General features: G+C 39.1%; 1 protein-coding gene and 1 pseudogene across 1 annotated transcript; both read right to left on the bottom strand.

The window, feature by feature from the left end:
- Nucleotides 1-11,375: 11,375 nt before the first annotated feature.
- On the bottom strand, nt 11,376-13,438 carry LOC101278719 (tubulin polyglutamylase complex subunit 2-like; annotated as a pseudogene).
- Nucleotides 13,439-26,074: 12,636 nt separating this feature from the next.
- KCNMB2 (potassium calcium-activated channel subfamily M regulatory beta subunit 2) lies at nt 26,075-56,114 on the bottom strand. The gene is made up of 4 exons (XM_004270525.4): nt 55,996-56,114; nt 41,007-41,177; nt 38,417-38,612; nt 26,075-26,562 (listed from the first exon to the last, which is right to left on the bottom strand). Exons 1-4 carry the CDS (start codon nt 56,049-56,051, stop codon nt 26,278-26,280), a joined length of 708 nt encoding a protein of 235 aa, XP_004270573.1. The 5' UTR covers nt 56,052-56,114; the 3' UTR covers nt 26,075-26,277.
- Between the last annotated feature and the right edge of the window lie 15,975 nt (nt 56,115-72,089).

The following is a 72,089-nucleotide window of genomic DNA, read 5'->3' as shown; positions in this document are numbered from 1 at the left end:
ACATTTAGCAGCTTAAAACAACAGGAATAGCTTATAGCTTTGGAGGTCAGAAGTCTGAAATGCGTTTCACCAGGCTAAAAACCAAGGTATCAGCAGGACTACATTTCTTCTGGAGACTCTAGGGTAGAATCTACTTCCTTGCCTTTTCCAGCTTCTAGAGGCTGCCTGTCTTCCTTGGCTGGGGGCCTGTCCCTCTATTTTTAAAGCCAGTAACATAGCATCTTCAAATCTCAGCCTCTCTCTGACCTTTTTCCATTGTTGTATATTCTCTGACACTGACCCTTCTACCTCCCTCTTTTAAGGAACACTGTGATTACACTGGGCCCACCAGGAAAATCTAGGATCATCTTTCCATTTCATAATCTTTAACTTAATCACATTTGCAAAATCCCCATTGCCATGTATCATAGCATATTCACAGGCTTCAGGTTTGAGAAATGGATGTCTTGGGGGCCATTGCTTTGCCTACCACAGTAGGTATTATTACCCCATTTCATGGATGAGGAAACTGAGACTCAGAATTTAAGTGATTTTTTTTTTGAAGTCATGTAGCTAGTGATGAGCATGAATTAAGAGTTCAAGTCTGTCTGAATCCAAAGATCCCATTCTTTCTGTGACACCATGGTTACTTCTCTAGTCCTAAAAGAAGTCTTTGATTTTTATATTTTTTATACAAGTACTATATGAATATGTCCATGCATATTAGTGTCCCTGGCCACTATAACAAATTACCAAAAACTTGATGGCTTAAACAACAGAACCTCACAGTTCTGAAGGCCAGAAGTTCAAAATCAGTATCACTGGGACAAAATCAAAGTGTTGGCAAAGCCGTACACCCACTGGACTCTTCAGGGAGGGGAGAATCTGTTTTTTGTCTCTTCCAGCTTCTAGTGGCAGCTGGCAGTCCATGATTTGTCACACCACTCCAATCTCTTCCTCTGTCTCACATCTGCTTCTCTGTGTCAAACCCCCTCTGCCTCTCTCTTATAAGGACACCTGTGATGACATTTAGGGCCCACCTGGATTATTCAGGATGATCTTCTCATCTCAAGATCCTTAACTTAGTCACATCTGGAAAAAACCTTTTCCAAACAAGGTAATATTTACAGGTTCCAGACGTTAGAATATGTATTAATCAGGGTTCTCCAGAAAACAGAATGAAGAGGAGGTCTCTCTCTCTCTCTCTCTCTCTCTCTCTCTCTCTCTCAAGGAACTGGCTCGTTTGAGAGTCTGCAAGTCTGAAATCTGTAGGTCAGGTGGGCTGGCTCAAAACTCAGGCAGAAATTGATGTTACAGTCTTGGGGCAGAATCTCTTCTCTGGGAAACCACAGCGGGTTACTCTTAAGGCCTTAACTGATTGGATGAGGCTCACCCACTGCATCAAGGGTAATCTCCGTTAAAGCCAACAATCAAGATGTTAACCACATATACAAAATACCTTCACAGAAACAACTAGATTAGTGTTTGATTAAATAACTGAGTACTATAGTCTAGCTAAGTTAACACATAAGACTAAGTATCATAGGACACATATTTTTGAGGGTACCATTTAGCCCACTACACCATGTTATAAAAATTAAGATTTAGGTAACATAGAAGAATAAAGAATAAGAAGTCAAAGCCTGCTTTCACTTTTTGTCCTGTATCCAGCTCTCCTCCCCAGAAGAAACCACTGTTAACTGTTCGGTGTTTATAATTTCAGATTTCCCCCATGCATGTATAGATTTACATAATGTACATATATGGAATATATCCATTTCATATGTATCATAAATTTGGCTTGCTTTTCATATACTATGTCTTACAGATCTTTCCACATTTGTACATATGGGTCTATTTCAATTTTTTTAACCACTGAATAGATGTTCAAGGTATGCATGTACATATTTCACCACTTTCCTTTTTAATGGACCTTTATTTTCCATTTTTTTTTTTACTGTGAACAGCATTAATGCAGTGCACACTCCTCAATCATATATCTAAATATAATTATATCTCTAAGAGATATCCTTAGAGGTGGAATTGCTAAGTCAAATGGAATTCACATTTTAAAATTTGATAATACTCCTAAATTGTTCTCCATAAGGGCGATACTAATTTGCACTCACACAGAGTTCTCATTTTTACACAGTAATAACACTGGGAATCATACAGTTTTGATATTTTACAGGCTGATGAAGCTGATTTTATAGGCTGAACATACAGCAATATATTATTGTTGATTTAGTTTACTTTTTCTTGATTATTAATGTGATTAAACATTTTTCCAAACACTTATTGGCCATTCTTATTTCTATTTCTGTGAATTGCCCATGCCTATCCTTTGTTCATTATCTGTTGACCTCTTTTTTTTTTTCTTGATTTTTAGGAGCACTTTATTTACTAGATATATAATTTGCCTATTATATGAATTATAAATATTTTATCTATATCTTTCACTCGCTTGTGAACGTCTATGGATGTTTTTGAATCTTTCAATATGTTGATGTAGTTTAATCTGTCAGTATGTTCCTCTATGGCTTGTTGGTTTTATGTTTTGCTTAGGAAAGTCTTACCTATTTTCTGTCAGGCTATGAGTAGAAAACATACTGATTTTGTGTTTTTTTTCAGAGTTTATGTTTGATTGCCATAGTGCTAGCAAACCCAGATAACTGTACAGTGCCTGATAGCTGGCTACAGTTGTCATGATTTTCCATGGACTGTGTACTCTCTAAGAGGTTTGATACAACTGAGCTCCCAGTAATCTTTGTCTTTAAATAACTTTTACCTGCTTATTAATCCAGTTGTTATTTTAATTCATTTTCTTCTGGAAGCACAAGTAGCTAATTTATTCAATTCCTTATTTCCCACCTTGTAATCCACAAATATAGCATTTTTCTTACAGTAGAATCAGTGACAAAGTGACACATCAGTGGATAAACTCACAGTCTGACCTCTAGTGTCATGCTAGTGATGGGGCTGTTTTTTAGTTTCCCTCTGTATCATTTGTGTGTTGGCTTTCTATTCCCTGCCATTTTATTGATGGAGGGTTAGTTCCCCATATTTTCACCTTTAATAGTAAGGATCCGAATTGGAGATTATGTCTGATACGGAAATGGTGTATTTTTTTTATAACAACATCTGCCATTTAACACTGCAGAAATTCATCGTGATCAATGCATCACCATAAAGTTATATGGCTTCAAATGACATTCCAAAATCCCAGGAAACACTAAAGATGAGTGATTACCCTGTAACATAGTGTAATGGGGCTCCCTGTTGGGCTGCAATTGAGTGCTCACCTGTTTCTTTGATGTTTTGCTATTTCAAAGTGAATCTCCACAATATTTTTATACACACCATTGAAGCAACTAGCAAATTCTCCCTATAGAGGTTTATTTTCATAAAGTACCTCATACTTCTTGTAGCACCAAAGTTTGGCGAATATGGACTCTTGAACAATTTCAGAGTCTTTTAAGATTATGTTGTCCGTTGACCCTTTCAAGGTATGGATAGTTTTTAAGGAGTCACAGTTTGAAAGTTGTGTGTTTAGAAAGTGTTTTGGGCCAGTATACCTAGATGGACATAGATAAGACCTGAATATAAGGAAAAGGGAGGAGGAAATTAGTGAGAATTAGAACCATGCTCTCTCAAGGAATTATATAGCTTTATATAACTTCAAAATAAAAAAACTTTTTTGAATAGCTAATACATTCAAGTAGTTCAAAATTCAAAGTTACTAAAAGTGTACAGTGAAAAATGTCTCTCTCCTATCTTCCAGCCACCAAGTTCCCTCTTAGAAGGCAAATAGCAATACCAGTTTCTTGTGAATTTTGCCAAGATAGTCATGTGCAAGCAAGATATATCTATATATCTATATAATATCTATATGTATACTATATATCTACATATATCTGTAGGGCAGGCTATCAGTAAGGTCTAGCTGGAACTCTCCGGCATGAGCTGAAGCTTCAGGCATAGGCATAATTTCTTCTTCAGGGAAACCTTGGTTCTGCACTTAAAACCATTCAGCTGATAGAATCAGGCCCACCCAGATTATTTAGGGTAATCTCCCCTACTTAAGAGTCCACTGATAATAGATGCTAATCATATCTACAAAATACTTTCACAGTAACACCTAGATTAGTGTTTGAATAACTGGAGCCACATCCTAGCCAAGTTGACACATAGAACTGACCATGACAGTCTACATCTTGTCATCCTGGCAACCATACACATCTCCTTAAGCCATATTTAATCTCCAAATAAAGACAGTAACAAAGTCATACTTCCATCTAACATGACACAACTACCCTGCATGTCATGAAAACATACTAACCCTTTGCCAGAAGAGGATGCAAAGTCCTTGGGTGATATTTACTCTTATCCTTGATATTTTGTCACTTAACTATTGTGACATAAAGTTAACTATTGTAATACATCTTAGATGATAAAGGGATAAGAGAGGGTAGAAGGCAAATATATTTCCTTAAAATACATACAAACATATTCATAACAACATAAAGAAGTACTCATAACTATTATAGTTCTCATTTTTATTTATTTTTTTATTTTTTAAGTAAATTTATTTAATTTATTTTTTGGCTGCATTGAGTCTTCATTGCTGTGTGTGGGCTTTCTCTAGTTGCAGTGAGCGGGGGCTACTCTTTTTTCTGGTGCACGGGCTTCTCATTGCGGTGGCTTCTCTTTGTTGCGGAGCATGGGCTCTAGGCACGTGGGATTCAGTATTTGTGGCACGCAGGCTCAGTAGTTGTGGCTCGCGGGCTTAGTTGCCCCGCGGCATGTGGGATCTTTCTGGACCAGGGATCGAACCCGTGTCCCCTGCATTAGCAGATGGATTCTTAACCACTGTGCCACCAGGAAAGTCCTGAGTTTTCATTTTTATAACTGGTCATGTGGTTGTAGCTGGCATTTATAGCTACCTTATTCCACTACTCATTCCATATTCTCTTTGCCCTCAGCAAGAACCTCAGTTTGTTGTAGCTCTTTGCCTGGTGAAGCGACTTGCATTTTCATTTCTGAGGGGTCTGGGCCATTAAGCTTTCCTGCCTTAATTGGGTTGTTGTAGTTTTCCATTGATTAATGGAAATTAGTCAAAGGGAATAGTAGTACTAAGAGAGACCCTAAGAGACCTGTATTCCAGACATACTGTTCCTTATTGTGTAGTAGCAACTCAGTTTTCCTTTGATAATTAGGATCAGTCTCCCCAGCCAGTACAGTAACTCTTTCGTTGGCTGTGGATTTAGAACCATAAGGAGTGAGTTGTGGCATATCAGTCTTAACTTCCAGTTTAATTAAATAATTTTTGTGTCTACTGGAGAAAGCATTTCTACCTTTGAACCTTAGACTTTATACCAGCGGACAGAGGTCTACTGAGGATGGGAGGTCATGGGGATGAGAAGCAGAAATTTTGCTAGTGGTTGATTAGGGCTGATAGTGAGTGGTACCACACCTAATTCCATTCCTCAATTCCTGGACCCGTGAATCCCAGCTCTGGGAGAAATATAATCATATATCGGATGCCTGAATAAGAGCATATATAGGCTCCTGGAGAGCCTTGCGCTAGCTCTGCAAGGTATTGCACCCTGTAACTGAATCTCCAAAAAGTCCTTCCACTGTTCTGTTAAGCCAGATGTTTTGGATGGTGGCAACATGGTAAGACCAGTGGATTCCATGATCATGGGCTTATTGCTACACTTCTTTTGCTGAGAAGTGAGTTCTTTGATCAGAAGCAATATTGTTAGAATACCATGATAGTGGGTAACACCTTCTATAAGTCCCAGGATGGTAGTTTTGGCAGAAGCATAGCAAGTAGGGAAGCCACATCCATAGCCAGAGTGTCTATTTCAGTAAGAACAAAGTACTACCCCTTCCACAATGGAAGTGGTTCAGTGCTTTCAACCTGCCACTAGATGGGGAATGGTGCCTTGTCACATACTCAGTGTTAGTCTCTGCTACTGGCAGATTGGGCACTCAGCGGTGGTTGTAGCCAGATCAGCTTTTGTGAGTGGGAGTTCATATTGTGGAGCCCATGTATAAACTCCATCCTTGCCACCATGGCCACTGTTAATGAGCCCATTGGTGATGACAGGAGTGGCTGGGAAAGAGGCTGACTGGTATCCACAGAAGAGGTCATCATATATGCTTGAAGCAAGCCCTACATGCTGGCTTCTCCCTTGCTTCTTTCACTAAATAAATCCTTAGCAAATGTTACATGTCAGTGCATGAAGAGTTTTAAGAAAATATACCTTTCCAAGAGATTGTTTTTCTCTTTTGCGTACTGTGTCCAGATTGGACTTAGTGGAAGTGAACAAACTCTTTTCTAGACCTGAACTGCATAGTATTTTCTTTCTTTTTTTTTTTTTTAACATCTTTACTGTAGTATAATTGATTTACAATGGTGTGTTAGTTTCTGCTGTATAACAAAGTGAATCAGCTATACATATACACATATCCCCATATCTCCTCCCTCCTGCATCTCCCTCCCACCCGCCCTATCCCACTCCTCTAGGTGGACATAAAGCTGATCTCCCTGTGCTATGCGGCTGCTTCCCACTAGGTATCTGTTTTACATTTGGTAGTGTATATATGTCCATGCCACTCTCTCACTTCATCCCAGCTTACACTTCCCCCTCCTCGTGTCCTCAAATCCATTCTCTACGTCTGCGTCTTTATTCCTGTCCTGCCTCTAGTTCTTCAGAACCATTTTTTTTTTTTTTTTTTTTTAGATTCCATATATATGTGTTAGCTTACGGTATTTGTTTCTCTCTTTCTGACTTACTTCACTCGGTATGACAGTCCATCCACCTCAGTAAAAATAACTCAATTTTGTTTCTTTTTATGGCTGAGTAATATTCCATTGTATATATGTGCCACATCTTCTTTACCCATTCACCTGTTGATGGACACTTAGGTTGCTTCCATGTCCTGGCTATTGTAAATAGAGCTGCAGTGAACATTGCGGTACATGACTCTTTTTGAATTATGGTTTTCTCAGGGTATATGCCCAGGAGTGGGATTCCTGGGTTGTATGGTAATTCTATTTTTAGTTTTTTAACGAACTTCCATACTGTTCTCCATAGTGGCTGTATCAATTTACATTCCCACCAACAGTGCAAGAGGGTTACCTTTTCTCCACACCCTCTCCAGCATTTATTGTTTGTAGGTTTTTTGATGATGACCATTCTGACTGGTGTGAGGTGATACCTCATTGTAGTTTTGATTTTCATTTCTCTAATTAGTGATGTTGAGCATTCTTCATGTGTATGTGGGCAACCTGTATATGTTCTTTGGAGAAATGTCTATTTAGGTCTTCTGCCCATTTTTGGATTGGGTTTTGTTTGTTTGTTTGTTTTTTGTGGTACGCGGGCCTCTCACTGCTGCGGCCTCTCCCGTTGCGGAGCACAGGCTCCGAACGCACAGGCCCAGCAGCCATGGCTCACGGGCCCAGCCGCTCTGCGGCATGTGGGATCCTCCCAGACTGGGGCACGAACCCGCGTCCCCCGCATCAGCAGGCGGACTCTCAACCACTGCGCCATCAGGGAAGCCCCAAGGGTTGTTTTTTTGATATTGAGCTGCATGAGCTGCTTGCATATTTTGGAGATTAATCCTTTGTCAGTTGCTTCATTTGCAAATATTTTCTCCCATTCTGAGGGGTGTCTTTTCGTCTTGTTTATGGTTTCCTTTGCTGTGCAAAAGCTTTGAAGTTTAATTAGGTCCCATTTGTTTATTTCTGTTTTTATTTCCATTTCTCTAGGAGGTGGGTCAAAAAGGATCCTGCTGTGATTTATGTCATAGATGTTCTGCCTATGTTTTCCTCTAAGAGTTTTATAGTGTCTGGCCTTACATTTAGGTCTTTAATCCATTTTGAGTTTATTTTTGTGTATGGTGCTAGGGAGTGTTCTAATTTCATTCTTTTACATGTAGCTGTTCAGTCACACCAGCACTACTTATTGAAGAGGCTGTCTTTTCTCCACTGTATATTCTTGCCTCCTTTATCAAAGACAGGGTGACCATACGTGCATGGGTTTATCTCTGGGCTTTCTATCCTGTTGCATTGATCTACATTTCTGTTTTTGTGCCTGTACCATACTGTCTTGATTAGTGTAGCTTTGTAGTATAGTCTAAAGTCAGGGAGCCTAATTCCTCCAGCTCCATTTTTCATTCTCAAGATTGCTTTGGCTACTCGGGGTCTTTTGTGTTTCCATATGAATTGTGAATTTTTTTGTTCCAGTTCTGTGAAAAATGCCATTGGTAGTTTGATAGGGATTGCACTGAATCTGTAGATTGCTTTGGGTAGTATAGTCATTTTCACAATGTTGATTCTTCCAATCCAAAAACATGGTATATCTCTCCATCTCTTTGTATTATCTTTAATTTCTTTTATCAGTGTCTTATAGTTTTCTGCATACAGGTCTTTTGTCTCCTTAGGTAGGTTTATTCCTAGGTATTTTATTCTTTTTGTTGCAGTGGTAAATGGGAGTGTTTCCTTAATTTCTCTTTCAGATTTTTCATCATTAGTGTATAGGAATGCAAGAGATTTCTGTGCATTTATTGTGTTTCCTGCTGCTTTACCAAATTCATTGATTAGCTCTAGTAGTTTTCTGGTAGCATCTTTAGGATTCTCTATGCATCATGTCATCTGCAAACAGTGACAGCTTTACTTCTTCTTTTCCAATTTGGATTCCTTTTATTTCTTTTTCTTCTCTGATTGCTGTGGCTAAAACTTCCAAAACTATGTTGAATAATAGTGGTGAGTATGGGCACCTTTGTCTTGTTCCTGATCTTAGAAGAAATGGTTTCAGTTTTTTACCATTGAGAATGATGTTGGCTGTGGGTTTGTCATATATGGCCTTTATTATGTTGAGGCAAGTTCCCTCTATGCCTACTTTCTCGAGGGTTTTTATCATAAATGGGTGTTGAATTTTGTCAACAGCTTTTTCTGCATCTATTGAGATAATCATATGGTTTTTCTCCTTCAATTTGTTAATATGGTTTATCGCATTGATTTGAGTATATTGAAGTATCCTTGCATTCCTGGGATAAATCCCACTTGATCATGATGTATGATGCTTTTAATGTGCTGTTGAATTCTGTTTGCTAGTGTTTTACTGAGGATTTTTGCATCTATGTTCATCAGTGATATTGGCCTGTAGTCTTCTTCCTTTGTGGAATCTCTGTCTGGTTTTGGTATCAGGGTGATGGTGGCCTCGTAGAATGAGTTTTGGAGTGTTACTCCCTCTGCTACATTTTGGAAGAGTTTGAGAAGGATAGGTGTTAGCTCTTCTCTAAATGTTTGATAGAATTCGCCTGTGAAGCCATCTGGTCCTGGGCTTTTGTTTCTTAGAAGATTTTTAATCACAGTTTCAATTTCAGTGCTTGTGACTGGTCTGTTTATATTTTCTATTACTTCCTGGTTCAGTCTCAGAATGTTGTGCTTTTCTAAGAATTTGTCCATTTCTTCCAAGTTGTCCATTTTATTGGCATATAATTGCTTGTAGTAATCTCTCATGATCCTTTGTATTTCTGCATTGTCAGTATTACTTCTCCTTTTTGATTTCTAATTCTATTGATTTAGTCTTCTCCCTTTTTTTCTTTTTTTTTTGTGGCACACGGGCCTCTCACTATTGTGGCCTCTCTCGTTGCAGAGAACAGGCTCCAGATGTGCAGGCTCAGCAGCCATGGCTCACGGGCCTAGCCGCTCTGCAGCATGTGGGATCTTCCTGGACAGGGGCACAAACCCGTGTCCCCTGCATCGGCAGGTGGACTTTCAACCTCTGCGCCACCAGGGAAGCCCCTCCCTTTTTTTTTTGATGCATCTGGCTAATACTTTATCAATTTTGTTTTTCTGAAAGAGCCAGCTTTTAGGTTTATTGATCTTTGCTATCATTTCCTTCATTTGTTTTTCATTTATTTCTGATCTTTATGATTTCTTTCCTTCTGCTAACTTTCGGGTGTTTTTGTTCTTCTTTCTCTAATTGCTTTAGGTGTAAGCTTAGGTTATTTGAGATTTTTCTTGTTTCTTGAGGTAGGATTGTACTGCTATAAACATCCCTCTTAGAACTGCTTTGCTGCATCCCATAAGTTTTGGGTCATCGTGTTTTCTTTGTCATTTGTTTGTAGGTATTTTTTGATTTCCTCTTTGATTTCTTCAGTGATCTCTTGGTTATTTAGTAGTGTATTGTTTAGCCTCCATGTGTTTGTATTTTTTACAGATTTTTTCCTGTAATTGATATCTAGTCTCATAGTGTTGTATTTGGAAAAGATACTTGATATGATTTCAATTTTCTTAAATTTACCAAGGCTTGATTTGTGACCCAAGATATGATTTGTCCTTGACAGTGCTCTATGAGCACTTGAGAAGAAAGTGTATTCTGTTGTTTTTGGATGGAATGTCCTATAAATATCAATTAATTCTATCTTGTTTAATGTGTCATTTAAAGCTTGTGTTTCCTTATTTATTTTCAGTTTGGATGATCTGTCCATTGTGAAAGTGGGGTGTTAAAGTCCCCTACTATGATTGTGTTGCTGTCGATTTCCCCTTTTATGGCTGTTAGTATTTGCCTTATGTATTGAGGTGCTCCTATGCTGGATGCATAAATATTTACAATTGTTATATCTTCTTGTATTGATCCCTTGATCATTATGTAGTGTCCTTCTTTGTCTCTTATAATAGTCTTTATTTTAGAGTCTATTTTGTCTGATATGAGAATTGCTACTGCATATTAGTACTTCTAATGGTAGTGTTTACCTGATTTTTGGACAAAAGGTCCCACATCGTCATTTTGCACCGGGTCCTACATATTAGGTAGCCATTCCTGCTCTTGAATGCTCTGCTCCTCCTGAGGCAGGTCTCAAACCTTTCCTTATTAGAACCCTCTTCTGTCTACAGCCCTTTGGGGATTCCAGCTGATTGTCACTGATTTGAAGTGCACCATTGTTTCGTGGCTCCTCTGCTGCTTCATTTGTGAAATCGAGAACTGGACTAGGACTTAAGAAATAATTCAGGGGCTCCATGAGCTCTAGAGGAAGGACATCTACCACAGTGGAAGATGACACAACTTCTCAATCCCCTTCTAACCCTGACTTGGGGAAGGAGCCAAATGCTGGAATCTCTTATCTGGCACTGCTGTTTCTCCCTTTGATGACTTTTGGCAGAAAAATGCTTCTGGAAGACTAAACCTCAGCTATTATCCTTGACAACTTGGTTCCTCTCTATCCTTTTCTGCTACCCTGTGAATTGTTGAGCAGTTGTGAGTAGGCAGAGCAGGTGGAAGCTCTTGTCAACAGTGACTGATTTCATCAAAACTGTGCATGAAGAGTCCTGGCAAAGCAATGCTTGGTAGGTTTTGTTTTGTTTTGGTTTTAATGGTACAGCAGAATCACCTCTTCTTTAAAAAAAAAAGTGAGAAAGATAATTTTGGCAAACGTACAAATATCACATCACAAAACTGGAAACAAGAAACTTTATAGGAAACTGATGAAGATGAGAAACTTTATAGGAAACTGAAAATGAGCAAAGCAAGATCTGTTTGTGGTGAAGGATATAAAGAACATAAAAATGGATATTCAAGGTTTTTCATGGAACATTATAACCCATCAAATTAAGGTATCATTATTCTTTAACAAAAATTAACTGATCTGAGGAAGGGTAATGCAAAAGTATTCTAATGCAGTGCTGCCCAATAGAACTTTCTGTGATGATAGAAATGTTTCATCATCTCTGTGCTAATACAGACTCCACTAGCCACATGAATACTCCCATTTTTAATATGGCTTAAATTTAGCTCTTTAAAAAGTGGCTACCTGCAGAAACTAACACACCATTGTAAAGCAATTATACTCTAATAAAGATGTAAAAAAAAAGTGCTACCAGTTGAGCAGCATAGTTCTAATGCCTCATAGGTCAAAACCAGTGGTTTCTATGGGGGACTTCTCTAATTACTGCTGAGGGGTAGGGGGTTGGAGTAGAAAGAAAAGAAAGCTCTTAATAGATCTACTTAGTCACACAACACCTTACATTCTCCACAGCTTCCAGAATTAGTAGGTGGCACAACCTGCTGTAAGGGGTATGAGAGAAGGATTCTTAGGGAGAGCTGAGTATGCCCTTCCAACTCCTGGCTCAAGCCAATGGAAGTAAAAGGCCTAGGATTTTGTCACTCGGATGGAGAGAGGACTATGGTTCCATACACAGAATCTGAGGCTTGGGCCACGCCTGGGGCATCTGTGCTTGGAAATCATCGCTGTGGGGCTGGCGGGGAGCTGGGCGCTCATTTTCGGACATGGTTTCCAGAGCCAGAGGAGGATTTAGAGGTGGAAGGAGGACCCGTGGGCCCTTTCTGGCCACCTGCAGGCTGAACAGGCCCTTTCTATTTGGGGATTAATGTCTTGTTCTTGCTCTTGAACACTTTGCTGGGATCTAGCTTGTTCACAAAGGAGTCGGTCTCTTCCGTGAGTAGGTTTGTGTTGTAGGTGATGGGTTTACACATGTTGAACCATTGCTTGGCCTGTGGGCTAATGCCATAGCTGTGAAGGCGTACTCCCACTGGAGCAGGCCCAGGTGGGTGATAAGCAGGAGATAATAGGCAGTAAAGTTATCTGTGAGAAAATGCCAGTATAACGCTCTGTCCAGGAACCAGATCTCAGTGTCTTGTGCTAATGCTGGTTTACCTCTTTTGTAGGCAAGGCAAACCTTCCCATTCAGGTTGCAAGGATCAGCTCAAATATCGCACTGCGAGAATCAAAGTGAGGCTTCTCTGGCTGGTTCTCACTAGCTTCTTGTGTATCATCCTCCAGGTCTGCAAGAGTTGGTGCGTTAGGAAGAGAGCACATGGAAGACTGGTTGAGTTGAGTCAGTTTTGAGATGCTGTTAATTGCCATGCTGCCCAGTGGAACGGTGTGTTCATCCAGCTTCACATTCCATGTCATGTGGAAGCCGTTGGTCATCAGGTAAAAGTTCTTCAGATCCTCAGGCAGCACAGTTATCTTTTTGTTCCCATGAAGAAATCATGTGACATTCAGCAGGCGCCTTTTCTATGATGGTCACCTCTGTCACACCTTGGGATGATGCTAGGATGTGGGTGACCCCCAAGGTCAGCTTCTCCAGGTGTGGCTTGCGGCTGCCCAGTAGCGGGGTCGGTGTCTCCTCCATGGCTCGCGTCCCCGTTCCGCGCGCGGCCGGGAGAGCGGAGGGGACGGGGCGGGAGAGCGGGGCGGCCGGGAGGGCCGGACTCCACCCTGGAGGCGCGGCCGTCAAGTTCACGGCAGGCCGGGAGTTGTAGTGCTCGGCGCCTGAGAGCGCGGCGGGGCGGAGATGGGGGGCCCGGGCTGCTCTGGGAGTAGCAGTTCCGCGGGGCGCTTGTTCCCGCGGCCCCGGCGGGTGCTCCACGCCACGCCGCCGGGACACAGCGACTCCACCGCCCGGACCCTCCCGCCCCTCCGGGGCTGGCCGCGGAAGCGGGGGCGGGCCTCAGCGCCGTGCGGCCAATCGGGCCGGGCGTAGAGACCGGGGCGGGACGGCCTCGGCGCGACGCCCCTAGTGGCGGTTGTTTCCGTGTAGTATTTTCTAATGTGTCGAGTTGACCTCATAGAACTGGAAATATTTAGTATCCAAGTAGGAAACATGTGCTATCAAGGCACCAGGGAAGTTCCCCAAACTTCAGAGTATAGGTCAGTTTTGGTTGTGATTGTTTAGCACTTGTAAATTGGTTAAAGAGCATTGACCTGAACTGGTGACTATCCTTGGGTGTCCTTGTCTCTTCCCTACCGCTATTAACTCAGTGATATCTATTCCTTTTATTCATTAATCTGTGTGTTCCCTCTGTAATCTTTTTTGGGGCAGGGACTTTGTCTTAATCATTGTTGTATTTTAAGTGCTTCACATAATGCTTGATACGTACTAGTGCTCATTTCATAGTCTCTTATTATTTTATTCGGAAAATACTAACTGAGCCCCTACTATTAATGCATTTTGAATACACACCTCCTTTCTCTTCTTTTTTTATTTCTTTTTCTAGCTCTAACTCCCATTTTCTTTCCTTTTTTGGCATAAAAAGAAAGCAAGTTTTATGAAAGACAACTTAGTTCAACTCAATTTTACAAACACTGAGTGCTCACTTTGTGCTAGGCATAGAATTTTTTTTTAATAATAAATTTATTTATTTATTTATGGCTGCATTGGGTCTTCGTTGCTGCACGTGAGCTTTCTCTAGTTGCAGTGGGTGGGGGCTACTCTTTGTTGCAGTGCGCGGGCTTCTCATTGCAGTGGCTTCTCTTGTTGTGGAGCATGGGCTCTAGGCGTGCAGGCTTCAGTAGTTGTGGCTCACGGGCTCTAGAGCACAGGCTCAGTAGTTTTGGTGCATGGGCTTAGTTGCTCTGTGGCATGTGGGATCTTCCTGGACCAGGGTTTGAACCCGTGTCCCCTGCATTGACAGGTGGAGAGAAGTCCTAGGCATAGAATTTGACAAGAATTCCCTTCAAGACACTGCTTGATAGAAAAGAAAGACCCATAAAAATGTAATAAAAAATAGTCAAAAGGAATATGGCAAATGCCATGATAGGAATATGCTTTGGAGCTAGGAGAGTATCTTATAGCCACTATGGAAAACATTATGGAGTTTCCTCAAAAAATTAAAAATAGAACTACCATATAACCCAGCAATCCCACTTCTGGGTATATATCCAAAGCAAATGAAATCAGGATCTCCAAGAGATATCTCCATTCCCATGTTCACTGCAGCATTATTCACAATAGCCAAGATATGGAAACAGCCTAAGTGTCTGGCTACAGTTGAATGGATAAAGAAGATGTGAGATATATGTATAGATGTGACATATGATATTATGTCTTAATCATTGTTGTATTTCAGATACTTCAAGCATTCCTCCTTTTAAAACTTAGTCCTTTAGACTAGCAGAGCAGAAGTCTGCTGGGGATGGGAGGTCATGGGGATGAGAAGCAAAAATTTGCTTGTGGATAATTAGGGCTAATAGTGAATGGTGCTACTCCCATTTCTATTCCTCAATTCCTAGGCCCATAAATCCTGACTCTAGATCCATTTCATATATATATATATTATATATATAATACATATATTTTATATACATATATTAAAATATATATATATATATATAATGGAATATCATTCAGCCATGAGAAAGAAGGAAATCCTGCCATTTTGACAACATGGATGGACCCTGAGGGCATCATGCTCAGTGTTATAAGTCGGAGAAAGACAAATATTGTATGACATCACTTATATGTGAAATCTAGAATATCTGAACTCACAGAAACAGAGAGTAGAATGGTAATTTCCAGGGACTGGGATGTGGGGGAAATGGGGAAATGTTGGTCAAAGGGTACAGACTTCCAGTTATAAGATGAATAAGTTCTGGGAATCTAATGTCCAACATGTTGACTATAGTTAACAATACTGTATTATATACTTGACAGTTGCTAATAAGGTAGACTGTAGATATTCTCACCATACACAGACACAAAATGGTAATTATGTGAGGTGACGAAGGTGTTAACTAACCCTATTGTTGGTAATGATTTTGCAGTATATATATGCATCAAATCATCATGTTGTATACTTCCCCACTCCCCTACTGGTATTTTCTGAACCTCCAAGTAAACTGCTGGCTCTTTGTCTCAGAGTGTGCTTTTGGGTGAACCCCAAATGAGACAAGTATCATGCCCAGGGCAGAGACAGGGTATGAACCCAGGCATTTGGTTTCCAGAGTCCATGCTTTTACCAATCCCTCTGCTGACACTAGGAGGAAGGCTAGGCAGAGAGCAGGGGCAAAGGCACAGAGGCTTGAGAAAGTTTGGTGTGTTTGAAGAAATAGCTCAATATGGCTAGAACAGGACGGCTTGGGGAGTGGGATGTGGGTAGGAGAAGATGAGGCTGGAAATGGAATGTGGGATGAATTCATGAAGCACTTGAAGGTCAAGTCACGGTATTTGAGCTTCATCACAAAGGCAACGGGAAGTCATTTCACAGTTCTACTCAGGGTGGGATATGATCAGATATCTATTTGTAAAAGTTCCTTCTGGTGTAGAGAAGGTGGGGTGGGGGCAGTGGAGAGATTGGTGGTAGGAAGACTGATTCTGAGGCTATAGCTACTGGGAGAGTGACAGTGTGGATAGAAAAGAAGGGCCTGACCTCACAGATGCTTAGGGCATAGGGTCAGTGCAACATGGTGACAGTGTGGTTGGATCATGTACCAAGGAAAGCAAGAGGTTCAGTGTGAATGGCAGGGAGGGTGGAGGTACGTGTGAGCAAAAGTGTTTGTGTGGGTTTAGAAAGAGGGCCATTTCCACTGGACATATTGAGTTGTAAATGCCTGAAGACTCCCCAGGTGGAGATATCCAGAGGCAAATAAAGATAGAGCTTTGAGACCTAGGAAAGAGCCTACAGCTAAATATGCAAATTTTGGAATATCAGTTGATATTTGAAGGTCTTAAAGCCATTGGCATGGATGGAATTCCTTGGGAAAAGGGAAAAAAAGCTGTGCAAAGTATATGAAATGTTTTCAAGCACATAATCTCATTTGATCTTCATAATAACCATCTGAGGTGAGGAGGAAAGGTATTTTCACCATCACCTTGTAAGGGAGAAAATCGAGACATGGAGAGAGGTTAGGGGGCTTGTCTTTTAGCTGGAAAGAGGAAGAGCTGAGGCAAGGAGTAGGTCCACTGGCTCCATGTCCAGTGCTTCTCTCATCACACCACACTGTCCCCCCCAAAATACATTTGAATGCCTATATCAAGTGATATAGGGCCTCTCCACAAGTGTTCTTTTTAAAAGAAGGTATAATATCTTCTTCATGTTATATGTCTCTGTTATATTATAGAAATCTGACATATCTCAAATCATGATGTATAATGTTCTTTTCTGTATTTTTTACTGGTTACTGATACTTGGACAGATGTTTAACATAGCAATGGGACACAGGCATAGATGACACCAAATCCCATTTGTCAAGGCAGTGCTTGCTTTGCAGGTGAATTCTCAGAGGCTCTGCTACAGCCTGGTCGTTTTTCTCGATCCTTTCATTTTTGCATCACCTGTCACTATGGTCATCTCCCTTTACATTATTTTTGACCATGTGCTAAGCATCTAACCTAACTCTGTAAAATTAAGTTTTAGGTAGTAATAATTCACATTTATTCACTGGACATCTTCAGTGCCTACAGCGAATCGTCCTGAGGTTTTTCTCTTCCTCCTTTTATGCTCTGGTGAGAGCACTCCCAAAACAGTACTGTAAGTCATGCCAGGAAAGGACCCTGCCACAGAACAACCTCTTAATACAGAGAGCAGAACCATTTTTGGCCAGATTTTTTAAAACCCACTTCCCTCTCTTGTTTGCCAGGGAGATGACACTGACATTTGGAAATGTTGCAAATGTGACAAATTGTGCCATATTTTATTACACGATTTGTGGCATATTTTACCTGTTTGGGAGAAAACCCTGACAACGTGACATACGTATAAATGAGTCAAGCCCTTGTAATATCCCTGGGGCAGCCGCAGCCAGAACTTGGTTGAACAGACTGAAGGAGCAGCTCGAGGACACAGAGAGCAGCAGGGGGCTTGTCATGTTCTGCTGTGGTTGGCAATTTGCTTTCCCACCTCTTTTAAGCATGTGGTAAGCGATGGGGGAAAAATGATCCCAGATGATGGCAGGACACCCTCTGTGTTGTGTTTTTTCCAGCTCTCTGCTGTTTTAACTAATTTCCGGTCAATTATGCTGATGTCTGGGTATATTAGTGGTTTTATTTTAGGCAGAAAAACATCACCTTTTCTCTGAACACCAGTTTGCTATTCTGGCTCAATTGCAATAGAAATCAGGTTATACCTTATTTGTGAGAAGAAAGAGTTTCTGGAACTTCTGTCCTCTACCTTCTCCCCACTTTCTTCCCTTTAAAATTTCTAGAACAGAGCCACTACATGATAATGACTCAGTTAGGAAGCGGATGAGCCCTGCCTGGTAAAATACTTGAATAAGCTATTTCTTCCAGAAGGGCGAATGTGTATGTTTGTGTGTAGACATCTTAAGCACTGTGGTCCTTTCCTGACACACCAGAGCTCCAGAGTATACACATTATGTTTTTTGAGGGTCTGAAGTGTTCCACTTATAGCCATCCTTTTTTTGGGGGTGGGGTAGAGAATAAAAATGTTTCCAGTGTGATGCTATTTAGCCACATATTAGGTCATTTTCTTCTTACTCGTTCCAGTTTGCTGGAAATTGGAGATAGAAAGTAAGGGATAAACATTTTCGTTTTCTGAGTTGATAGTTCATGTTTATGTTCTTAGTCTCAAGTTAAAGTAAGTGCCTGGTAATCCTTTGTGTAAAAATGTCAATATATTTGGATAAGGTGTGTGGTTAATCAGAGTCAGTTCCTCCATTCTTTTCTAGCAAGAAACAGGAATTGAATTGAGTGTCTGGCACTCCTTGAATGTAGCCTTGGTCTTAGTGCCTCTGGTTTTAGTGTATACATTCACTTTTTCCTCCTCCTCTGAGTCTCTCCCTGCACCCCTTGTTTCCTTTATGGATGTTTGCTCACTCAGCCTCTTATGCCTCCATTTTAAAGAAGTTTTCTGGAATTTCACACACTGCCTGATGAGGTTCTATATGAGGACTGAATCCCTTTTCTTACCACTTGTGGGGAGTGAACAGAATCTTCTTCAGAGGTTTCTCCTCCAAAGAAACTAGGGAGCATGTGATATAATATCTCAAATCAATCTCTTGACTCCCCATCTACATTCCTCTGTTGACAGGAATGCTTTCAAATGTCCCAGGAACTGACCTTAGTTATGAGGTTTCATTTGGAAGTGCTGAGGCTGGGGCCAGTCCTCAGAAAAATTGTAGGAGGGATGAAGCTTGTCTTAATCTTTATTACCCAACTTGCATTCCTTTGCCTCAAAACTTCCACTTCCCGGTCGTAAAAATGATAATAGTCTCTGCCTTTTACTATTATTATTATTTTTAGAAAAGTTTATTTATTTATGTATTTAGTTTTGGCTGCATTGGGTCTTCCTTGCTGTGCGCGGGCCTTCTCTAAGTTGCAGAGAGCGGGGGCTACTCTTCATTGTGGTACATGGGCTTCTCATTGCAGTGGCTTCTCTTGTTGCAGAATACAGGCTCTAGGCGCGTGGGCTTCAGTAGTTGTGGCTCGCGGGCTCTAGAGCCAGGCTCAGTAGTGGTGTACAGGCTTAGTTGCTCCATGGCATGTGGGCTCTTCCCAGAACCAGGGCTCGAACCTGTGTCTCCTGAATTGGCAGGCGGATTCTTAACCACTGCGCCACCAGGGAAGTCCCCTGCCTTTTATTATTAATCATCATAAAACAATTGCTGTCATTTCATGAGTGTTTATTATGTGCTAGACATTTTGATAAGCATTTTATATATTATCTCATTTAATCTTATGATTTGGGTGTTACTATTCCTGTGTTCCAGATGAAGAAACTGATGCACGGTAAGTTAAATACATTTTCCTGAATCTCACAGCTAGTGAGTAGTGGAATCAGGATTCAAACTCAGGTCTGAATGTTCCCAAAGCCTGTGTGCTAATCATTTATTTAGACCTTCCCCCTCTTGGGCATTATTCCATTCTGTAAATTTAAGACTCCAATTGTCTCATCAGAATTTACCTTTTATGTTCTTCTATAGCTCCGCTCTTACGTTTCTGGGGTGATAGATGGTTATAGGGTACTTTAATGTGATGAGAAATTATTGGCTGAGAAAGCCAGCATTGCTCAGGGCCATCTGCACTTTTACTGTCAGGTCACAAAAATCTACACTAAAAGGTACTGATCTCTCCTGGTGGCTTTTCAGGTATTTTTGTTCTTTGGGAAGATATTCAAGTCACAATACAGAGAAATCTGCTTAATTTGCCTACTTTTTATTAGTAATTCAATTATTTGTTTATTCATTTAAGTATCATTTATTGAGCCCTCCTATATGCCAGGAATTGTACTAGGGGCTGAGAATATACACGCATAATAAAATGAAGATGAATAAAATAAATCCATGTCTTCAAGAAACTTGTAGGACTACTAGAGAAATGAACCACGACTATCATGTGGTGTGATAAGTGTTTTTATAGAAGGGTGCAATGGGATGTTATTGAAGCACAGAAGATAGGCATCTACTCTGGACCTGAATCATCTGGTGCAGACGAAGTTTGAGCTAATCTTGAAGAATGAGTATTAGTTTGCTGGATGAATAGAAGAGAGATCAGAGAAAGGAGTCTCAGGCAGAGGAGACAGTAAATGCAAAAGCCCAGAAGTGTGAAATAATTTAGAACATTAGGGATGACCACTGATTAATTAGATGGCTGAAGCATAAGAGGTGTGGGGATGACAATGGGAAAGAGACTTGAAGGGCCATTTCACTCCATGATCCAAGTCATTTGCAGCAGCAAACTGTTACTAGGTCTTGGGATGTAAATTTTCCTAAATAAAGGCAGAACATCAGGCTGGTCTACATCTATTGCTGAATGAAAGCCTCTTCCTTTTAGCAGGCCTTGATGCCTACCAATGTCAGGGTTGCGTTGGGTTTGATTTCCTACTTTACACAAAATAGAAGTGGAAATGGGGGGAATGACCATGTGAAGGTAGCTTGTAGTTTACCCACTGGCTGCTGTTCAGGGACCACAAACTACACTGATATCAGAGGTAAAGTAAACTGCTGGCTTTACCTGGTCTTCCAAAGGGCCCCTTTGTTCCAGTCTCAGTGGGTTTTTTGAATTTAGTGGTAAATGCTGGGAGTTTCTGAGGCTACTCAGCTATTAAAAGACTTCATTCTTAAAAGTGGAGACAGTTGCTGATTTCCACTGTTGGATGATTTGGACATGTGACTTCTCACAGACACCAGGTAGAATCTTCTAAATAGTCTTGGATGTTTGCCAGGATAACTTGAGTGTTGTTAGTATTCAAGGGTTATTTATTCAGCCAGATAGTGTGACATTTTCAAAGAAATTGAGAGTTGGAAGGCCTCTTTGTTGGTGTTAGCAACAAACCAGTTTGTTTTGCGCGGCCTCGACTGGCTGAGCTGGACCTGACTCCTGGGATTTCCATTAACAGTCGCCCAAGCTGTATTTAGGGCACTCTCTGTTCCTAGAAAAGCTGAAATTTCCCAGCTGATTATGACTTTCTAGAGATGGACCTAAGTGTAGTATTTGCACTAAATTCTGTATGTGTCAGAACTGTTGGAAAGGAAGGAATATATTTTACATGTAGTATGAGTCGCCAATCACTGCTTTCTTCTCAGCATTGCTACATGTCAGCTACAGCAGCTGAATGCTTTTGGTTAGAGACGGATACTGTTAATTTTTCTGAAATGATACTTCTTTCATGCTCAAGGATGGCACCAGGACAGTCTGTTTGCTCACCATGGGAAGGAGCTAAGTGTCAGGCTTTGCAGCTGCCTTACAAACTGCTGCTGGATTTTAGTGCAGCAAATAAAAGAGCAGAGCTTTGATGATTCTCTAACTGGAGGAGGCTGATGAGTTTGGACAGACCTAAGTTGAGGGTATTATATGGATGTCTAGATGTTGAAGTCACCATAGTATTTCAGATGGTGAGTGATGCTTCCTGTTGCTGTCTCTGTGACCAGCTCTCTCACTGCATGGTCTAAGAAGGAACCGTTTTCTTAAATGTTATGATGTGTGAAAAACCTAAAGGGTAGGGAGAACCTACCCATTCATCTCTTCACATGCTCCTTAAATGAATTTACTCCAAAACAAGCAATAAGTGGGACAACAGAATCTGTGCTAGTCTAAATAGGTATTTATTAACCTCGAAGGAGAAGGCCCTTAAGAAGAACACAGAGAAATTCTCTAGTAACTGATGAATGGCAATAGTTGCTTAAATTAGATTTTCTAATTCCAAATCTCCTTTCCCCATATATTATCACTACCCTCCCTTCTTTTAAACTTGTTTCTGTTTCCTATCAATTCTTTCCTCTTAGCATGGTGTCAGTTGACCCTAAGGGAACCTCTCTGACTGAAATCAAAATATTCCTGCATCTCTCATTGAGTGAAAACCAGAATTAAAAAAATTTTATGAGATGATTAGAGGATTCATAGAAAAATTGCAAGGTAAAATTTGAGCGCCAGCTCTTTTTACTCCTTTACTCTCTCAGTAACACTAGTTTTTCCTTCCCATATGTGTGGCACTTTTTCTCCAACCAAAAGCTGTGTTGGCGGAAGAATCTGGTATGAGTTTGTCCAAGCTGCCTGTAGTGGGCATCTGTTGTTTTTGCTTGCCAAGCACCCCTTCCTCTCTTATTTCACACACATGTGTTTACATCTGGGGAATTATTTGACCCCCACCTGGTGGGCCTGCAGATAACGTGCCCTGCTGTCAGTCATTACGGGGATGGGCCCAGTAGTGTACAAGTGATACAGAGAGAACTGGCATTTTTGAGGACTGATATGAATGCTGGGTTTTTCTCCTGTTTTGATTATAGACGCAAGGGATTTCGTGAACAGGTAATGGCTGGGGATCATCTTTGCTGGTGTATGGAGTTTAAACAAGAGAAGAAATAGAGCTAAGAGAAAGGGGGTGGAGAGAGAGAGAGAGACACCAAGGAGGGGGAGGAGAGATTTTTATGAAGAGATATTGTGACTTCTACCTACGAAAACTTATGGTACTGCTAATTGTGCTAATAGGTAGTGGGATTGGCGAGAGAACCTTGAAGCTTTCTCCATAGCCTGATCTCATATTATGTTGGTAACAAGTCATATTACAGTTTGCAAGGGCTTGGGGATTAAATTTGTTTTAGAAGAACTTGGCTGAAGAACAGGTCTAGAAGCCCTAATTAAGTGATTATATTGTTTGAGAGAACAACTTCTCTTCCTACCTAAATGAAACATTTGCTCATAAAGTCACTACAAGAATACACAGAATGACATTTCCTTCCAGTTCCTTGGCATTGCACTGAAGAATGGTACCTTAGCCAAGATGAACCCATGGCACAATTGTAGCAACATTTTGTTAGGAAAACATCTATGCTCCTAAGTAATCTGGTTACTTAGACAACTTAGTTTGTTGTCATAAAGTTGAATAAGGACATAATGTAAAATTTCAGATAGTGTTACTTTCCAGAAGGCCAAATCATACTTGAGAGGTATAAAATTCACATGGGCATTAAAGGGTTTAGCTAACTTATCAATTTAATTAATTCATGAATGTTTAGGTTCTAACAATTATATTATTAACCTTTTAAAGTTGATGTCATTTATGCTACCTTTATAAATTTTCATTTATGTCATAATTCTGGATGAAAGAGTTATTTTCTATGGTCTTTTACTGTAAACAAATGGAAGTTGCTCTTTCCCTACCCGCCCTCCATTTTTAAATAAAATAACACTAATAGAATAAATTAGTGACAAGAGTATTGATCTGGTTTTGTGTGGATTTAGTGAGTAGATGTAGGGAGGCAGATTTCAAATTGTTATCAGGAAAATTTTTAGCATTGTTTTATTAACTGGTAACCTGTCTCACTTCTGGTAGGATTCAAGTAGTAACTGTCCCTATGGCTAGATGATCCCTGCTAAGGATTAGAAGGGATTTATGCATTGGTGTGAGTTTTGGGCAAAACGATGTTTTAAGCTATTCTAGCTCCAAGAGACCATATACTACTAGTGGTTATACTAATACTATTAATATGACTTATACATTTTGCTATTAATAGTAATAATTACCACTTGGTAGGCATCTATTATATGCTATATACAGTGCTAGGCATTTTACTTAATACCTCCCAGTTAAGCCTCATACCAACCCTCTTTAGATATTATCCGCATTGATGTGGATTAAAGACCTAGCTGTTCTCTATTTTTTCGTATGTATTATCTCAACCCTTCCAGTAGATTACAAATTCATTCTTAAGAGAGAAGTCAGTGGTATACTTTGTATTATTCCTTATAGTTCCTGCAAATGTGAAAGGGTGGAACAGATTCAGCTTAAAAATTGTCTGTTCAGTCCTGCTTCCCTTCCAGACCTCATTAGTGTTATCTGAAAGACCCCAAAGCCGTGTAAATGGTTACCACAATGGGAAAGCTGCAAGCTGGGTACTTTCTCAGCTCTGTGTCATCTTAGTGTTTGTGTAACCTTGGGGAAGCTACTTCACATCTCTGAGCTTCAACATTCTCATCTGTAGGATAGGATAATAATAGTGCTCCCTCTAATAGGGTTATTATAAACATTAAGTTAGTTAACACATGCAAAGCATTTAAAACATTATTACTAGCCCCAGTTCTTTCTCCTTTAATAATGAGTATTTAATTGCATATACATTTAAATTACTTTAAGGGGCTGTTGCTTTATTGGAATTCAAGAAGGCACTAGTTAACTTCTTTTTGGTGTCATTATTTTGAGATTTCTACAATCTTATCTGATACATCAGTTGGGAATCTTTAATTAAAAATCCAGAGGAAAATAAAAAGTAACTCATATAATAATACTTGCATATGTTTCACCCTTGGATCACTTGAAGGAAGCCCAAGGAACATTAAAGGTTGTAAATTTTTAGCTCTGTAATCACAAAGATTTCTCTAATCATCTTCAGAATTATGTTTTTAAGGTGGAGTAAGAATTGAGCTTTCCATCATATTTTCCAAGTATTCATAATATTGTGTGTATGTGTTTGGGTGTTAAAAAGGGAACTTTCTTTATAATCTCTTTAAATAAGCTTAAAAATAGTGAGTCATAGGTTTTTGGCCTGCCATGGGCTTGCCAGCTTAGAGTGCAAGAGGTATTCAAATCTTGCTGATATAATGGATTTTTTGGTAAGTTTTAATTACACATTTGAAGTCCTGATTATACCCTATGGATTTATTTGTTTATGAAAAGTCAAACTGTGTATTACAATATTGCAGAATACTTTCTACTTCATCAGATTAATTTCACCATTCGTTCCACAAATATGATTTGTAAAATTCTGCAATACCTTGATACTACATTAGAAAAAGTTACTTAAATAGATGAGAAAGATAGATGTTTGTCTTCTTCTTCTGATATTGATGTTAAATAAAAGACGGAATGTTTTTGTTTAAAACCAATTCCTCATTCCCCCACCCCCACCTCCAAACACAAGAAGTGAATGTCAATGTGAACAAAGGCTTCCTTTAAATCTGTTATTCAGTTCAAGTGTGTGTCAGGAAAAAAAAGTGTGTATAAAATCTAACAACGAAAAAGGGAACTGTAAATAGAAAAGTAAAACATGTAGAAGAGACAAATATTCTGTGCATATAGCTTTAAAATCCCATCAGGGAGTACTTGTCAGAAAGAGAGACTACATACTCATTAATTTAAACGTAAATTCCCAAAAGCAATATTCCAATATGTTAATTTGCCACGATAGATTTACCCATTGAAATCAGTCCACCAGTCTTGACCAGCAAGTATGATCTTAATTTTACCATCTAACAGTTCAATTGAAATGGAATAAAGATTTTAACACAAATATCTTAGTAACATAGACTTTCCCAGATTGTAATGGAGCATCTATTCAACATTGTCAGTTCACAGGTAATGAAACTCCTTGTAAATGTTATTTCCTCACACAGTAGCAGGGTCTTACATGGAAAAGGGCTCTGTTCACTTTCTATTTAAAGCACAGGAAGAGATTATAGAATTGGTTAAGGAAAACAGCTTATTTTTTGGAAATCAGTTAAAAAATCTAAAGTTATGAGTATAAAGTAATAAAAGAAAAATAGCTGGCTGGGTTTCCCCCCTTCTTTACAGTGATATGGTAGAAATACAAGGAAAATGCCTAAAGTCCTAAAGGAAATCTGGTACCTTCACTTGCTACAGGGCTCAGTATAGAGTAAGGAAAAAAAATATTTTTGGCTGCAGCTTTAGTAAACAATGAATGATGAAAAATATTGCAGAAATATCTTCAAGAAATCTGACCACTCTGAGCACAGACCTTATCACACTGATATTGTCTATATACCTCCACGAAGCTTGGCAAATGAATAACTGAGCCTGATTTTGGTGGAAGGAGAGAAGGAAGTACTAGTTCCAGCTTTGAACCAAGATTATGAAAAAAACCCAACCAACAGAAAACAGTTATTTCTTCTCCTGAATAATAAAGACATCATGTTTGCATATAGAACAGCTTTTGCATTATTGCTCTACGTATAAGAATATATTAAGGAACTCATAATAGACTGCACATTACAAACTTAAGGTTCTTTGGTGAAGAATGAAAGAAAACAGTATTTGAGCTTTAAAGAAAATGATCTCATCCACTTTGCTTTTATCTATTGATCTGTTGAATCCTCTCACAGAGCAGGGAGAGGTACTGTGTGAGTTTCACCATGGCAACGATAGCCACGCCCCCAGCCATCATACACGTTGGCCAAAAGAGTGAATGGAACAGCACGTTGGAACTGTAGAGTTTGGTTAGGATGACACTCTTCTGGTTTCCTTCCGGGTCAGAATAGCAGGAGAAGTGTTGGTACTTCCTGAAGTTTTCCATGACAACATTCACCAGGGACATGGATTCTTCAAAATTTTTTCCACACTTAGGTATATAGGAGCACTGTGGAAAATGAGATAAACCGTCACCAGAAGATACTCTGTGTGTGTGTGTATGTGTGCGTGTGTGGTACTAGGAGGAGTACTGAGGCCAACTTAATGATCTGTGAAATAACCATGATAGTTTTTCTTTTCATATTCAAACTAGTGCCTGTAGAAACCCTAAGAACTCACACACTGATTAAGACAATGTTTTTAGGTATCCGGCCAAGATGTACTTTGACAGCTCACTCATATAGCTTAAATATTGATTAAAATTGGGTGACTCCAAAAAACAATTGGATAACTCCAGTGGATTCCTTTTGCCACAGCTAAGCATGGTGAGTGTTCGTTATTCTCCACTGAACATACTTTTCCATGGAACCAGAGTGTCGACCTTTCTGTCTTGTATCTGTCCACAGCTGTCAGTTATCTCAGGGAACTCTCTTATCTTTTCAGCTTGGCTTCATTTTTTTCAGCCAAATCACCTTGGTCACCTTGCTGCTAGTCAAGAAGACAGCTGTACCCCTGGTGAGCTGCTAAAAAAGAATCTCAGAAAGTGTAGAGATATTGAATAAAGAGCTGTGATAAATGGTTCATGCCCAGTTAATGTTGACAAGGTAACTTTTTCCATAAAGCAAGGAAGCATAAAGCAGAATCAATTCCGTTTACTCTTAAACCAGCACTCATCTGAGAATTTACAGTAACTTTTCTTTGATTGTTTCACCTGCTATCTTTCTTGCTATATCTCTTGTATATGCCTCTCCTTTTTTTTTCTACACACTTACATCCTCTGATTTCTTTCTTTGTATCTCTCTTCTCCTTCCCTGCCCTGCCCTGCCTGCCAGCCCTCACCTCTCTATGATACTTTCCCCTCTATTCCCTCTTCCTGTTCTCCTTTCTCCTTTTCTTCTCCCTCCCTCGTCTCTGGATACAGATGGAATTAAAGAACGTTGTAGTTTTTCTTTTTATTACTTATTGGATATGTTTTTGCATATATTTTCCTAATTTATAGATCAGTCTTTGAGGAGATGAAATCTCTGTGAACCTCTTCCTTGGTCTGTATGTGAACAGTGACAAAACTGATATAACAATGCATTTAACTTTTTAAAAAGTGAGGAAAAAAGTGATTTAAGTAACTTCTTTGGGAGATGTGTGGGCCCTTGGTTAAGTGTTTGCCCTCTTTATGGTAAGGTGCCTCCCAATAGGAAAAAAATTCCTATCCTTTGTTATATACATTATCAAATGATTAATTGATTTACCTGAATTAAAATGGTTTGTGACAAGATCACTGCTAATCTCATGTTTTAATGTGAATTAGAAAACTATGCCCCCTCATCAAAACACTGTTATTCTCTGTTGAAAAATTGTGATAGTACACTGATTTTATGAAAAAACCCCCACATATTTTACTGCTACTACCAGTTTATAAGTTGTGATTTAAATATTGACATCTATGAGTTTTACAATGTCACTGGTACCCCTAGGATTATACAGTACACAACTCACGCAACTGTATGTAGAGATACGGATGAGGTGGGCTGTTGGTGAACTTTGAGCTATACTGATGGGAGCTTGGGGGTAGGACCTTGGATTCCAGAACCAATTTAGATTTGTATATTTCACAGGAAGAAAATATAAAAGAAATGGAATGAGTTTTGCTAATGGAGTATGTTTGAATGACTCTTTCCCCTGACTTTTTAGTGGGTATACTGGCACTTGCTTTTTTTCACTGTGCTGTAATCACCGGATTACTTGTTTATAAACAGCAGGAAGATTCTTCAATTAGTTAAGAATGGAGGATGAGCATGCTGATATTTATCATAAACAAGGCTTAATATTCTCATACAAGGGCTGGTTGACAACCTCATATTTAATCAGCTAAGAATAAATGTGAGTACACTCATGAATGTGGTTAGTGCAGAGAGCTGGTACTAGCACAACATTAAGGGTCTGAAAGTATCTCCAAGAAAGCAGAATTTCTCAGTGAGTTATAACTTAGTATGAAAATTGGTCTATGACTGCCATGATACATTTTCTACTGGTTGGATGCTGGATTGAAAGAGTTTAAAGCAGTAAGGGGATACCTTTATATTTTTCCTTCTTCAGCACTGTTAGATCATGTCTACAATCTTTTTTAATGCTTTGATTCAAAAAACAGTAAAAAAATTTAAAGACAAGTCATTTGTGGTTGAATTTAAAAAGAGCCAATTTAGCATATGAATGCATCAGGGTTCTTTATATTTTGGTGCCAAGAGAGTTTATAGTAGTAGTTTTAGTGGCTAACAGTACTAAGTTATTGAAATGGTCTCAATAAAAATGGAATTCCATTAAAAATGGAGTTTTTCCTTTTCTTATGCTGTTGTGAATTGATTTGGCTTTTAAATTTTTTTTGGAGAAACATTTATCAGCCAGTGACAATAATTTTGTCACTATATAAGATTCTTCCAAATACAATGCGATATACATTACTTTTGAGACCATCTAGCAAGGTTGTAATACAGGAGCTGCTTTATTAAAGCTTCTAGTCATCAGGGTCTCAAATGCACACGTTTGGACTGGCCAGATGAGGTGTGTCCCATACATGATCAGGTGTGGGTCCTCAGGGCCAGGCACTTAGAAATGCAACTCCACGTTACTGGTAGAGAAAAGATTTCTCTGCCCTTGTGTTTTTAGCTTTTTCTAACCTTGCCACCCACCACCTTTCAACACACATAAACTGGCTCCCACTAGACTATTATTATCCTTGAAAATTCTATCATAATATGTCAATCATTCATTTACTTCTATTATTGATGGGTCCTTCTTTTGTGCTAATGAATATATAAGGTAGTATCACAAGCCCCTGACGTGTCTTCAAGAGGTCTGGTTACTGTGTTACTGTGTTTCTATAGCAAGTTACTTGGCTCCTCAGAATCAACTTTTGTATATAGTAGGGTTAATAGAGCCTTCCTGGCAGGGTGTGTGAGGATTAAATTATGAATATGCATAAAGCATCAATAAATTTTCTTTAACATATTTTTTATTGGAATATCACATTTGTCCATACGATCTAAAGTCTTTAAACAAATGCCACATACTAAAGTAAGAAAACTTTAAGGAGGGTAAAATTACTAGTTATGTGGTTTTCACAGGAACAGTCCTGTTTGATGGCTCTTGTCACGTGTTCCTTGTTTTTGTGTCCAAAGAGATTTGACATTATGCTGAATCCTACATTAGGATTCTAAGTTTTTGTTTCAAACTATAGCCATGTGTATGTTTCTGAGACTGGTATGAATTTGGGGTAAAGATTTAGTGATCTTATGATTTTATCACATGTTTGGAGAGTGCATTTCAACAAATGAAAACTTTAGTAAGTGATCAACACTTAGTTGGAAAAATGTAATGTAGATTGAAAAGGTAAAAATCCTTGTGTTTTTAGATCATTCTTTTCTTGGTGGGAGGTATGGGCTAGGAAAGATTTAACTTTTAGACTGCATGATATATAACACAAAGGAACATATGAATAATAATTTTATATACACAACACACTTAAATGCCACTCAAAATTTGTTTATATATATTTATTTTACCATGGCTATAGGTCCTTCTTTCTTTTGTGCCTAACATATGGATATAGAAACCTAGCAAAACTCTGAGGCAGCCATTCAGGGGAAGATTTAGACCCTCATCTCTCTTCTCTCTTTTTTTTAATTTTTATTTTTAATTAATTAATTTTTGGCTGTGCTGGGTCTTCATTGCTGCAAGTGGGCTTTCTCTAGTTGCAAAGAGCGGGGGCTACTCTTCATTGTGGTGTGCAGGCTTCTCACTGTGGTGGCTTCTCTTGCTGCAGAACACAGGCTCCAGGCATGCGCTTCAAGGGCTGTGGCTCGTGGGCTCCAGAGCGCAGGCTCAGCAGTTGTGGCGCGTGGGCTTAGTTGCTCCGCGGCATGTGGGATCTTCCCAGACCAGGGCTCAAACCCGTGTCCTCTGCATTGGCAGGTGGACTCCCAACCACTGCGCCACCAGGGAAGCCCTCACATCTCTCTTCTTAATCCTGAATTTTGTTAATAAACCTTTGTGCTTTTCCAACTCCCTTAAATTCTGTTTAGTGTTGAAAATATAGAGATGGCCCCACAACGTGACCCTTCGTCTCCCCAGCTGAGGAAACCTGGATCCTGTCACCTTCTCCTGACTGTCTTTTCCCTTACCACAAGGATTTAGCAATTGCATCTTCTCTCCAGTTCTTTGGAAAGCAACTGAAAGTTTTCTTAGCCTCCCTTCCAGAATCTTTCACATCAATAGAGAAGTGAAAGTTTTGAGAAAGTACCTGTTGGACTTTTGCTCAGCCATGCTTCACTAGGCATGTGTGAAGCAAAAAGTGACAGGCCTTCACCCTAAAAATAAAAGCTGTGGGAAGGAGTGGGGGCAGTAGGAAGGGTATATTTGGCTGGATAACCTCACTGGTCAGCCTCCTTTTCTTTATGATGGTAGGAAGGGAACTATTAATTCTCAGGATCACCTCAGGGGAAGGGTTTGTTCTTCATTTGTTCTTTTATTAGAAGGGCAGTGTCTTATTTCAGAGAGGGGTTAAGTTTGATGAAATCTAATCAATATGTTTTGAGTGTCTCTAAAGTACCAAGTTGCATGCTGGGTATAGGCATGAAAAACATAAACAATTTAAAACAGATCATTAGAGAGAAACAGGACAAGGGTGGTGGGAATGATGAAGTGGGACCAGCAATGAGGCTGAAAAGGCTCTTAGTAAAGGCTCTACACTTCACAGAGGTGGGCCACAAATTTGTGAGAACTCTGTGGTATCCAGGGCATCCTAGTCCACAATGCCTACAAGATAAAAACAAAAACACTGCTCACTGAAGCATAAATATCTTGGTTCTAAAGTCAGATGGGACTTCTTCAGTGTCCACAAACAATGAGTATTGTGTACATGTTTATTAAGCATGTATGACGTGCCAGGCTTTGTGTTCTGTGCTGGAGAAGGAGACATAATCCCTATATTCAAAGGATGTAGAGATCCCCAGCTGGCAGTCTTGGAGTACTCTAAACTTTTGAGTTCTTTGAACATTAGTGATGGACAGAGGAGGTGAGAGAGTAAACTGGGATGTTATTTTCATTCTTGTTTGAGACTTCCTGCTTCTTACCATCACTTTTAAAAAGGCGAATCCCACAACATTTAGACTATTTTAGTTTGCACTCCTAGTATCTGCTTGATTTTGGCAAGTGGGACTGTTTGAAATGTTTGGTAGAGGAGAGGAAAACAGTATTCACACTCTGCTATGTACCATAGTTTCCCGCAGTATCGGGACACAGATTCCTCCAGAGAGGTTTTCCTTTTCTGTGTTTTCCAGAGCTTTCACATTTGTTGTGGCATTACTGCTTGATGTGGAGTAGAGGAGAAGCTTAAAAGACCTATGAAATCCACTAATGAAATAGAAGCCACGTGGAGCTGCAGGATTAGTTAACACCCACGATAGCTTAAGCCATGGAGCCCTCAGGTCCATGATGTATCCAGTTAGCCCTTGAGTAAGTCAGATATCTAATTTGACCTTGCCCTTCACCATGATCCTCTTTCTCAGCAATGGAAAGGAGTAGGTTCATTTTCCATGCTTTTCTTCTTGATGCTCAGTGCAAGCTGTTTTGGGACACATTCTTCCCTTCATTTCTGCACAAAGATGCCCTTAACTGTGCCATAATTCAGTTTTGGTGAGTAGTGACTAAACTTTGTCAATCACAGAAGCATTTCTGAATCTATGGTCCATAGGCAGTTTCAGGAAATTTCTAATTTAAATATCCCTAAATTTAAGGTGCTGATTATGGGGATGTCATATGTCAAATTTCTGGGCATGTTTTTTCCCATCTTTTCAGGGTGCACTTCTATCTAATATGCATTCTGTGTAAACTGGTGTTGAATATACAACCTTGACTGTTCCTGTGGATCACGGATAGTTCTAGTCCTTGTTCATGGCCTTTTACTTGATCCTAATCACCTCTTGGAGTATGATGAAATGGCATGGATTCTCACCTATTCACTAAAATATACCATCAGAAGGATAAATATTTCTTAGAATTTAGAGTTTTTTAAAGCTCTTCACTTTACCCTCTCAAGAGGATGAGCTAATGTTTTGCTTTTTAAGAGAGAGCATGTTTAGGTAAAGAGACTTAGATTTTAATTCAGACCTAATTAGAGAATGTGTGAGTTTGGGGAAATTATTTCATTTTCTGACCTCAGCTTCATTATTGTGAAGTGGAGATAACAGTGGTACCTAATATGTGAGATTGATGCTGTAATTAAACAAATGAGTTCATGTAAAATATTTAGTATTATACAGTGCCTGGCACATTTTAAGCTCTTGATAAAATTTGGCTATTACCACTTTAGGAGTAGGGTTTTAGTCAGGATTAAATGAGATGATTTTTATAAAGTTCTTGGCATAGTGCTGGGCACATAGTATATAGTAGATACTTAATAAATGTGGGCCCCTCTTTTTTTCCCATTTAGATTCTCAACTTCACTTTATTTTCTTCCCTTTTTTCCTTACCCTACCAAATGCTGTGCAGAGGAACTCAGTGTTTACAAGCTTTGATTAAAATTGTAGAATCTCCCAGCATTCAAGCTAAAAGCTAAATAAAATCTGGAGCAGTGGTTTTGCCACTGTCTGGAGACTTTTTTTTTCGCGGTACGCGGGCCTCTCACCGCTGCGGCCCCTCCCGCTGCAGAGCACAGGCTCCGGACGCGCAGGCTCAGTGGCCACGGCTCACGGGCCCAGCCGCTCCGCGGCATGCTGGATCCTCCTGGACCGGGGCACGAACCCGCGTCCCCTGCATCGGCAGGCGGACTCACAACCACCGCGCCGCCAGGGAAGCCCTGGAGACATTTTTAGTTGTCACACTTGGAGGGAGGATGATGCTAGTCATCTAGTGGGTAAAGGCCAGGGATGCTGCTAAAGATCCTACAATGTACAGAACAAGTCTCCACCCCACCCTCACAGACGACAAAGGAATGTTCCACCCCAAATGTTAGTAGCCTTGAGGCTGAGAAATTCTAGTCCAGATATGTATATTCTCTGGATGTGCAGAACTCAGAAGGCTTCAGAAAGGTGACAAAATGAGGGGTGATGCTGAGTCTGGAGTTATAAATAATTGGTTAATTTATATAATTTACTCTCCATCCAAAATAGCTGTCTTCCTCATGACAGCGATATATAAAATACCACATATATGGTAGTACACTACATACCAAAAATGGATATACTTTCTGGTTTTGCACAAAGATTCATTTTTAATACTCTTTTAAATCAGATGGGCATGTTTTGGGGATCCCTGGTGGGTAAACAAGGTTTTAAACTCTCAAAGGAGATCAGCATTGAGAAATTTAACAACCGTAGTGAATTAATACGCAGCCACAGTTTATGATTCCTGTGACAGCCTTGTAGCCAGAAGAGGCAGGGGCTCTTGAGCCTGCTTGCAGCTCCTAGAGACCGTTAGTCAGCCAGTTGCTCCACAAGAGCATGCCAGCTTATCAGCTTAAGCAGCTTCAGTTGTAATATGGACAAGAGGTTGGTCACTGAATTTAAAAGCCAAAGAAAAAGACTATATGAGAGAGTGTGAAAATTTAAAAATAAAATCCTTTTGGATATCTTTCTACAAAGAAGCAGACAGCTTGACTGATATACCTTTGCCTCCTGTTGTCCCAAATCAAACATTGTCAGTAGTGCCTTATGTATCTCAGTAAAACCATGCCCATTCGTTGGTAACTATGGGGAAGACTACTATCTTTGGTGAGCTTGGGGAATAGTAATAAGAAGGAGAGGTCAAGATAGAGAATATTTTAATTTTTCTCCCCAGGAATATCCTGTATATTTCTCATGCTACATTAAGATCATGGTTTAGTGACCTTTTGACATGGCGATAACTGTATTTTCCACGTATTTACTTCTGATTAAAGGCAGAGGACAGCTAACCAGCGAGTGAAGAACTACTGGGCCAGGAAGGTGATCCAGCTGTTTGGTGTTTTCTTTCCCCTGGAAGTGTCTGTTGATTCTAGAAGGGGGCTGAGATCCTAGAAGGTTGGATGGAATTTTTGACAGCCTTGAAGAGCTAAGGGCAGGAATTATCATTAACAACCTATCAAGTGGGGGCTCTGATGACACCCTATTCACTTTGGGCTGGGACTGTTAAGGGCTGCATCCTAGGAGTAATGGTCAACCTGAAGAAGATAGGTTCTCAAAGGGACTTAAGTTCAAACTTGAATATCTCAATTTATGTAGTCAGAATAAGGTGATCATGAATGGCACCTAGGGGCCTTGCAGAAGCAAATGGAAATAATTTTTGGAAAAGATGACATCATGATATCAACCTAGGCTTAAAATTGTTTTTATAAATAATTTTGCAGATATGGTGTTTGACAACTAATAAAAAATAACCAGACATTACAATGCAACATGAAAACAATTAAAAAAAAATAGAACAGGCACATAGGGGCTTCAGATATTATAGTCATCAAAATAAACTTTAATAACTACAATTTTACTTTTATGTTGAAGAATTTAAAAGAGAATAATTAGAATACTGCAGAAAACTAGAAATTATAAATAAGAACCAAATGGATATTCTAGAAATGAAAAATACAATAAGAGAAATTAAGAGCTCAATGGATGGGTTTAAGAGATTAGTCAGAGCTGAGGAAAGAACTGTGAATCAGAAGGTAGGTCAATATCTATAATGAAGCACAGAGAGACAAAAGGAGGGAGAATATTAAATACAAAAGAGACAGGAAGACACACAGGGGATACAATGAGAATACCTAACATACAGTCCGTAGGAATTCAAAAAGGAGAAGAGGGAAAGAATGAGAGCAGAGATAATATTTGATGAGATAATGACTGAGAACCTTCTAAAATTGACAAAGAACATCAAGGAAGAGGGAGAGAGGCCCTGGGAACACTAAGCAGGCTAAATAGAAATAAATGTTTACTTTGGCACATAGTAGTTCAACTGTAGAAAACCAAAGAAAATAATCTTTAAAGTAGACCAAAATTACCTTCAAAGAAGTAGCAATTAGACTGAGAGCTGATTTCCAAATAGTAGTAATGCTTACCAGAAGACAATGGAATGCTTTCAATGTACAGAAATAAAATAACAGCCAACTTAGAATTATATACTCAGTGAATATATACTTTGAGAATGAAAATGAAAAGAAAATATTTTCAAATAAACGAATACTTAGAGATTTCTTTAGAGCAGATATTGCACTAAATAATTAAAGAGTGTTCTTCAGGAAGTAGGAAAAAATGATCCCAGACCAAGGATAAAGGAAGGAATGAAGAATAAGAAAATGGAAAATGATGTGGACACATCTAAATAGATAGCTACTATATACAAAAACAATAATAATATCTTCATGGGCTTAAAGTATATATCGAATAAAAATGTTGATAATATATAACTTGAGAAGAGAATAAATGGAGTTAAAATGTTTTAATATCCTTGATTAGTCAAGATTGCAAGTTGTAATCACTAGTTAAACACTAAAAGATTAGTGACAGAACACATAACTTCCAAGAAAATAGAGGGGAAAATGGGATCATAAAAATAATCCAGTGAAGATAGGGTGGTCTTTTCATAAATGGACTTGGACAAATGATTGTCCATATGAATAAAAAAGAAACCTAGAAACTTGACTCTTGCATAAAAATCAATTCCAGGCAGATTGTACTCTAAATGTGAAAGGAGAAACAATAACATTTCTAGAAGATAGTTTGGGAGAATGACTTCATGATCTCAGGGTAGGTGAAGACTTTTTAAACAGACAGCAGGACAACCAAACGTTTGAAAAAAAGAAAGAAAAGAAAACGAAAGAAAGGAAGAAGAAGAGGAAGAAAGGAAAAAGAAAAAAGAGAAAAGAAAAATATTGACAAGGTTTGGTTGCACTGGAATTAGAGACTTCTTTCATTCAAATACATCATTAAGAGAGTGAAAAGGCCACCTTTCATTTCAGGAGAAGGTATTTGCAACGCAACAATCAAGGAAGGTTCATATCTAGATTTAAAGAATTCCTACAATGAATACTAAGAAGAAACCATCCAATAGAATCAATTCAATAGAAAACAAGGGACTTGAACAGACATTATAAAAAAAAAGGATATTCAAAATGCCAATAAATAAATGAAAATGTACTTAATAACATTAGTCACCAGAACTGCAAGGTTCTGATTTCCTGCAAGTGCAGGATATGTTTTATTTCTTTGCTTTCATGGTGGTTATGTGGGGGAATCTCTATAACAAGTGCTTGAGCTGTACTTTTTCATTTCTTGCATGTTTTACAGTTAAAAACAAGGTAAATAAACCAAACAATGACCTAGTATCATACAGACAGCAGACAGAATACTGGTCCTAAAATTTTAACTGAGATTTTCCATGGTAGGTTCGCTCCCAATTTATAGCTTACATACTGCATTCATAGGGTTTATAGCTTACATACTGCATTCATACTGTAGTGATAAAGTGTCAAAACGAGAAAATGGAAATATGTCCCACTTTTTGATGCCTATTCAATTTTGGCCAATTTCCAATTCCTTGGAGATTTGAGAGGTTTACAGACATTCATCATTACAGGTCAGTTTTGATTTAAAAACTTGGCTTGAGGGATCTTGAAAAACGTATACTTTGTGGGAGAACTAAGCTATGTATATTTGTAGAATAGGACTAGGACTGGTATTGTTTGTGGGTACCACAAACAAAAGGAAATCAGAGCAGACATTGTGTCCTCAGAGATATTTGCAAGAATTCTTTTAAGTTACTGTAACCAAAATGCAAGGTGGGTTTACTTACTTTTTGTTAATATATCACAAAACGAATCCTATGTTCTAGTATCAAGCTTTGCAGCTACTGAATTTTTTTCAATACATATAATCTGTATCATTTAAGTGCTGATAATTGTAATGAAAAGTTTTTACAAGAAAGGCTAGAGTTGTGAGAATTGTATCCTGGTGACGAGAGCCAGTTGTCCTGTTGGAGAATGGTATCAGGTTGTCTTGGCATATGAAAGTACTCTGGCCATCTAAATTGCTACCATAAATCCAAAACGCAATGTATTTAACTTAAAATTGATAATGGCAGGTTGGTTCTGCTGACACGTTACTAGTCATCCCAGACCTTTTAAATGCAAATTTTATGTGCAGCTTTAATACAATACATATTGAGCATCCAGCACGTGGACTTGAATGTGTTAGTGCTGGAAAATTCAGCCTCTATGAACATAACACATGTGAAGAAATATGCACAGGCCCACATACTGTGACCATGGGTTGAAGGTCTCACCTGTGCTCTGCTCAGCACTCTCCATACTCTGTTCTAATCCTCACAGTGAATGACCTTGCAAGATGGTCATTGTTATTACATTTTTAGAGAAAAGGATACTGAGGCTCAGAGAGCTTAAGTTACATCTCCAAGACCACAGAATGAAGTGACAATGACCGTGGAAAAGCAAAATATAGTTTTACCCTGTGGTTCCCAGGTATATGACAAACATCTTGCTTTTTGGCTTGTACAACTGTGACTAAACTGCACATTTGCTTTGAAAGACTAAGTCTATTTGTGTATCAATAAGGACATAATGTTTACCCTTCTAAATGAAAGTAAAGGCTAAATCTTCACTGTTCCAAAATGGGGAGTGATTTGACCACCAGTTGCACAGAAAATAAATGTTTCCCAAGTAAGAGAGTCAAGTAGTGTAGTGAGTTCTGTGACTGGATGAGGAAGGGCCTGCTTCCTAGTGGCATTTTCCTTTGAAGTGCTGGCACAGGGGAACTTGATAGAGAGATGGAACGGTGCGGAGCTGTGTGGGGGTGAACGAGATGCAGTGTGCGCCCAGCTCCTACCTCATGATTGATTTTCATTGTCTCTTCCGTGTGGTAGAGAAGGAGCTTCTCTCCAGAAGAAGTCAGGTTAACGTACACCTGGAGACAGGGGTACTGAGAGAGTTTCCAGCAGTCCGGACCACAGCTGAAGGAGCAGTTAAATGTTTCCGTGATGGATGCATTCAGCAAGGTGCACTGAGCCTCCTCGGTCCACACACTACACAGAGAGGAGGAGAATAAGCACAGGCCCAAATGCCAAGGGCAAAGAAGGTGTAATCAGAGGGGAACATTTGTCAGCTCCTTGACCTGAAAAATTTTCAAGATCTATAATACAACCTATTTGTTAATGTGTCTGTTTTTAAATAGAGCAGCTTTAGGCTAACTATAATATAAACACAGACAAACTTTGCCTGGCATCTGAGAACTTTGCCGATGATTTCCATCAGATATAGTATCATCTTTTCCAGTGCTTGATTTAAGTTAGATATTTTTCCTTAATCAAATTCATTGGTAAGCATAAGGCAGCATCTTTTTACATCACAACCTGTACTCACCCTGCATTTCTGCATTTTAACCTGCTTCCTGCCATGCCTTGGTCCTCACCTCGCAATGTCTGCCCAGTTTGTAGGCAGCGAAGGGGTAAGGGAGAAGGGGAGGAGAGATGGTGAAAGGGTGGAGGGGCTTGAGGTCTAATGTGACAGATGATAGGACAGTGATATATTTCTTTAAGGTCTTTCTAATAAGGGAGAAAAGATAACTCCACCTTTTGATTATACCAAGAGCAATCACTTATTGCATCCCCCTTCACCCTAACTGGTGCTTTACATACATTGTCTTCTTTGTTCTCCCAATAACCCTATAGGTTAGGTGTTAATTCCTTTTAAAGCTGAGTGAATTGACAGTCAGAGAAATCAAATACATGCAAGGACACACAGCTAATAAGTGATGGAAATTGTGATTCCATCCAATCCTCTATTTCTCTACTGCCCGGGCTCGTTCCATGGTGCTGCCCTTCTTCCCCACAAACAGTGGAAAAGAGGCTCTTGTTATATGCAGATTAATGGGTTCTTATCAGTGCCCTGGGACCTCTCAATTAGAAAGATTAAACAAACAAACAAACCCTCCAGCTGCCCATTGGTCAGCTTTTCATTCTAAAACATTTATAATTTTATGATCAAGGGTAATATTTGTGATTAGGAAGTAACACACCCAGAATCAATGTTTTGCTTCTGGATATAAGCTGATTACCAGAGTGATCAGAAAACATTCTTTGCAGATTAATAGCCCTTCTTTTTGCTGGACATGTGTTGACAGGGCACCCTTTCCATGTCCAGTTTCATACCAGAGCCAGGATACTAGCACTGACCCCCTCTGGTGTGGCAATTTGTATTTTCCTGGGACATGGGTGGTCAGATTTTGCTTATACAAGGAGGAAAAAAGTCTTAGATGGTTCTAAGCAGATGTGAGGATCTGAAAGCGGTTTTGGAGTCAGTGAACTCTTGGGGCCTGAGGCATCAGAGCTTTCACTGAGAAGCGGCACAGCTGAAGGCATCAGAGAAACAGAGCAGAGCAGCCACAAATGGGAAAGATGATGCCTTAATTTTAGCAGATTACTGTGTTTCAACTAGAGTTTCCTTCTAAAATGAAAGTATTAATTTAGGTGGGGAAATGAATGCCACAAAATGGTTTGATTCTCTTTTGGATTGAAACCTCAAGTTTTCATTTGAAAGGGCCTCGTTTCTTTAAGCTGAAGCACTCTGAGACCTTCCCCATTAGTTATAGCAATGCTGGGCTTTCCTGTGCTCAAAGTGTCCAATTTATGGACAACAGTTAGCTAGAGATGCTGTGGAGGTTTATCATGTGACTTACTCAGGGGGAACACTTGACAACTCAGTATTCAATTGCCTCTCTATTCAGTAAACCTAGGGCAAATATTTAAATAAGAAGGGTTCAAAATCTTTAATTTAAAAAGTTAGTGCTTAGTAGTGTTTTTCAACCTATTAGAATCACCTGGGGAAATTTAAAAGCTACTGGTGAATGGGTCCCACTCCAGACCTACTAAATCTGACCCTGTGGAATGATTGTGGTGGGGCCCGGATGTCAGTATTCTTAAAAGTTTCTTAGGAAGTTGAAATGTGCAGTTGAGAACCACTAATATTTGGGGTGATGGAAGAGTGGGGTGTGGTGGAAAGGAATGCAGGTGGAGAATGGACAGAGGTGTGAAGAGGCAAGAATAGGGATTCTGGAATTAACAGGATGTGGTTTTGAATCTTGGCTCTGCCGAACACTAAAGCTGTATGACACTGGGCAAATTGTATCTATCTTGAGCCTCAGTTTTGCCATTTTTATGAGTATATTCATACTTGTAGAATAGTTATGGGAATTAAAAAAGTAATGTATGGCAAGTCCCTGGCACATAGTAAGCAGTTTATACATATAACTATTTTTATCATTATTGTTAGATAACATTATTGACAAATAGTATGTTCCAGGCGCTGCTCAAAGTTCTTTTTAGGAAAGCAGGTGAGGAAGAGGACCTCAAGGTTGATAAGCTGTGTGGGAGGAGGGAGAAGGGAGACAAAAGACAGTCCCAAGCACCCAATGGCTTTACCTCTGCATGTATGAGCGCAGGAGTGTGATTCCCAGCAGAAAGTACATCATGATGGAGCACACCATCATGGCCAGTCCCAGGAGAATGGCCCGGTCCTCTCCTGCTTTCAGTGCTGTGACAGTTTTCCTTTTGTCCAGGAGGTCATGGTCCCTGATTTTTTGGTAAATGTTTCTGAGGTTGAACATAATACAGTTTTACTTGAAGTCCACAGTTAATCAACACACCCCTAAAGAGTAAGTTGCTGCTCAGGCCTTCCTAAGGCAGAGAGGCCGAGAGGGGTCCTCCAAACCCGCCTGAGTGCAATTGGATCCCAGCATGTGACTATTGCTTTCCAACACACACGTGCACACACACAGACACACACAGACACACAGACACACACACACACACACACACACACATACACCCCAATCCTGAGCAGAAACAAGTCTCCCTTCTTTCCTTGGGACCCATATCTAGCTGTCAATACTTTTGCTTTTTCTCTAAGTCTGAAGAAAGAAAGCAATCCCTTCAGCCCTTAAAATAATGCTTTGGGTTTGTTTCCTTTGCCAACCCCCAGCTGATCATCATTGATCTTTCTGTACTCTCTGAATACCTAATGGAGCATTAATTCAAATAAATGGCAACATATATGAGGAATCTATCAACTTAATATCTTATTTCCCCTCGGTAATAATAGACAGAGTTTATCCTGGTTAACATTTTTCTCAGGCTTAGGGTTGCTTAGGGCTCTGTTGACTTGAGATTTATAAGAAATGTGGAGATGTCCAGTGGTGACCCAGACTTCTTTTCCTGTACTGTAAACATTCGAGTGAGTTTACAAAAATGTCAGTCAAATCAAGGCCAGACTCCATAAGTTTGGATAGTTTTATTAGTATTTTTTAAAATTTTCGAGCAGTAACCTACGGAAAGAAAAAAACAGATTGGAGTCAAACTGTCTCCTAGTTCAAAACCTGATTTCATGGCTTACTAGCTGTGTGATCTCTACAACTTCCTCAGCCTTTCTAATTCTCAGTTCCTTGCAAAGTGGAAATAATGTGTAACTACATTGTTACAGTTAAATGAGATGACATAAGTAGATTATCCAGGAGAATGACTGACATGAAGTATTTAATAAATGTTCCCATTTAAAAATGGTGTGGGGAACGCACCTATGGTCAGCTAATCTATGACAAAGGAAGCAATGATATACAATGGAGAAAAGACAGTCTCTTCAATAAGTGGTGCTGGGAAAACTGGACAGCTACATGTAAAAGAGTGAAATTAGATCACTCCCTAACACCATACACAAAAATAAACTCAAAATGGATTAGAGACCTAAATGTAAGACCGGACACTATAAAGCTCTTAGAGGAAAACATAGGAAGAATACTCTTTGACATAAATCACAGCAAGATATTTTTTGATCCATCTCCTACAGTAATGGAAATAAAAACAAAAATAAACAAATGGGACCTAGTGAAACTTCAAAGCTTTGGCACAGCAAAGGAAACCATAAACAAGACGAAAAGACAACCCTCAGAATGGGAGAAAATATTTGCAAATGAATCAATGGACAAAGGATTAATCTCCAAAATATATAAACAGCTCATGCAGCTCAATATTAAAAAAAAAAAAACAGCCCAATCCAAAAATGGGCAGAAGACCTAAACAGACATTTCTCCAAAGAAGACATACAGATGGCTGAGAAGCACATGAAAAGCTGCTCAACATCACTAATTATTAGAGAAATGCAAATCAAAACTACAATGAGGGGCTTCCCTGGTGGCGCAGTGGTTGAGAGTCCGCCTGCCGATGCAGGGGACACGGGTTCGTGCCCCGGTCCGGGAGGATCCCACATGCCGCGGAGCAGCTGGGCCTGTGAGCCATGGCCGCTGAGCCTGCGCGTCCGGAGACTGTGCTCCACAACGGGAGAGGCCACAACAGTGAGAGGCCCACATATCGCAAAAAAAAAAAAAAAACTACAATGAGGTATCACTTCACACCAGTTAGAATGGGCATCGTCAGAAAATCTACAAACAACAAATGCTGGAGAGGGTGTGGAGAAAAGGGAACCCTCTTGCACTGTTGGTGGGAATGTAAATTGATACAGCCACTATGGAGAACAGTATGGAGGTTCCTTAAAAAACTAAAAATAGAATTACCATATGATCCAGCAATCCCACTACTGGGCATATACCCAGAGAAAACCATAATTCAAAAAGACACATGCACCCCAATGTTCATTGCAGCACTGTTTACAATAGCCAGGTCATGGAAGCAACCTAAATGCCCATCGACAGACGGATGGATAAAGAAGATGTGGTGCATATATACAATGGAATACTACTGAGTCGTAAAAAGGAACAAAACTGGGTCATTTGTTGAGACGTGGATGGATCTAGAGTCTGTCATACAGAGTGAAGTAAGTCAGAAAGAGAAAAACAAATATCGTATATTAACGCATATATGTGGAACCTAGAAAAATGGTACAGATGAACTGGTTTGCAGGGCAGAAATAGAGACACAGCTGTAGAGAACAAACGTATGGACACCAAGTGGGGAAAGCGGCAGGGTGGGGGTGGGGGTGGGATGAATTGGGCGATTGGGATTGACATGTACACAATGATGTGTATAAAACTGATGACTAATAAGAACCTGTTATATAAAAAAATAAATAAAATAAAATTCAAAAAAATAAAAAAAGAAATGGTGTGGGGAGCTACACCTTTATGACATGGACATCAGAACATCCCAAAATTGCTGTGCTTCTCCAAAGAATTTCTAAAGGACAGAATGTCAAGGCAGTGAATAGTGTAGAAAGCTTATGAGTGGAGGGTTGGATTTGAAATAATGTCTGGCAGAGAAGGCAGAAAAGAAGTGAGAAATTGCTGGGGGTGCTGGCTGGTTGGAGAGATATGTGAGAAATATGGGAAGGAGGCAATGCTCAAGGATTCTGGAAACACAGGCAACCAAGTAGCCACGGAGAAGGGAGCTTTGGATTGCACGGGTGTGGGAGTGGGGGAGTTGCTGGCTTTTAGGGCTTGGGGACAGAGAGGAGGACACATAGAGTGCTGAAAATGGAGAAAGAAGCTCTTATGCCATTTTTATTTTAAGCTTCAGACAAAAAGCCAACATACATGAGACAGACTTCAGATTTTCCTTTTAAATTTTCATCACTAGTCACTCTCGTTGCTTGAAAAAGTACTAGAATCCAGTGTGGAACTTTGCAGAGGAGGAAAGAGATGCCTGTTATTTGTATAATTGTGTGTATATTCAGGGATTCTATTCAGCTTCATGCTCCAGGATGGCCTTACTGGTGTTTATGGCTGGCATACATTCTGGGGCGCTGGTTCATTCTGGACTGGTTGTTAGATATTTAGATTCCCTATAGAAGTGTGAGAACATGTATGTACTTAGTATATTTCCAAAAGGTTTTAAGGAAGACTATATGTTAATCTGGTTATTAGAGTATAAAATTAATGGATTAGTTTATTATCATTATTACTATTATTTAAAAGTTCTCTTCATGAGGTAGTTTATATAAATCTTACTCTTTCCTTGAGGAGTAGGCCCTTTATAGTAGGAGAATCATAGCTAAATAGAGGACTTTGTTCCTCATCTTTTCATGACCGTGTCCTTCCTGCCTCTTTCCCACCAGCACTCACTCATGGCCACTCATTCTCCTCATGGCCAGAAGCTCTGAGAGCCCATCTTTTTTATTACTCTCCAGCTCCCAGGCCCAGTGCCTCTGGACTAGCTAGCTGGCTGGCCAGCTTGCAGGCTTTTGACTTCCTCAGGCTAGCCACCACCCATCCTCTAAGTTTCCCCATTCTTTTGTGAGATTTTCTTTGGAAAATGTAGGATTTATATCAAAGCTCTTAAACTTGATTCTCTATGAACCTGAATGAAAAAAAAAAAAAAAATCAATGCCCATCCAGTTAAAGCCAGGCTTCGGAAGCAAGAAGAGACAGGCTGAGTCTGAGTGGCTTCAAAGGCCTGCTGTAAAATAATAATCTTTTGTTACTTTCCTGTTGTTATTTATCAAAATGTATTTAATTCTGATGGCTGCATTGAGATTTGGATTTCCTGCAGGTGGAGGCCAGCAAGGAGGGAGCAATAGTCTCAGCTCCAGAGTAGTAGGCTGTCACACTGCATCACTTACATCAGTCTATACCCATAAAAGAGATGCAGTGTAATCAGTCAGTTATGTTACTAGAACAAGAAGAATACAAAAATGATTCAAATGGGTAATTTAGAAACAAATCACAATTTGGAAATGGTTAACAAATGTTCTTCACGTGCTCTGGGATGTGTAGAGAAGAGGGAAAATGATTGGTTTCCACGCAGGCTAAACACATCTGGGAAATCAGGATATTACTCAGCAAAATGAAAGTGGATGAGTGAGGTGGGACATACTCATGAAATTCATCAATAATGAATTTATTGCTAATTGAATTAATGGTAAGTTAAGGAATGAATGAATAATTTGGAGGACTAAAGATTCAGTTAAAGTCTACGAACGTATTTTGAATGCTGGTAACCTCTAGTTATTGTATGTGGCCCCTACCCAACAGGAAGACCAACATGAAAAAAAATATCAACGTAGGGTAGTAAATTCAATGATGGAGCCATTCACAGCATGAGTATAGAAGAGGAGTAATTTTCCCAGCCTGAGGGAGCAGGGCAGGGAGCAAGGATTAAGGTTAGGGAAGGCATCCTGGAGGAGAAATTAACAGAATCTTCAAGATTGAATCCAAGTTAACCACATGACACAGGGAATCAAGGGCATTTCAGACAGAAGGAATCACATGAACAAAGGATGGAGATTTGCAACTACATGCTGACTGTCAGAAACTACACAAATTTTATTATTACTCGGATGAGTGTGGGACAGGGGAAATGGGGCAGATGAGTTTGGAGAGGTAGTAGGTTATGAAGAGTTTCTGTAAGTCATTTAAGGAACTTGGCCTTTATCCTGTAGTTAATGGGAAGATGGCAGAGGGTGACATGATCAGAACTGAGTTTCAGAATGATCACTCTGGCTTCAGGGTGAAGATTAGATTAACGATGGAGGCAGACTTAAATCAGAAAGAAGAATTAGGGGACAGCTACTATAGTGTTGGCAAAGGATGATCAGGGCTGGATCTAGGATCGAGGTAGGATAGATGGAGAGAAAAGGATGTATGGAGAAATATCTAGGAGATAAAACTTCAGGATTTGGTGACTCATAGAATATAGGGGATGATGAGGAAGTGAGAAAAAGGATATAGTTTAGATTTATGCCCAAGAACTTAACTTGGACGACTGGGGGAATAGTAGAGGGTGTTAAAGCAGGGGTCCTTATTTTGCTATTCTTCCTGGTTCCAAAGGGGGTGTTTTTGCTGCCCTGGCTAAGAAGGGAGAGGCTGATTGTTCATTTATAGATTCTCTCCCCCACAAACATAGTGTCATGAGCTCAGGTGAGGATTGACTAATCTGATTGGTGAGATAGGCCAGAGCCTGACAGTCAGAGACCCTGTCTACATTTTGGGTGAGACTGAAGATCACTGTTTATGAGTGGCACAATTTTTTTCTCATCCTTTTGGACTTGCCTTTGTTCAGGCCTGGTGTGCCTTGGCCTCGCTATCTCTAGGTAGTAAGCCCCAGGTGGGGAAGGGAGTGTCCATAGCCTGAGACTAAGTGGATTAGTGAGGTGCCCCTCCTATGCCAAGTTGTCTTCAAAGCTGGGGGGGGGGGTGGGGAATGAGCATGATGCTATATTTTGGGCCTCAGGCCTAAACTTCATCCTTCATACTAGGAAGCCTTGTACTTTGGGGGTTACTCTGCCACTACTAACAGAGTGGACAGTTCATCTCTCTTTGGCTCTTTGTGTCTATTCTCTGTGGAATCTTCTTAAAAGGGGTAGAGGGAGAAATAAGGGAATGAAGGCTAGAATAGTTCATTGAAGTAGAGCTCTCAGGAGGAATAATGACTCAGGCATGACTACAAAATAAGTTTCGAATATGGGGGATATTCAACCATAGGTATAGAGCAGGAATTTGGATTTCTAAGTCTGAAGCAGATCTAGCCTTGGTGTATACTGGCGAAGCAGTATGTTTAAGCTCTGTTGGAGCAGCTGTGGCTTCATGGTTCATGGTGAACCATGAATCAGTATGGTGGTTACAAATCAGCATTTATACATGTTGGCAATAACAAGTAGTACATATGTGCAGTCTTTTCTACATATACAGGGAGCATTCTGCCCAAATCCTTTTGGAGAATGTGAGTTATTAATAAAACTACAAGGCAAATTCAAGTATAACAAAATATTTTGTATAAAAAATTTTAATTGTCCAATAAAGCTTTATATTTACCTCAAGCCATAGTCAACACAATACAATTTTATTTCAAACTCCATATTTGGATAGTGTCTTAAAGTTTGATAGTAGTCCTATGGTTCACAAGCAAATTATTTATGAGGCTGTACATATACAAACATGGATATAAAGAGTAAAATGTGCAAGAAAAAAAGTTTTCCTTGGGCTTCACTCATTTAAATTCAGATTCCCTTGGTATTTAGCCTGCAGGAAGAAAACTATTCATGTTAAGGCAGGGTAAATGTCATTTATTAATTCATTTGTCAACATTTTAAAGTCTTCATAAGATGAAACGTACTGTGCCAAGTTCTGGGGAATACAAAGTGAATAAGACATGTCCTGAGGGAGCTGGGTGAGATACCAATCATTACAATGCATCTTAAGGAGACTTATTGTAATGAGTACAGAAAGGAAGCAAGTCAATATGCTGGGCGCTGATTTGCCAAAGGTTCAGTTAGTGAATGGCTAATGCACCATGATTAGCCAATTTGCCAATTTATTGAAGGATCACTTTGCCAAATGAATAATTTGCCCACTTAATCACAGATTTAACAAAAACTTATTTTAAGGAGCATTGTTTTAAGTATAGTAAAGTAATATGAATGTATTTTCTTAAGAATATTTTAAGATGATATTTTAAAAATACATTGAATTATATTCTTCTTATGAATATGTTATTTTTAGCAGTATTTTAAGATCTCTTTGTTTTTTTTTTTAAAGCTAAGTAAGTTTCTGAGGGAGGTTTAGTCTCTTTATAAATAATTCTTATATTCATAGATATATATTTTTTGAATATGTGTATGAATATATTCTTCTAATAGATACAGCAAAAATTTAGCATTTCATATGGGAGCCTTTCTGTTTATAATGATTCTACTCAATTCCTTTTTAGAGTTATTTGCTGTTTTGCTAACATTTTAGCATCACTGAGATTCTTGTGCAAATTTCATGACTTTGATAGATTTGGCAACTTTATCAATTAACAAAAATTTGTTTCTTTTAACTATTCATAAGATTACGGTAATTGATTTTGGGTGGGAATTTTTAACAGCTTTTTGAAGTTTCTGCTAAGTTTTATTTGAACAGTTTTATTTTGTCCTTATAACAAAATGTTTAATTTGTCTTTGCTCTTGTCCTGTTATTGGAACAGGAGGGATCTGGACAAGATTGGTGGGACCCTCTGCTGGGGGAAAGTTGAAGAGCAGAATCAGCATAATGTAGCCTGGCCTGCTGATCCTAGAGAGGGGGAAACCCAGGGGCAGAGAGGAGAGGAAACAAAGAATAGAGAGAACAGTAGGGCATGGCTGGGTCGGGGGGAGGGGAGGAAGACCTGAGAACAGGGGACCCTGAAGACAGAGGGTGTCTGGAGCACAGGGAAGAAAAGACAGAGGGACAGAGAGATAGAGGGACAATGGCTGCAGAGACTGAGAGACAGAGGAGAGTCTCAAAGCCCCAAATCTGGGTCCCCTGCAGTCTTTTTGGTTCCTACTAACCCATAGAACTATGAGGGTTACAATGATTATACAAAGTTTTTGGTAAGTAACTAAATTTGATAAATTCACCAAAAAGATCAACTGGCAAATGCATTAGTATTTGGCAATTTGGCTTCAGGCAAATTGGCTATCACTGTATTGGACATTCCTTGAACTGGGCATTCAGTAGATTGGTGATGGATAACTTGGCTCAGGACTTGATTTATGAACATGAATGTTTTAATTCATGTTTAATTAAACCAAGGTGGCCATAACAGTTTAAGTGGTGATGGTTAAAGGATTCAGTAATAGACTGAATTAAATCTCCAATGAGCAAACAGTTGATAAGGGGAATAGGGTAGCTGAGAGTGGTTGGATTCCAGGATGCAGTGAGTGGGGGTGGCAGGTAATGAGCTGGTTAGATAGGCAGGGGTCAGAGATAAAGGGTGTTGTATGTCTTCTGAAGTTAGAGGAGCCACTAAAAGAATTTAAGCAAGAAAGTGATATAATTAGCTTCGTACTTTAGAAAGATCACTCACGTTAGTGTGGTTGGCTGTTTGGAATGGTTTATTCCTGGAGGCTAAGAGACTGATTCTGAAACTCTGTCAGCATTTCAGGTGTTAAATAGGGGTTGAAAAAAAAGCAGTGGTAGAGGAGATGAAAATTTAGATATGGGCATCATTTGTGTCCAGAAGTAACTATGAACACTGTGGGTTTTAATGAGACTCCCTAGGTAGTCAGAGAAACAAAACTCAGCGAGGGTACTAGAACTTGGAAAGGGCAAGAAGACAGATCTACAAAGGGTCCCAAAGCAGTCAGAGAGGTGAGGGGCACTGGCAGGTGCAGGAAAGAGGAGGGAAGGTGTGAATAAAGAATTATGTATATCTGTCATAACTTGGGGAGGCCCTTCAGAAACCTAACCATAGTAACCATAATACTTAACATACTAGATATTTATATTTATGCCTCTCTGGCCCAGTGAATATTGAGTGGCTCAAGAGTTAGAGCCAGACCGCATTCACCTTTGTATGTTCAGTCTCTTGCATTTATTAGGCTCACAAAGTATGTTCCTTTATGTGGGCTAGAAAAGGCTTCAATACTGAGCCTCCCTACACTGAGGCAGCCAGTGTAGGGAGGCTTAATGGCCAAGTGAAACCAAGTAGACCAGAGAACCATGGCTAGAACAGACTCCTGGCTTCTCTCTTCCTATCAGCGCCCATTGTACTGTACCACTAATACATTTAGTATTCCTTCTAGGAAAACTTCAAGCTTTTCTGTCACTGAGAGCTCTAGTTTCCAGACTTCAAGGAAAAGTGCCTTCTCTTAGATCCTACAAAGTGAATCTGTGGGGCAATAGATTGCTGAATGCCAGCTGAGTTGAAACAGGCAGAGTTGCTATGTATCTTTGCCCCAGGAGCACTCAACTCATTATCTCATATGGCAGAGCTGAGAGTGGCATGGATTAAAACAGCCACTGTTCTGCCTTCCACCCACCAAAGTCTTCTATGTTTTTGAGATGTATGTACATCCTCACCTTCTATTAGTTCTATTAGATAGAACTAAATAATCTTAAATGTTTATATTAGTTAAGAAGAAAGCCTGAAAATTAATGTGCTAGGCATCCAACGTAAGGAGTTATGAAACGATTAATAGAATATATTAAAAGAAAGTGTAAGGAAGGAAATAATATCCATGAGTAGAAATAAATGGAATAAAAGATGCACTGTATTAAAGAATCAATGAAATCAAAGATTAGTTTTTTGAAAAGACTAATGAAATAGCCAAACCTCTGATGAGACTGATAAGAAAAACTAGAGAAGACTCAAATAAATATCAGGAATTTAAAAACTGTAAGTACAGATACAGTTAGATTAGAAAGATAATAGAGGATATTAGAAACAACTTTATAGCAAGACATTTAAAAACTTTGATATATGATTTACTTAAATATATAGCAAATTCTTACAAATGTATGGCTTATTGAAACTGCTTTGAAATAGCTAGAAAATCTAAATAGTTTTAAATCATTAAAAATTGAATCATCAATTTAAAATATCCTCATAATGGAAATACCAGGCTCTGATTATTTATAGGTAAATAAACCTAGATTATACAAATCATTCGGAGGATCATATTCAGAAAAAGACTTGGTGACATAAAGATGCAAATTTACCACAAATTAATTAATAGCTTTCATAAAATTCCAAAAAAATCACAAGAGCTTTTTTGGGAAGTGGGGTAGGCATGACTGGACAAGCTGATTCTAAAATAGGTATGGGAGTGCAAACATCTAAGGATAGCAAATACAATCCTGATTACAAAAGAACAAGGTGGGCAACTTTTATACCAGATATCACGATGCATTATAATGCTAATGTTTGTAAGCTCAGGGGTGGTGTTTGTCTGAGGTAGACAAAATTCACCAGTGGGACAGAGTAGAGATCCAGAAACATATCCATGCGTATGTGGAAACCTAATATATGATACATGTGTACTTTTAGATCATTGAGGAAAGGACAAACTATCCAACGAAAGGTGCTGGACAATTGGTTATCTGTACAGAAAAAAATAGATGCCTAGTTCACACCACACACAAAAGTAAACTTCAGGTGATTAAGGACTTAATTGTGAAAGGCAATCCTGCAAAATATTAACTGTATCAGAGCATACCCTTTTGAACTTGGGATAGGAAAGGATTTCAAAATGTTGAAAAATTGCTGAGAACACATTAAAATTAAGACCATGTTTATGAAAAGATATCATAAAGAAAGTGAAAATACAAGTAAACTGGGAGAAGCTGTTTGCACACAATAGACAAAGGGTTAATAGAAACTTTTATAAAAGTTTTTAATAGTTTATATAGCATTTTAAATTGTTGCTGCAGGAGGGTTGGTGTTATTTGGTCTACTATACTGTCAGAAAAGGAAGTCTCATTGTTATTTCTCTCCTCCATCTCTTTCCCCGCTCCTGGAACTCTTATCATTCACATGTAACTTTCTGATCCTTGCTCTTAAGATTTCCATCTCTTTGTAATTTTCCTCTGGATTTTGAGATATTTCTTTCACTTTATCTTCCAGTTCTCTCATTTTGTTTTCAACCATTCTCAATGGTTACCTTTCTATATTCTATTAAATTTTTTAAATGAAAGAAAACAGACTTTTATAAAGAATTCCTATAAGTCAATAAGAAAAAGACAAAAATCCAATTAAAAATGGGCCACATGTTAGAACAGGCACTTTACAGAAAAGGACTAGGGACGTAGACTCAATCTTATTACTAATCTGAAAAATGGGAATTGAAAGCACAATACCCTCTGGATTGATGAAAATTAAAACCCCTAAAACTCTAGAGCAATGGAATCATATCTATAGCTGCTTTGGAAAGCAATGGCATTGCCTGGTGAAGTGAGAGCTGTGCATACTTTTGAATCAACAATTCCCAAGTTAGGTGTAAAACCTAAGAAATGTTTGTACATATGTACAGGAGACATGAACAAAAAGTTTTATAGCAGCATTGTCAGTACAAAAAGAACTGGAAATAATGCCAATGTCTATGGGAAGTAGACTGGATGAATAAATGGTGGTATATTCATATAATGGCATACTACACAGCAGACGAAATAAGCTACAGCTAGTCACATCAGCACTGATAAATCATGGGACCATGTTTGGTGAAAACAACGAGTTGCAGAACAATTCATATGGTATGATTCCATTTATTTAAAGTCTCCAAACATTTAGAAGTAAACAATGTATTGTTTAAGCATTCAGATGTGACAAACTCATGAAGAAAAGCAAGGGAATGATAAACAGGAGGGTGGTTATCTCTGGGTGGGGGCAGGGATAAGGAGGGGGATGCTCTTAGGGAAGCACCCTCAAGGGCTTCAAAAATTCTGATTGTTTTAGTTTTTAAGCTTAATGAAGGGTACTCAGATGTTTATTATATCATCATTCTCTGTATGGTAACATGTGATAAATGTTCCTTTATACCAATTCAATATTTAGTATAAACAATCCAAAGAATATTTGATAAACACTCAGTGGTAATGTCCTTGGCTAATAACCTCTCTCTTCTTTAATTTTTAAATTAGTTATTGCTGCTTTTGTTTTATTTTGCCTCCTGCGATTTAGAGATTGACATCGGCTCACCTAACAAATTTGTTCAGGGAAGAAAAAATATTCCTTCACATTGCTGGGCATGTGGAATGGAGGATAAGGATAGAAACCAGTGTTTTGCATATAGCAGATGATCAGAAAAAGGACTGGCTTTGAATTAAAATAATGAAAAAAATGTAAAGTTGACTTCAACTTCCCTTGAACCATAAAAATTAGGTTTCAGAATTTTCAGTGGACTTTTACTTCCACTTGGTCGCTCTGCCTGTCTGTAAGCTTATTTCTTGATGTTGCATCTCTTGAGGAATCCTAGGGAAGCCAAGATCCTGACAAGTTTGTCTCTGGTCTCAGAATAAGGCAGTGTGGAGTGGAGCCAAGGGTGTTTGGCTGCCTGGCCTCTGGGATTGCCGGGGGAACACAGTTGGAGAAGCTGAACACACAGAGGCCAGGTTTGCAGAATAAGAAACTGAGGGTGGAACAGTTACCAGCAGTTCTGGGCAGTGCTTCCAGACAACCTAGTTAATTTATTTGCAAATAATTAACTTGAGGACCTTAATTATCTAGATTTATTATCAACCGTCATTACTTTCCTTATCACCATGATTACTGCCACCAAGAGTATTAAGCAGAGCAATAGCTGCTGTTTAAAGTCAGTTTTAAAATCTGAGTCTTGTTCCACAAGAGTCTGTGAATTAGGCAGTGAAGACAGAGGTGTGGTTAAGAAAGAGGTACAGGCAAATGAACCAACATCAAACTAAGGATACTGGCTTAGTGTCAGATTCTATTGCTGTATTCTTTGCCTGTTTTTCCATTTGTCTTTGACTTTGTAGGCCAAAGTCATGCAGATTGATTTCATAAGCCTTGGCATCCCCATCCCATAAATAAAACTTGCTGAAAATGATTTACTTAGAGTCAATATTTTAATTATTTAAAACCCCATAGTTACTGAAATCATAGTTACTGAAAACATGAAAGTAGTAATTAAGAGTTTTATAGAATCTTACTGGTATAGGATATGAAGCTAATTATTTGCTCCTTTTAATGCCACAAATATTGCCAATATATCGTATTCACATATTTATTATCTCCTGTGATATACAATTTTCAACTCTGTTTTATCATAGTTTCCCCCTGTGGGCTTGGTTGTTCACTGCTGCTCCGAATATCTCATGTTTGACAAGAGCCTATGTAAGCCATGGGGTGCGGGGGAGAGAGTACAACCTTGGGTTTAAATCTTGATTCAATCACTGGCTAGTTGTTGCACGCTTGGAAGTTACTTAAACTCTCTAAGCCTCAGCTTTCCCAACTGTAAAATGGGCATAATAATCCTTATCTTACAAATTAGAAGAGAACGGTTTATGAAAACATGCAGTGCAGAGTAATTGCTTCTTAAATGTTAATCCTTTTGTTTGTAAAAAAATTTATATATATAGAAAAATGTATTTAATTAAATTACTCATTGAGAATAAATAGAAGTTGAAACAAATACATCATGCTTCACCTGCTCTGATGAAACCTTCAAAATCTAAGGAGGACTGGCCATTGATAGTCACACTATTCCTGTAGGGCAACAAAATCTCTGCCTTTCTGCACCATCAATGGTAGTGACCTTTTTTTTTTTTAAAGAAATGAGGAAATTTCATACAAAGTATGGAATTTAAAAATGACACAAAATTTCAGTCTTATAGTAAAGCTCTTGCTGAAAGATGGTTCAACTTAGTTGCTTGAAAGCAAATGAAAAATAACTTGATTAAGCATTGAGAAAAAGCATGTGAAAACCTATTTTACTTAAATATCATATCACTATTTTTTCCATAGTTAAGATAGTATAACATATTACAAAGCATTTGGAAAATGGAGGAGTAAGAAGCATACTTTTCCTTTCACGCCTTTTCCTATGTATATATTTTTTGTGGCTGCAATTATAGTATGTATGCACTTTTCCAACTTGATTTGTCAGTTAATGTTATGCCAAAACATTTTTAACTGCTAAGTGGTACATTACATTCCATGATTTATTTAACAGATTTTCTATTGTGAATAAGTTGCTTCCAAATTATTGTGAAGAACAATTTTGCCTTCAGAATTTTTAAAGGATTTTATCTGTAGGGAAATACAGATTTTTAAAAGGAAAAATAGAAGTACCAGCTATAAAATTTACACTCAGGTAAACCTCCCTCAGGTCCTTCTTCTTGTGCCCGCATTTATCAATCCTGATTTCTGTCAGATTCTGCAGGCAGGTGAGCCTTGCCTAAGCTGCAATATGTTGGTATAGGCAGTTGTGTTTAAAATTTAGCTTCATCAAACCCAAATAATAGTACCAGGTCAATAAGAAAGAGAGAGATGCAGAAGAAAAAAAGAAAGAGAAACCAAATATTAAAAATGGCCAGAGAATTTTATGAATGTATTTACTCCCAAGTTGGAGGGCTGGGTTGAGCTGTATAATTGTCATTTTGTCTTTCATTATCACTGCTTTTGCCCTTTAATTTTTTTTCTAATTCCCCCATTCTTCCCCGACCCCAGGCTATTCTTCCAAGGAGTTTGAGAGCTCCATGGACTTGTCTATCCTTTTTTCATTCTCTCTTAGTTTTTGCTTTCCTTCCCTGCCATATGTCCACTGCTTTGAAATGCAATTTTCATTATTTCAGTTCAGTATTTATTGAGCACTTACTATGTGCCAGGTATGGTGGTAGGAGGTGAAAATTCCGGGGACAGTAAAACACAAATTCTGTGCTGATCAAGAGGATAGTGGGAGGTTCTGATTGGATGGATATCTGAAGGCAGAGGTAGAGTTAGCTAAGTGACCAGTGTGTCTATATGTGCATGTGTAAAGGGCATTTCTGACAGGGAACAGCCTTTGTAAAGCTACGTGGTAGGAGTGAGCATGGAGAATGCAAGGAGGAGGACGGCCAAAGTGTCTAAAACCCCATTCCCTCAATGTAGAGCCCATCCCACATTAACACTTGCAAAATATAAAGCTCAGTTGCCTAACGCTTTCTCTTTGGCATACTCTCTGGGTATTCAGGTTAAATGATTCTGAAAAGCCTCCAGAGTCCCAGTGATTTACCTTTTCTCATCATGTCGGTAAGTTGAAGAGGTTCGGCCACTGGTCCATATAAACATCTTAGAGGATGTTGGTCCAGGGGCTCCTTTCCTTATGGTGGAAGTCCTGGAAGAATGGTGAAAAGACCTAGAAGAGGTACACACTGAAGTTAAATCCAGTACTTAAAGTTTGGGGAACTGTGTATCAAATAGCAACTGGTAACTCTCAGTGGATTGACCATGTTAAATAAGACCAGGTTTCTGTTGCTGTAGGGCAGTTGTTCTCAACCCTGGCTGCACATTAAAATCAACTGGGAATCTTTTAAAAAGCACTGAAGCCTGAGTGCCTCCCTCAGAAATGTGCATTCAATTTTTTTTAAAGCCTCCTAGTTGTTTCTAATGCATTGCTAGGATTAAGAGCCACTGCGTTAGGGAAACACAGTTTTCTAATTGATGTTATTACCATATTCCCTCTAAGATGTCTCCTCCAAAAATATAATTTGGTACAGTTTATTATTCTATATTTTTCCAAAATTTTGGTTCAGGTTTGGTTCTATTTTTTTTCTATTTCTCTGTTTCTCTTCAAACTGTTTTCCCTGATGCTGACAGATGTGACATCTTACTGACGAAAGATCATCTTTTAAATGTGTTCAACTGTTGCCAAATCTGTGGGTTCATCCCTTGGCAGTTGAGTCTCGGAGAAAATCATGGCAGCAGAGGCAGCAGATATTCTCTGGCTCCTAACGGCCAGGATTATAGGATCCAGAGTCAAGATACTAGAGGACCGTTGTATTCTTTCGGTCATGACTTGGCTTGGGGATTAGTTCTGTCATCTTGAAGTTATAAATACGAAATATCATAGAAATCTTAATCACATGTAAAAGTTAAAATGATATTTAACAAATAGAACAAAGGAAGAAAGAAAGGTGATTCCTTCATGGATGCATAGTCACTCGTGGCTTTCCTTTTGGTTGAGCACAGTATTAATGGTAAGCATGAGATTGGAAATAATATTAACTACTATATACTGTATTAGATACTACATGCCAGACAGTTTGCATATATTGTCTATGTATATATCATGAAATGTATATGCCTATATCTATGTTATGCTCATATCATGAAAACCCTGCAAGGTAGATTATGCTATTATTTTTAGATTAAAAATGATGCTTCTAGGAGATTTAGAAAAGGTGGACCCATGTCTACTTGTCTCCAATACTCACGCTTTCTGGGGAAAGACACATTACTGTCTAGCCCAGTGATTCTCAATGTGCATATGAATTACCTGGGGATCTTGTGATCATGCAGATTCTGATTCAATGAGTCCGGGAAGGGGACCCAAGATTCTTTATCTCTAACAAGCTCTCAGTGATGCTGATGTTGCTGGTCTGCAGGAAACACTAAGCAGCTAAGGCTCAGAGCATGTACTCAGAGTCAGTAATTGGTTATTGGCCCCATTTTTTGTTTTTTTAAACTAACTAGCTGTGTGGCCTTGAGAAAGTCACTTATCTTTTCTAGGACTTAGTTGTTTTTAATCTGTAACATGGAAAGTTTGAAATTGATAACATCTGAAATCCCTCTCAGCTCCAAAATTTTGTGACTCAGTAAATTGAAAAATCAATGGAAGCGTATTTTAAATCATTGTCTACTGACTTTCTGGAAATAGATCTCCTTCTGTAACCCTTGGATCAGCATCAGAGATAGAAGGAACAGAGACCGTGGGAGATGGCTGGGGTTTGACAACCAGTGTAGATGTAAGAAGTCATATTTCCACCTTGGTCTCCCAGGATGAATGACCAGAATGAAAAGATATACCTGAATGGATGCCCCAGACATTTTCAGAAAGATTTAGAAGTTGAATCTGCTAGCTCTTTAAATGACTTGGATGTGGGATATTTAAAATTATTTAGGTTTCCTTTTGAATATCTTTAAAACACATAGAATAGGAATTAAATTTGTTACTAAAACTAGTCAGTTTTTAGGAAATAAGAATGATTTTAATGTGAGCTGAACGAACTACTTCATAAGAATGAGGATTGGCTTAAACTTTCAGGAAGCTATTTCAACATTGACTCTGGTGGCATCTGCTGATCACTTTAGTCACTCCTCAAGGATTGGGTTGGAGCAGACAAAGAAAAGTGTCACACGTTCAGTTCAGGGAAAGCAATAAATTACTGAGCTCCCATCCTGTTACTGGTTATTAGCCAGAATTTAATAGACACACAGTCCATATTATAAATGCTTTGAAATCATTCAAAGTGAAAGGGGTTGCAGTGATTTTAATATACTTAGGATACTCTTCAGACTGTGTGTCATTATTTCAGCATTGCACCCTTGCTCTGTTGTTTGAAGATGATACAGAAAGGAAGATATGAAGGGTATACTTATTCTAATTAACTGTCTAAAATTTGTTGGAAAGGACTTAATGACTCCTCAGCTTAGCCTAAGAAGTGGATTTGGCGTTTTTCCACCCCAGTTTTCTTTCACAAAGACAAACCGTTATTTAAAACCTGCTAAGCTTGTTGTTAATTAAAATTGAAGGGAGTAGCTGCTTTAAGGATAACACAATAAAGGTTCTGTAGAGGTTGAAAAAAGTTCCAGGCTTCAGAGAAACACCGAGAATATGTTAACGGGAGCTGGTTTGGTGGTTCCGTCAGCTCAAATGCAGCCCTCCTGAGCTCCTCAAGTAATCACCTCAACTCTGCTCACTTTATAAGACAAGGAGCATCTCATTTGAATTGTGGTTAGATAAGTGATATAGAGACAAAGAAAGCACTTTATAAAATTTTGTAATTTGGAATCTTAGCATGAAAAAGAGATCCGTGTTAGTGGATGCACAGGCCTGAGGGCAAGGGGAGGAGACCTGGACCTAATTCCATCATTAAATGACCTAGGAACTGGGGTGAACCTGGCTGAGCCATGACTATATGATTGCAGATGAGTATAGTTTGAAAACTAGATGTCCTAGAAGACATAATCTTGGCCTTGAGTGAAAGCAGGAGTCAGGGAGAATGGAACAATTTCTTTGCCTCAGGAGTTTATAAAGGGCCCCTTTCCATTTCTCAGGCACACACCTCGCTGGGCTTCTACCTCCCTGACTCAGTTCACACTTTCTCTCTGCCTGCGTTTCCTGCCAGGTGAGTGCGTACCTCTGTTTCCAAGGCCATCTCAGATGTCATCTCTTCTGTGAAGTCTTTTCTGACCCGCACAAACAGCTTCCTCAGCTCTGCTTCCAATTCTTGGTACTTACCTCTGTTAGAGCAATGCATTCCAGGGCAGGGCTGTGTCTTATGCATCTTTTAGCGCAATGCAGGATACACAGTGACACACTGGTTGTGTTTGCTGCCTGCCTTGACCATATAAGTGTCTGTTATTGGAAAGCATGACTGAAACAGTGCATACATAAAACATTGACCAGCTTAAACTGGTTTTGTTTCCCTAAAACATGTTGTTGATTAATCAGACCTGGAGTTATTTTACAGAGACAGCACTGCGTGTGCAAGACAGGAACTCATGTCTCCAGGATGACCCTGGACCAAGAATCTTCAGTCTGTGGAACTCAAAGAATAGACATTTGCCACCAGAGACCTTTATGAAGCGAGAAGTCCTTCAATAAGAAAAATCTGTCTTCAGCAGCACCAGTAGTTTACATGGACTGATTCGAGACTCGTCAGTCAGTTTCCAAGTTTGAAATTCCTCTAACCCTTTAAATTTCACCTTGATCCCTGGATCTGGGAGACAGATTTGAGAGCCTTGCTTCCTGTCTTCTTGCTGGTCAACCTCACAGTGAAGCTCTTTCTTTTCTCAAAAGCTGCTGCCATTGTATTGGCTTTTATGGGCTTTGGGCAGCGAGCCCTTGCTTGGTAACAAGACCATGGGTACTGACGTCGGCCTCCTGTGTTGTGGCTCACTACTGCTGGCTGCAGCCACCCTCTCCTTCCAGATCCTTTCCTTAGTTCGGGATGCCGTTCCTTCTTCCCACTCCCCACCTCTTCTCTTTCCTTCTCCTGATTGTCCTGCTCCCTCTGTCTCTTTTGTTGACTTGGACAGAAAGTTTCTGTTGCTTGCTGAATTATCACTCAGTAAGATTTTCTTTAGAAAGGGCAGCATGATCTAATGAGAATATGAGCAGGAGAGTCAGACAGGGACTCTTTGTTTGCCTCCTGGCATCACCACCTACCAACTGTGTGACTTTGGACAAGTCAGTTTAACATCTTCTTGTCTTAGTTTCCTCAGCTGTGAAAATGGGAATAATAATACTTGCCTTTCTGGGTTGCTTGGAAGATTAATGGGTTAATAGTTGCAAAAGTACCTAAGGTAAATCAAGGCACATGCTAAACATTAGTTTACTTCTTTTCCCCTTGTTAATAATTTTAAGAGCAAATGAATTGGATTTTATATTTTTGTAAAAAAAAAAAATCCAGTTAAGGTGCTTTGCACTTGTACATTGAGACTATTGATTTTTTTGCTTATGGGTCAGTGGCAGAGGGAAAACAGTTTTCTGAGATATTGAGATAATGACATCTGAAATACTTCCTTATTCACCTTGATACCCATCCCAGCAAGAGGACCATAAACGTGGTGGCTCTGAACACTGGCTGAACAGTATAATCATCAGGCGGAATTAAAAAAAATCCTGGGGCCTAGATCTCAAGCCAGACCCATGAGAATCTCTGGGGGTGGGTCCCTGGCATTGCAATTTAAAAAAAAGCTTCCCAGGTGACTCTGACATGCAGCCAAAGTGGGAAACACTGCTACAAACTCTCAGGTTCCGGTTTCATTTGAGTTCTTTATGGAGACTCCCCCTGCTTCCAGAAGGTTCAGCTGGAGAGTAACAGTTCTATGAGTGCTACTCTGTGCAGTGGCTTCTCATTTCCTATCAGCACTGAGGCCTCGAGGTGACAGCTGCAAGGACAAGTGGCATACGAGGCAGGGAAAGAGCAAAGTAGATGCGGTTTTCTAGTGTCAGTGGCCTTGAGCTGCGCATATGGGATACTCTTAACGCACTCTGCTTTATTAAACAGCAAGCAGGAGCTGGTGGAACTATTTAACACCTAATTACATGTCTAATCTTGTGTAAAATTGTAACACTAATGACATCACAGCAGCAACTTAAAAGGCCACTCAAAGCACAGAAATTTAGGAATGCTTCTAATGTGTGAGATTTTATCATTTGCAGACGGCAAATTATATGTTCTCCCTAGGAATTGAGTTGTTTCGGCTCCAGGGCCTTTGGAGGGAGAAGCCAAATGTAAGGTGATAATTTTAGACCTAGGGATTTAATTTAGAAAACATTGGTACTTCTTAAGAGCAGCTTTAAATATCTTTGGGATGTTTTCTTCCTCAATGAACCACTATACTTTGCTTTAATTATGTCATTTGGGTGTCCGTTTGACAGCATTTATAAGTGTGTTCTATGTGCAGGCACCAAGCCACCCATTTCTGCTTCTAAGATAGTTCATGGATGAGTCAGAATAACGAACGACATTTGCACTATACCAGAACTGCTCTTTCTCAGGGTGCTACAACTTCCCAGTGGGTATGTCCAATAGCTTCTTGTATTTCCACACCTTATTTAGCCTCTCAGCTTGCAGAATTTGATATTTTTGGTTGTTTCCTTCTTCTAAAAATGCTTTACCACCTTGACTTACAGAACAATGCTCTCTTGGTTCTCTTTCTCACTCCTGAGCTGTTCATTCCATTTCTTTGCTGGGTTCCTGTTTCTCTGTCCACCGCTTAAATGATATCGTTTGGAGGAATAGCACGTGCTACTGAATAGTCTCTTGACAATGCCGTAACAGGAATATAATACCTTTCTCCCCCATTTGATGCCTGGAAGACAGAATGAATAGTTCTCTTTGCTCTTCACATTTAGAGGTAAAGAAGTGTATCCCTGAGCACTATAGCCTCTTTGAGAAGAATCAAATAAGAACGATTCTCTGAATTTTTAGTGCAGGATGCTTTCTATTTTTTTTAATTTTACTTTTTTTTTACATCATTATTGGAGTATAATTGCTTTACAATGGTGTGTTAGTTTCTGCTGTATAACAAAGTGAATCAGCTATATGTATACATATATCCCCATATCCCCTCCCTCTTGCGTCTCCCTCCCACCCTCCCTATCCCACCCCTCTAGGTGGTCACAAAGCACCCAGCTGATCTCCCTGTGCTATGCTATGCAGCTGCTGCCCACTAGGTATCTATTTTACATTTGGTAGTGTATATATGTCCATGCCAGTCTCTCACTTCGTCCCAGCTTACCCTTCCCCCTCCCTGTGTCCTCAAGTCCATTCTCTACGTCTGTGTCTTTATTCCTGTCCTCAGACTGCTTTTTAATAGCTGGGTTGACCACGTATGGACTCCTGTGGCTGGTGACGGGTGTGGGAGGCACTTATGACTTCTGTGACACGTGTGGGCCAACTGTTGTTCATGTAATTGTTATGTGCTTGATTTCTGCTTCAGGAGGACACAACTCAAGTTAAGTAATGTACCTGTCCTTTAGCCTGCTAGTAACTTGGCTCATTGAACTCAGCTGTTTGGAGGCTCTGGGCTTCTAATATTCCATTCTGTCATTGAGTAATTGCATAACTGCAGACAAAACACTCCTTCCCCACACACACACCCACCTCCTGCAGTGTTGCCACCTGTGAAAGGATGACTGTGGAGCTGAACTCTATTCTTTTAGTTAAATCAGCACAGCATTCATTTCTTCATTCAACAAGTACTTATTGAAGATGTAACTATGTGGCAGGCACTGAGCCTGGGTGTTGGGGATATATTGATGAAGACAACCACATGACTCTTCTCTTACGGAGCTTACGATCTATCTGGACCAGGAGACAGACTGGTCAGACAAGTGTGGATGGGGGGCTTTAATATAAGGTTGTTATGCATGTGAATGAGATGAAGTAAGTTTTGCATCACAGCTACAGTCATAACAGCTATCAGAAATGATGATCTCAGGGCTTAACTGAAAGAAATTCAAATTAGTTTGAGGTTGAAATCCCTTCATAATTACTCCAGCTCCACAATATACTAATTAAATAACCAAAATACACTGTTAAACTTCCCTCAGCCTCATGTTTCTCATCAAGAAAATCTAAGTAGTGGGATTTCCCTGGTGGTGCAGTGGTTGAGAATCCACCTGCCAATGTAGGGGACATGGGCTCGAGCTCTGGTCCAGGAAGATCCCACATGCCGCGGAGCAACTAAGCCCATGTGCCACAACTATTGAGCCTGCGCTCTAGAGCCCGTGAGCCACAACTACTGAGCCCGTATGCCACAACTACTGAAGGCCGTGCACCTAGAGCCCGTGCTGTGCAACAAGAGAAGCCACTGCCATTAGAAGTCCGTGCACCGCAACGAAGAGTAGCCCCCACTCGCAGCAACTAGAGAAAGCCTGCGCGCAGCAACGAAGACCCAACGCAGCCAAAAATAAATAAATAAATTTATTTAAAAAAAAAAGAAAATCGAAGTTGTAACAGATATCATAAAGAACTGCTATACTGATGATTTAAAATGATGTATGATGTTGAGTAGACACTCAGCAAATGTTAGTGTTTTCCATTTGGAGGAAGTAGGAGAAAAAAATTTTTTTTTTCCAAATTGGCCATACCAATGGCCCTTCTGTTTGATTCATTGTTTTAAAAGTTCTATGCAGAAATGGAAAACACATTTCTACGTGGTCTTAATTAGTCCACTATTCCATAATTCGCTTCTTAATGAGCTTTTCAAGTGGATAATCACATCTGGTGTTCAGTTGGATTCCTTCATGCTACATATTTAAAACCAGTTTAATTGTTAAACATTCACTCTATTGGGCATCACACATACGCAGCTGGTGTGAGAAAACCTCATAACTCACATGTGCCTTCTAGATTGGTACAAATGACAGATTTATGATGAAACCATCTATCTCTTCTTGGTGAATGTGGTTCAATTCTTGCTTCCATTTCAGTCGAAAATCAAGGGAGATAAACTATAATAAGAGCTTTTACTAGAGAAGAACTAGAAATGCTAATAATAAACATAAAGGTATGAAGTATTTCTTTAGACCTATATAAATAATGCATTTATATGCATTGCTTTATTTAATTCTGACAGTAACCCTTATGAGAGCTCTATTTACCAGGAGAGGAAACTGATATTCAGAAAAGGAAGTAAGTTGTCTGAGGTCACATAGCTCTTAAATGGTGAAGTCAGAATTTCAACCCAAGCCTGTGCAACTCCAAAACCCATGCTCTCATCTAAAAAAAAAAATGGTACAAATGAACCTATTTACAAAACAGAAATAGAGTCACAGAAGTAGAAAGCAAACTTATGGTTACCAAAGGGGAAAGTGGGGGAGAGGGATAAATTGGGAGATTGGGATTGACATATACACACTCCTATATATAAAATAGATAACTAATAGGAACCTACTGTATAGCACAGGTAACTCTACTCAATATTCTGTAATGGCCTATATGGGAATAGAATCTAAAAAAGAGTGGATATAGGTATATGTATAATTGATTCACTTTGCTGTACAGCAGAAACTAACACAACACGGTAAATAACTATCCTCCAATAAAAATTAATTTAAAAAATAAAAAAATTTAAAAAACACACAAAGAAAAAGCCTCCCATGCTGTCTCAACCTGTATATTTTTTGCTAGGCAAACCAAGTGCAAAAATCCGTATCAAATACATAATGAGTGCTGAATGACGGTGGCAACCTTCACTTATTTCTTCTTTGAGTGCCGCATTCTTCCCCACATCAAAGTTAGCGAGGGAAAATGAGAGTTTGTAGAAAAATATGTCAGGTGCGAGAAAAGGGCAAGAAAGCAAAACATAATAGTAGAACATGGACAGGTGGGCCCCAACTCAGGTTTTGCTCCTTATTATTTATGTGGCCTTGGGCAAATTTCTAATACTGTTTCACCTCTGTTTTCTATCCTGTAAAGTGAGAATTGTAATTATAGTATATTTTTCATAGAGTTTTTGTGAAGATTGAGTTAATATATGCGGTGATATATGCTTTGTGATACTATAATGTAATAATGTCATATATATTATATCAGTACACTGTATATATAACATGAACATATGCAAGTTAATATATGTATCTGTTAGTATATGAATATATATGACATTAATATATGTGAGTTAATATATGAAAAGTACAATATGGGGGGAATTAAGCATATGCTATTATTATTACCTCTTGGGAATAAGTTAAATATATATTAAATATAGAAAATAATAGAATCTGTATAAAAGTCCACACAGTTAAATATATTCAATAGACACTCATAAATGTGATCTTTAATTTTCTGTGGCGAGAAGAGTGGAGAAAAGAGTAAGCCATGGAATCACTGACTCGTCTGTAACTGGGACACTTTGCCTCCTGGCCTCCAGTTCCTCATATGTAACATGAGGGAATTGACAGAGATGGCTCTCAGATTCTTTTCATCTGAAACATTTTATTTCTGCTTTGGAAAATTGTAATCAAGGTCTGTTCCCATGACTTACTTGACTTATAATTTGTATCTGATTAGATGTAATTTTTTTCTATTTTACATTCTGCTCATTTCTTTTTTTCTTTTTTTTTGCGGTAACGCGGGCCTCTCACTGTTGCGGCCTCTCCCGCTGCGGAGCACAGGCTCCAGACGCGCAGGCTCCGCGGCCATGGCTCACGGGCCCAGCCGCTTCGTGGCATGTGGGATTCTCCCGGACCGGAGCACGAACCCGTGTCCCCTGCATCGGCAGGCGGACTCCCAACCACTGCGCCACCAGGGAAGCCCTCTGCTCATTTCTTAAATGCAGTATTCCATAACGCTCATGGGAAATCTAGTAAAGTAGAGAGAGAGTAAGCACCCAGTGGAAAGGCAAAATGAGAGCCTCCTAACGATCCTTGAAAAGGATTTCTGTAGATCTAGGCACCGCTATAGAGCCAGATGTCTTGGGCAGAAAGCTTGTTTTGGTGTCAGGATTCCAACAGGCTCTTCTACGTGATTTCTCCCACTCTCTGTGCTGCGCTCGCCCCCCTCCCCCAACCCCTTCCTTCTCTAACCTGGTTGTTAAATCCACCACTCTATCTCAGAGGGGAGCTGTGATAGTGGAAATGTTAGGTGCTATGGCAGATTGGTGAGGGAGATATTTGAGGGGCAAGAAAATATGGTTCATAGGTCCTCCTCCGTCTAACTGTGAAGGTCATTGGGTGAACTATAATCAAATTTGTCCACTGTCTTTCCCAGTAGGTGCTCTGAACTGGCTACTGATGACATGTGTAAGATTCTACTCCTGGAGGAAACCAGCATCTTGAACTCAGTGTTCTCAGCCTCAAATTGAGTAGCCCAGCCCTTTGTTTTTGCCAGGGGGACAAAGATTCCTTTGATATATTTATATCTTTTATTGCCAAGTGGAATAGTGGTAAGAAGTCATGAACTCTGAAAGACAAATATCATATGATATCGCTTATATGTGGAATCTAAACAAAGGGTACAGATGAACTTATTTACAAAACAGAAGTAGAGTCACAGATGTAGAAAACAAACTTATGGTTACCAGGGGGTAAGGGGGGAGGGATAAACTGGGATATTGGGATTGACATGTACATATATGTAAAACATTACACATATGTAAAACAGATAATTAATAAAGACCTACTGTATAGCACAGGGAACTCGACTCAATCCTCTAGAATGGCCTATATGGGAAAAGAATCTAAAAAAAAAGAGTGGATACCTTCAAATACCATCACATTGAATGTTAGAGGTTTAACATATAAATGGGGGTGAGACACAAACGTTCAGTCCATAATATCATTTTAATCCAGCAGCACAGTGTTTTCTTTCTCACTTTTCTCATATCTGTATCTCCCTCCCTCACATGAGAACCCATGATTCCCAATTACATCAATTTGTCTGTTTTTCTCTATTCCACAATATACTCAAAATAGTTTCTGAATAACTACACTGTACCACTATCAAACAACAAGTAAATAAGTAAAATTCAGATTTCTTTACAGTTCTTTTTATCCTTAAAACATATCTCCCTAAGAGTATAGGGTCAGAATACACTGGGTTCATAAGTTAGTGAAAAATTCCTTCTTTCTCTATACTGATATGATAGCAATCTGAGATAGAGTTATTTTATTGTTTTTTTATGTGTGTTTAATTTTAAGATTTGCTTCCAAGCTTTATTTTAGGTGCATAAGAGTTTGAACAATACGATACTATTTGAATTAAAAGAAGGAAAATGTAAAACATTTGTTTGTAGTTGCATAAAAATATGTGTGGAAGAATATACTAGTAATTGATCATTGATTCTGAGAAGGAGAATTGAGCGGCTGGGATGGGTGTTGCGGTGGGGGACTTTTCACTGCGTACTGCTTTGTACTTTAAAAAATTTTGGATCATAACTGTTTTAAAATTTTTCTTTTATTTTTGAAGTTTTTTTTTTGATGTGGACCATTTTTAAAGTCTTTATTGAACTTGTTACAATATTGCTTCTGTTTTATGTTTTGATTTTTTGGTCACGAGGCATGTGGGATCCTAGCTCCCCAACCAGGGATCGAACCTGCACCCACTGCATTGGAAGGCAAAGTCTTAACCACTGGACCGCCAGGGAAGTCCAGGAAGTCCTGTTTTATCCATTAAAAATAAATCAAAAATTCAGAAGGAAAAAAAAGAGTGGATATATGTATATGTATAACTGATTCACTTTGCTGTTTGCCCAAAACTAACACAAGATTGTAAATCAATTATACTCCAGTAAAAATTAAAAAAAATTAGAAAAAAAAAGAAATCATGAACTCTGGAAGCAGAAGAAACTGAGTTCAAGCTCCATTTCTGCTCTTTTTCTATCAGTATTACATTGGACGCAAGCTAATTAACTTCTCTGAGTCTCAATCTCCTTATCTATAAAGTGGGAATATTAACGCAACCGTCAAAATTTTTTGTGAGGGTTAATTAAAATAATGAATTTGACATTACTGGCAGCTATTTATTTATACGTTTATAAATAAATATTTATTTATCTATGTATTCTAAAATATCTAATATGCCAAATTAAGACCATTATTTTCACTGAAGGGATTTGAGACAGAATTCAGAGAAGTCATTGAATACTGGCATTTTAAAGCTGGAAGAGCTATCAGAGATATTCCAGGCCATACACCAATATTGAGATGGTGTATTTTGGTTTTCTTGGGTAGGTTTTCTTTTTTTACATCTTTATTGGAGTATAATTGCTTTACAATGGTGTGTTAGTTTCTGCTTTATAACAAAGTGAATCAGTTATACATATACATATGTTCCCATCTCTTCCCTCTTGCTTCTCCCTCCCTCCCACCCTCCCTATCCCACTCCCTAGGTGGTCACAAAGCACCAAGCTGATCTCCCTGTGCTATGCGGCTGCTTCCCACTAGCTATCTATTTTACATTTGGTAGTGTATATATGTCCATGCCACTCTCTCACTTTGTCTCAGCTTACCCTTCCCCCTCCCCATATCCTCAAGTCCATTCTCTAGTAGGTCTGTGTCTTTATTTCTGTTTTACCCCTAGGTTCTTCATGACATTTTTTTTCTTAAATTCCATATATATGTGTTAGCATACGGTATTTGTCTTTCTCTTTCTGACTTACTTCACTCTGTGTGACAGACTCTAGTTCCATCCACCTCATTACAAAAATAGCTCAATTTCGTTTCTTTTTATGGCTGAGTAATATTCCATTGTATATATGTGCCACATCTTCTTTATCCATTCATCTGTCGATGGACACTTAGGTTGTTTCCATCTCCGGGCTATTGTAAATAGAGCTGCAATGAACATTTTGGTACATGACTCTTTTTGAATTACGGTTTTCTCCGGGTATATGCCCAGTAGTGGGATTGCTGGGTCATATGGTAGTTCTATTTGTAGTTTTTTAAGGAACCTCCATACTGTTCTCCATAGTGGCTGAACCAATTCACATTCCCACCAGCAGTGCAAGAGTGTTCCCTTTTCTCCACACCCTCTCCAGCATTTATTGTTTCTAGATTTTTTGATGATGGCCATTCTGACTGGTGTGAGATGATATCTCATTGTAGTTTTGATTTGCAGGTAAAAGGCAAATGACTCTAATTGTAAAAGTAAGTTTTTACAATGCAAAAGGCACAAAGCAAGCAAAGGAAAAGATATTTTAAATTCTAAATCCTGCTTTGGCCTAAGGGAAGGGCCTGTACTTAAAGATAAAAGAAAAAAAGAAAAACTTCAGCAATAGGAATAGTGATTCTTTTTTGATGGATACAGGTTGAAGAAAAACCTATTCAAACTGCTTAGATTCTATGGTGAAAGACTCTTAGAAATATTAAACTAGATATTTAGTCCTCTTTTAAACCTAAGTTTTCACAATTGTCTGGAAAATGCCTGATGTGATGATGATTTAGTTACTGAGAAAACCCCATAAATATAAAAATACCTTGGAAAAGTTTGATTAAAGAGCTCACGTCTTTTACATTTTGTAGCATATAAGATCTTGGCTTCTACATTAGGTACTAAGAATGCACGGGACTAAGATAAACCACCTAAGAAGATGAGTGACTGATAGAATTTGGAATCCTATTTATTCTTCAACCCTCCTGTCTATCCCTAAATTGGAAAGAGGCAGCATGGATCAAGGAGGCAGATAGAATAGCTTTTACCTCTCACTTTCATTCCTTCCTTTCTCTGTGACATGGAATGAGTTAGTTAACCCTTCTGAATCTCAACTTCCTTATCTGTAAAAATGAAGGTTATAATATCTACCTCCAACAATTGGAGGAGGGGAAATTGACAACCAAAGAAGAGGAAGAATGTTAGGAAGACTTTCTGAAAAGGGCAATTGAATAGGCTCACTGATGTGAGCCTAGTATGTGGTGGTTGGGTGAGAGATTGGAAGTTCTTGAAGTAGAGGGTCCATGTTATATAGCTGTAGTGTGAAGAGCTGTGAAAACCAAATCTGGGAGGAGTTGATAATTGGTGCAGTGGGATTCATCACTGCACTTTTCTTTTGCTTCTCAAGTATGAACATAAGATGAGCCTCTCTTTCAAAGCAGTGATTCTTGGTCCTTTCCGCTTCATGACATACATTTTCTTGCACGCCACTCCATGGGCATTACTAAGTTCTGAAGGTCAGGCTGCAGCATAGACTCCCAGTTATGCACCAACTTTAACACTGTGCCATTCATAATCAATCACAGCATAGTGTGTCTTGTCACGCTGGCTGAAAAGTAATGATTAAATTATAACACCCCTCCTCCTCCTTTTGGACATTTCTATCTAATGGAAAGTGTTTCTATAATTTGAACTGGAATCTATCTTCATAGAGTTTCACTATTGCTCCTGATTCTACATTCTGGATTGTTTTCCAGATGTTTTAGCACAGCTGTATTATTCTGCCAACACTTCTTCACTATGAACTACATGTTATCCAACTGTTCTTCACATAACATGATCTCAATTTCTTTTCTTATTCTAGTCATTTCCTCAGGCCATGCTCCATTGGTTAATGTCTCTCCTAAAGTACCATGGACATAATACTAGTAAAATTTATTATTTAATAGTGCTCTATATGTTTTAATTAATTTAGTTGCCACAAAATCTCTATAAGACAGGTACTCTTATCATTCCTATCTTACTGATGAGGAAACTAAAGCATAAGGACATTAAATAATTTGCCCAAAGTCACAGAGCTGGAAAGTAGAGGAGACAGGATATGACTTCTGGCAGCCTACATTCAGAGGCTGCACTCTTAAACAATGTAAAATTCTGTTTTTCTGAATATAGTACTTCTCGTGTCATCTGATTAGTGCTGAGGATGCAAAACTATAACTTCCTTCCATTTATGGATCCCGAGATCACATTAACATTCCTGGCTGGTTTGGTTGAATGTGGTACATATAGGAAATTGAAAGTAAAGTCAGATCCTGGAATTCCACACCTGCTTTTGCAAAGGCTGTGAAGAGGTCCTGGGCTTTATCTTGAAGATGATGGAGTCCTATTATGCATTTAAAAAATCTTTTAACTTTGTAATTCATTGTACATTTTTTTAGCAAGAGAGCAAGCAACATGATCATATTTATATATTTGAAATATTATTCTGAAGGTAGTGTTGAGATTAAATTAAGCAGGACAAAACAATAAGCAGGAAATTAGATGGTGATGGCAATAATCCAAGCCAGAGCTGAAGGAAGTGGGGACAACAGAGAATTAAGAGATCCAGGCAGTATTTGGAAGATGTGAGGTCAGGATTTGAGGCTGATTGGATTAAAGGGGGAAAAGGTGATGGTAAGAGGATTTGAAAACAGTGTCCAGGTTTCTCACTGGGGACTGTGTGGATGGTGGCATCATTAACTGCAGTGGGGAATACAGTGAAAGGAGTGGTGCTCTGGGACAGGGGTGGGGCGAATGGATTTAGGGGGAAAGGGAAGAAGGATTGAGAAGGATAAAGAAAACTCTAAGCAAAACACCCAGGGGAAAGGGCTGCAGGCAGTGGATGTGTGCAAGGACTCAGAAGGAAGGGCAGGTGTAGACAACACGCTGAGGTTTGGCTTTTGTTCTTGGGAGCCCTAGAGGATAAAGTCGCTGAGCTGCCCTTGATGTCTGCCTGTGTCAAAACTCTAGCAAAATGATTCTAATTTTCTTTATCACCTTGTCAGTTATAAATGAATTTGTATTTACTTAAGGAATAACATGTTTGACAAGAGCCTTATTCATCATTTCGAAATGTTCCCCAAATACTCTAGCAGGGTGACCATTTGGTGTAAATGATATGTCTGATGATGGTAAGTGATTATCTCTCAAGAAAAAGAATTTCTATTTTAAGAATCTAATATTTTAGTATGAAATACAGGAAATTTAGGTTTCAGTAAAGTAGGAGTTAAAGTTCTATTTTATCTAGTATATAAGTCTTGGGTCATTCCTCCTCAACATCCTCTCTAAAAAGGTATTCTCCTTTTCTTTATCTTTTAAACAGTTTTTCATTTATTGATACCTTCATTTATAAATATTTGTTAGGAATGTACTAGGTATCAGATACCACACTAAATGTGAGAGCTTTATTCCCTGTTTCTGACCAGTATAGGAGTATGGGAAGTCTTAAAAAAAAATCAAG

The sequence above is a fragment of the Orcinus orca genome, chromosome 5 (genome assembly GCF_937001465.1).
Source record: "Orcinus orca chromosome 5, mOrcOrc1.1, whole genome shotgun sequence".
In the NCBI taxonomy this organism is placed as follows: domain Eukaryota; kingdom Metazoa; phylum Chordata; class Mammalia; order Artiodactyla; family Delphinidae; genus Orcinus; species Orcinus orca.
This window is presented reverse-complemented; position numbering and strand designations above follow the sequence as displayed.

Coding starts and splice junctions, on each gene's coding strand:
- KCNMB2 (XM_004270525.4), bottom strand. CDS start 56,051: ATGTTTATATGGACCAGTGGCCGAACCTCTTCAACTTACCGACATGAT. Junction 41,178..55,995: donor TACCGACATGATGAGAAAAG/GTAAATCACTGG, acceptor GTTCAACCTCAG/AAACATTTACCAAAAAATCA. Junction 38,613..41,006: donor CTGCGCTCATACATGCAGAG/GTAAAGCCATTG, acceptor CTCTCTGTGTAG/TGTGTGGACCGAGGAGGCTC.